General features: G+C 39.2%; 1 protein-coding gene and 1 pseudogene across 1 annotated transcript; both read right to left on the reverse strand.

The window, feature by feature from the left end:
* LOC122650846 overlaps positions 1-8,483 on the reverse strand; it is a 9,428-nt pseudogene extending 945 nt beyond the window's left edge.
* A 4,597-nt stretch (positions 8,484-13,080) lies between these two features.
* Positions 13,081-56,031, reverse strand: LOC122650855 (ubiquitin C-terminal hydrolase 12-like). The gene is made up of 28 exons (XM_043844231.1): positions 55,897-56,031; positions 53,636-53,699; positions 53,274-53,415; positions 53,038-53,175; positions 52,908-52,959; positions 52,058-52,330; positions 51,751-51,951; positions 51,589-51,670; positions 51,369-51,484; positions 47,762-47,856; positions 47,296-47,374; positions 46,686-46,763; positions 46,340-46,567; positions 46,114-46,233; positions 42,200-42,322; positions 36,043-36,120; positions 35,942-36,003; positions 35,744-35,852; positions 35,509-35,577; positions 35,335-35,428; positions 34,150-34,166; positions 31,466-31,521; positions 31,173-31,350; positions 30,970-31,068; positions 17,250-17,735; positions 16,714-16,847; positions 13,215-13,273; positions 13,081-13,109 (listed from the first exon to the last, which is right to left on the reverse strand). Exons 1-28 carry the CDS (start codon positions 56,029-56,031, stop codon positions 13,081-13,083), a joined length of 3,396 nt encoding a protein of 1,131 aa, XP_043700166.1.
* Positions 56,032-72,089: the final 16,058 nt, after the last annotated feature.

Raw genomic sequence — 72,089 nt, forward strand, 5'->3', positions numbered from 1 at the left:
GCATTGTAAAAAAACTCCAACATCTTGCATAAAACTTTAGCTCTCTCCCAATCTTGAGTAGTTGGGACCCCATCCTTGCACTCCATAGTAAAGTTTGGGTCTCTATCTTCTACACATTCAAAAGCTTTTTGAAACTCCAAAGCAGTTTGCAACATAAGATATGTAGAGTTCCAACGAGTAGAAACATCTAAACTCAAAGCTTTCTTACACTCAATCTTTTCTTGCTTATAACACAATCTAAGCTGTTGTGACCTTGATGGTGAACTCCTTACATACTTCACTACTGAACGAACTCTACTTACAACATCTCCACAATCCTCAAGACCTTTCTTGACAATCAAATTCAAAATATGGGCAGCACATCTCATATGAAAAACTCACCACCCAACAATAACCCATTTTTCTTATTAAATCTTCTCTTTAAATTTCGAATTGCAACATCATTACCGCTTGCATTGTCCACGATAATACTACGGCTTTATCCAACCCCCAATCAATCAAACACAGCTCAAGGGCATTACTAATTGCTTCACCAAGTATGTGGTGATGGGACTACAAAAGTTAATGATTTTCTTTTGCAATTTCCAATTTTGGTCAATGTAATGTCTTTGTGAGGCACAAATAACCAAGATTTTGGATAGAAGTCCACATATCTCGTGGTGAGGGACACCCGTTGAGCAGTTCTCTTAAACAAATCTTGCAACTTCTTTTTCTCCCCGGATAAAATTGCAAGCAATCTTGTGCCACAAGATTACGGGTCAAAGTATTAAACCTAGGCTGTAAAGCCTTACAAAATCTCTAAACCCGTCCCGCTCTACAAATATAAATGGTAATTCATCCATAATAATCATGCGAGCAAGCGCCTTTCTACACAATTCATAATCAAATTTCCAAGCTAAGATACTAGTGATTGTACTCTTACCATCACCGTGTCAACTTTAAAATCCAAAAGTTTTTGCTTCTTATTTTTTCACTACTTGGACACGAAGACATCTATCCAAATGTCGTTTTAGTGAACTAGTACCATGTTCACTTGCACAACCAAATTCCTTGTGGCAATACTTGCATGTACACTTAGTAGCTTTTGAACCACTAGGAGGTATAACTTTAGTGAAGTGATTCCAAACACTAGATGACCCTATAGTGAGGGGATTAGAAGATACCTAGACGCATTAGAGTTTGGTTGTGCCTTTGTAGAGCTTGTCACAGGATCCTTAGAGCTTGATTCAACTGGATTTGAATTTGGATGATTTGAACTTGAGTTTGGCTGCCTTGGATTTGAGTTTTCCTCCATTGAGATCTCTGTACAAATTCAAAAATTCAGACATGTGTAAGATCTTTGAAACAATAAGTTGAAGAAAATAGTGAAGAAGAAGGAGACTTGCTCTATATGATTGATACATGGTTTACTTCTTGCCTTTTGTTTTAAAAAGGTTACATTTGCTATTTAAGTGTTATTGGCGCAATCCATACCTTTAAAAGTAACATGAGGACAGTTCTCATGTATAGGGTGAGGAGTTGACTATTTTATCTCGCCATCACCTAATGGTTTAATAAGATGTTTCAACATGAAGGAAGTTTTGAATGATTTAATACATTCGGGAGGTTATTCTTATTTCCCAGTGCAATGGTTTTATTGTTAATTTGGTCGAGCAGAATCGAATGAGACTAGAATACTATCCTAGCTAGGACCCACTAATAGGTTCAAATTGTGACCTCTCACTTGAAGATATTTGATACCCTAACATGCTTGACCCTAATTTCTCCTTCTAACCTCTGTTTGTTTTGTAGAAATCCAAAGCATCTGGGAATTGCATTGATTCGTAGAGAAATTTTGGGCCCTATAACAACTATAGCTTCAATCCATCACTGGACAATCACAAGATCTTCATCAAAATTGTTTGTCATTATGAAGATTAATTAATCCACTTGGTTGACCAGGTTTCTATGTTAGGTTGTGGTTGTTGTGAATTTACTATGATCCATTCCGGAGGAAAATAGAGATTCGAGGTTTTGGGGTTGACTTTACATGATTATGTCCGATTTTTGCAACTGGAAACCTCGATGGATACCATATTAAACTTCCTCTTTACTTTGGTTTGTCATGTAAGAAGATGCAATATGTTTCCTATATTTCTGTTTTTGTAGTCTTGATGTCATTGCAAGTGAGTGAAAGTCATTGAAAAGAAAGAAACCCACTAAAATGTGAACTCTTGATGTTTTTGCTTCTTATAAAGAGCAGAAGTACCACACACCATATGGGGCAACATAAACAATTGAAAACTGTGTAAAAAACTCGAACTCGATCATTTTTCGTTATTTTGGTTCCCCGCTTTTATGAACAAGAGGAATTAGGAGAAACTTAAGCATTCTGCTTCTTTGAACTTGCTCCGATACGGTAAATGTTTGCAAAAGTTTATTGTCTTATTAGTGGATGATGATGGAAAGAAAAAGCTTAAGGAGGAAGAGAACCATGAAGCCACTAGCCTCTGTGCAAAAACCAAAATTAAAATGGAAAGAAGATATGGATGCACTAAATTAAGGATACTAGAAGTTTGTTGAAGGTGCAATTACAAACGCCATTGCGGACCACCTACCGTGGTAAACTCAGAATACATGGCAAATACAAAGGCAAAGTGGAAAGACCCAAATAAGAATGAAGTGCTGAATATTAGAAGTTTAGAACATACCTTGAGTCCTTGACTCCTTGATGCGAATTTGGGAAGGAGGAACCGAGGAAGAAGAAGGTGCTAGTAGTCGGCGGCTTTTCTACTTCGTGGATGAAGAAGAAGAATGGGAAGACTAAAATGTGAAAAGTGAAAACAAAAAGGGAATATGGCCATATGGGATTAGGGTTATTTATCACTCTTAGGGGTATTTTGGTATTTTCACCATATAAAGGCTTATAAAGAATTCGGGTCGGGTCGGGCCGGGCCGGGCTAGGCCCTCCATGTTGAGCCCGACCGACCCGACCCTGCCAGGGTCAGCCAAAATCTCAACCCTGACCCGCCCTTGGGCTAGCGATCGGTCGGGTTCGGGCCGGCTCGGGCGGGTTCTGGGCGGTTCGGGCCAGCCGGGTATTATTGACACCCCTAGAGCATGGGGTGCTTATATAGGCATCACCATTGTGTTCCTTGCGAAAAATCACCCAAAATAGACCCAAATTTCGTCCAATTTGGAGTTGGGGAGCCCAAGATATCTCAAGTTGAAGTTGGACTGTCCAGAGCCTTCCAAATGGAATCTTTCGGGTACAGTAAAGTAACTTCTGATAATTATGTTAAGGCCCCTGGAATCCGAACTTACGCTTCACTTTATCCCCGTCCGACTGTCAATAATTATAAATAAACCCCTACAGACCATTTTCGGGCGTCATTACAGAAACGGCCATAACTTCTTCGTTTCAACTCGGAATCAAGTGTCGTTTGAACCATTGCAAAGCTGACTCGACGAGCTATGCATCCATACTATTAACACCTCTAGAAAGCTTATAAACATATCTTTAGCATCATCTCCTCTATTTTCACAATAATTCACCTAAACCCTGAAAAGCACAAGAAAACACCCAGTAACTCTGTCCAATGTGGTAAAATGTATGTTTTATGCCCTAAGATTTCACACATAAATGTGCTCATCAGATTCCCCCATACTTGAACGTTACTTGTCCTCAAGTAAAACAAAAGATAAATTAACTTAGAATGCAAAAAAAAAATCCTAACTCACTTTCGTAGGAATCACGGTTGCACTTAGCATGTGCAACAAGCCTTTCAACCCCTAGGTTACCCCTAGTGGACGAGTTATGCTTCGTGGGTGTTTGCAGTGAATATACACCCAAAATTCAATAAATCAAAAATAATGATGTAAATTTTTCTCATGGCATAAGTAAGATAGGGCACACAATCTCAAAGAAATACTCAACTAAAGATTAAGGAGCCAAAGGTTCCCCCACACTTGAATTTTATCACCCCACATCAATTCAAGTAACAACCATGCATCAAGGTCAAGGGATCTCCTCATATTTTCTGAACACTACTCACCTTCAAGTAAACCACTCATGGTATTGATGGAACCAAAGACTTAGGCATTGAGTATTTTTTACCATACTTTCTTTTCCAAGCATTAAGGCAAAAGCTTTTATTTATTTATTTAGTTTTTTTTTCTCAACAACAAACTCTTTTTCTACTCTACTACTGTTCTCTGAATGACATGGTGGAACATACACCAGACACCCAAAATACTTGGTAACTTTGCTTTTTGCATGTATCCATAAGACATTGATGCAAGAGTTTTTTTTTTTTTTTTTTTTTTTGAGTTTCCTTCCAAGGAATTTCGATCAAGTCACCCTGCTTCATGAGGCATAGTGTCTTGTCTAGTCCCAAGGAATTCCACTTTTCTTTCTGTTTCTCTCTTCTTCTTTTTTTTCATTCACTTTCACTTTCATGCCTTGCCACAAACAAATTGGTCTCAACTACTAGCCAAAAGATCATAGGGGTCCATAAACACATAGAGGAATCTAACCATCACATAAAGTAGCACTCATATTTTCAAACTCAATCCCCATCACCGGATACAAACCAACTACCTTCCTTGAAAAGGGCTTTTTTTATTATTTCGCATGCTAGGGCACCTAATTCCCTCTCACTCTTGCTTTGAAAATCGAAGAGACTTATGCACATAACCAAAAACTATCGCCACAATCAAAATTCACAATTAAAGTCCAACACACACCCCCACACTTAATTCATGCAGTGTCTTCAATGCATGCAGAAAAGAAAGAATAAGGACAAGGGAGGGGATACATACCAGGATATCAGGGGTCAAGGTACAGAGGCTCATGGAGATCCATGACCTCTTCTTCAACTGGAGTAGCCATCTCTATGTACGGCTTCAATCTTTGGCCATTGACCTTGAAAGGAGCTCATGTACTTGGATTGAGGACTTCAATAGCCCCATAAGGATAAGCTTTTTGAACAATATAGGGACCATCCCATCTAGAATGCAGTTTACCTGGAAAGATATGCAAACAAGAATTGTACAACAAAACTTTCTGGCCTACCTCAAAAGATTTTCTCAAAATGTGTCTATCATGGAAAGCCTTGATTTTTTCCTTGTAAATCCGGGCATTCTCATATGCCTCATTCCTAAGCTCTTTCAACTCAGATAGTTGGAGTTCCCTATGGGCACCTGCAGTGGGTAGGTCAAAGTTAAGCTTCTTGATAGCCCAAAAGGCCTTGTGCTCAATCTCTACAGGTAAGTGACATACCTTTCCATACACCAGATGGTATGGAGATTGACCAAGATCGGTCTTGAAGGCTGTCCTATGGGCCCACAATGCATCTACCAACCGGTTAGACCAATCCTTGCGGTTCGGGTTGATGGTTTTCTCAAGAATTTTCTTGATCTGCCTATTTGAAACCTCAACCTGGCCACTAGTCTGGGGATGGTAGGGTGTGGCCAACTTATGGACAACACTATACTTTCTCATAAGGACCTCAAAAGGCCGATTACAAAAATGCTTGCCTCGATCACCAATGATAGCCCTGGGAGTACCAAAATGGGAGAAGATGTTCTCATTCAAAAATTTCATAACCACCTTGTGGTCATTGGTCTTACAAGCAACTGCCTCAATCCATTTGGACACATAGTCCACAGCAAGTAATATCTACAGGTTACCAAAAGAGTTAGGGAAATGCCCCATGAAATCAATACCCCATACATCAAACACCTCAACTACCAGAATTGGGTTGAGGGGCATCATATTTCTCTTAGTAAGTCGCCCTAAGGATTGCCATGAGGAACATGCCTTACAATAAGTAAAAGCGTCTTTAAACAGACTAGGTCAATAAAATCCACACTGTAAAACCTTGGCCGCAGTCTTATTAGGCCCAAAATGGCCTCCACAAGCCTGATCATGGCAAAAAGATAAGACAGATTATTGCTCATGATCAGGGATACATCTCCGGATTACCTGATCCGGACAAGTCTTAAAAAGATAAGGATCATCCCACAAGAAATATTTAACCTGTGAAAAGAAACCATTCTTATCTTGGGTGGACCAATGTGCAGGTGTCACACCCATAACCAGATAATTAACAATGTCAGCAAACCAAGGTTCACTAGACACTGCCATCAGATACTCATCAGAAAAGTTCTCATTGACTGGAGAGTTGACAGTCAAAGAATTAGGCAGCCGGGATAGATGGTCTGCAACCAAATTTTCACACCCTTTCTTATCCCTAATTTCAAGATCAAATTCTTGCAACAAAAGGACCCACCTAATGAGGCGAGCCTTGGCATCTTTCTTCTGCACAAGATATTTGCTAGCTGCATGGTCAGTATAAATAATCACATGTGATCCAACCAAATAGGACCTAAACTTCTCTAAAGCAAACACAACAGCTAAAAATTCTTTCTTAGTGGTGGTATAATTAAGCTGTGCATCATTAAGAGTCCTACTTGCATAATAAATCACATGGGACAATTTGTTGATTCTTTGCCCAAGAACAGCCCCTATAGCAAAATCAAAGGCATCACACATAAGCTCAAATGAAACTGTACAAATTGGAGCTTGAATAATGGGGGCTGAAATCAACGCTCTTTTCAATTGCTCAAAACTATCATGACACTCAAAAGAGAAATCAAATGGGCAGTCCTTTGCCAAAAGAGAGGTGAGAGGTCTAGCTATCTGGCTAAAATCCTTAATGAATCTTCTATAAAAACCTGCATGGCCAAGAAAAGATCTAATGTCCTTCACACTCTTGGGTGGTGGTAAACTGGCTATAAGGTCCACCTTAGATCTATCAACCTTTATCCCTTGTTTGGACACAATATGACCAAGAACTATGCCTTGCTTCACCATGAAGTGGCACTTCTCCCAATTCAGGACAAAGTTCTTTTCTATGCATCTTTTAAGAACCAAAGAGAGATGATGCAAGCAATGAGAAAAGGTAGAGCCGTGAATAGAAAAATTATCCATAAACACCTCTAGGAAGTGCTCTACCATATCAGAAAAGATACTCATCATGCACCTTTGAAATATAGCAGGGGCATTGCAAAGCCCAAAAGGCATACGCCGGTAAGCAAAGGTTCCATAAGGGCATGTGAAAGTGGTTTTGTGTTGATCCTCTAGAGCAATAGGGATTTGGTTATAGCCTGCATAACCATCAAGAAAATAATAATATTCATGGCCAGCTAGTCTCTTTAACATCTGATCAATAAAAGACAAGGGGAAGTGGTCCTTCCAAGTTACCGCATTCAATTTCCTATAGTCAATGCACACTCTCCATCCCGTTTGGATACGGGTTGAAATCAACTCATTGTGGGCATTCTCAACTACAGTGACTCCTCCTTTCTTAGGCTTAACCTGCACAGGACTCACCCATTGGCTATCAGAAATAGGATAAATGAGGCCATGATCCAAGTATTTTAAGATCTCTTTCTTGATTGCCTCTTTCATCACAGGATTAGCCCTCCTTTGGGGTTCCCTAGAAGGTTTGGAACTCTCCATCAAATGTATATGATGTTGAACAATGGAGGGGCTAATACCTTTGATATCAGACATGGTCCAACCTATGGCTTCCTTATGGTCCTTTAGAAGCTTAATCAACTCTTCTTCCTGAATAGAAGTCAAATAAGAAGCAATAATAACAGGAAGAGTATGATCATGTCCTAAGAAGGCATACTTGAGGTTGGAGAGCAATGCCTTCAACTCTAATATGGGGGGGGCTCAATAATAGAGGATTTGGGAATGGAAGTGGATAGGGGTCCAAGGGGCTCCAAAGGTGGTTGGATGCTCCAGACCTCAGATAAGGGGGTATCATCAACACCCTCCAATTCCTGCATACATTCTTGAAATCCCGAATCAAAATCAATCTCAAAGAACGTATCAATATCATCGGGAAACCCTTGAAGCATATGCACCTCGTCATCCATATCAGGCTACTTGCCCAACCTAAACACATTGAAGTCAATAAAAGTATTGCCAAAAGATAATTTCATGAGACCATTCCTGCAATTGATTAAAGCATTACTGGTAGCTAGGAATGGTCTACCCAATATGATTGGGATTTGATCCTTGAAGTTGGCAGTGGGTTGGGTATCTTAAACAATAAAATCCACAGGAAAAATAAATTCCCAACCTTCAACAGGACATCCTCAATCATTCCCTTAGGAACTTTAATCGACCGATCTGCAAGTTGAAGAGTAATTTTGATCAATTTCAGTTCTCCCAATCCCAGTTGTTGGTAGACATGAAAGGGTAAGAGGTTCACACTTGCACCAAAGTCCAATAAGGCATGATCAATAGTGGTATGGCCTATAGTGCAAGAGATGGTGGGGCTTCCAGGATCCTTATGCTTGGCTGCTATTGGCTGTGAGATTAGAGAACTAATGTTAGCAGCCAAGAATGCCTTTTTGGGCACATTGGTGGTCCGCTTTTGGGTGCATAAGTCTTTGAGGACTTTAGCATAAGCGAGGATCTGGGCAATAGCATCCAACAAGGGGATATTCACCTGAACCTATTTGAATACATCCAATATCTTTTCCATAGAAGGAGACTTCTTGCTAACCAACCTATTTGGGAAAGGGGCCGGTGGGGTATAAATTCTTTCAGGGTTGGTCTTTTTAACTTCCTCAACAGAATCCTCTTTGGTTTCCTCAACCAAATCATCTGGTATATCTTTAGGTTCATCAGACGAACCTGGAACAGTAGGCACTTCAATGGCCTCTTCAGAAGGGGGAGAGTTAACAGGAGTATGAGATGGTAAAGACTGAGGTGCACTAGCCTGTTGATACTCACGACCACTCCTTAAAGCATAAACAACATTTACCTGTCTGGAGGGCCCTTGGTGCTGTTGGCCTTATGCAACATTGGTTGGAGGAGCTTGGGTACCTTGCTGAATATGAACTTGATGCATAGGATTTGGCTCAGGTTAGCTAGGTAACTTTCCTGTTTCCCTCTCATGTAGGATTGTGACAAGCTGGGTGAGTTGTTTTTCCATGTTATTGTGGCTTGTCATGAGAAGAGTTATCTTGTTGTCCATCTCATTCAGTCTTGTTGCCTGTCCTATATTGGTAAACCCTGGGGGTTGCTGATAAGGTGCAAGAAGAGGAGGCCCAGCATAATTAATAGAAGGTCCTGGATGAGGACGAGGGGGAAAGGGGTTAGGAGACATTCCTTGGCTTTGTGGTGCATAGTTGGGCCTTTGGACACCAAGCTGGCCTTGATGGTTAAAGTTAGATGGGCCTGCTTGGTTCCCTTGATTCCATGAGAAATTGGGGTGATTTCTCCATCCTGGATTGTAAGTATTGCTATATGGGTTATTTTGGTAGAGAGCACTTACATTCTCAGTGTTGGAATTGCCCACCAAGGTGTTGGGACATTCCTCAGGAAGGTGTCCAGGGGTTTGGCACCAACTGCATACTGACACATGGTTGACCTGATTAACTGGTATAGACTCTTTAAGAACTATGGACTCCAACCATTTTATGAGGCTGTCAAGTTTGGCCTCCTTGGCTAGCATACCCTCAATAAGATACCCCTTAGTGGTCCTTTCAGCCTCTTGGGAAGATTTCATTCCCTAGTCTTATCAGCCAAGTTGGTTAAGAATGTCCATGCATCATTCTCCTCAGAAAAAGAAGTAAAGCCTGCTGGACACATAGACTCTACAAGTTGCTTGGTCTGATAATCAATACCCTCATAAATAATTTGGCATAGCTGCCACAAGTCAAAACCATGGTGAGAGCATTCTAAGAGGAGGTCCTTGAATCTTTCCATGAATTTAAAAAAGTTTCTGCCTGAACTGGAGGATGTCACTTTTAAGCTTATTGGTCTTGTGAAGAGGGAAGAATTTTCTCAAAAAGACAATGGTGAACTCATCCCATATATTAATGGAGTTTGTTGGCAGTCCATAGAGCCACTTCTTGGCCTGATCTTTCAGGGCAAAGGGTATAAACCTAAGCCTAACTGCATCATCAGTCAAATTCTGGACCTTAATTAGAACACAGACCTCCTCAAATTCCCTAAGGAAGATATATGCATCCTCATTAGCCATCCCATGGAAATGGGATAGCATGCTGATGAAGTTGATCTTGAGTTCATAGTTATTCCCTGTAACAACAGGCAGACTAATGCATGAGGGTTGTGTAGCCCTGGTGGGGTAAAACCTATCCTTAAGAGTCTTGGGTTGGTCACCCATGATCAAAGGTGGTAGAAAAGGTGGTCTTCTAATAAGACGATTACTTGAATCACGAGTCCACACCTTAACCACCTAAATAGATATGAGGTCTCCTTTAGAAAAATTAAAGAAAAATAAAACACTTAAAAAAAAATAAAATAGAAACAAGAGGGAGCCCAAGGTAGATAGTGCATCTCTATCCCTCAAAAAGTGAAACAATGGTTCAAAAGGTGTAAGGATGCCATATAGGTTGACAGCAAGGGAACCCGTATAGTCTTCTATAACCACCTACGTGCGACTCCAATATGAATTCTGATGTAGAATGGAGGTCTACTATACGTTTATGTTTCCAACACTCTCACTATGTCGCTTTCCTGTTATCAAGAGTGGTCACCTCCAAAGATAAGTCATATGCCAATCCACCCAAGCAAGTCAAGATGTAACATCATAGGTAACTTAATCCTATGAGGGACACCAAAAGATGGAGGGTTGAAGCATATGAAAGACTTTAGATTGGGCGCACACTATTTGAAACAGAAGAGAAACAAGAAGAGGTTTTCAAAAACTAATTTTATTTTTTTTTCCAAAAAAAAAGAAGAGAAAATAATAAACTAAAACACTTTGAACTACTTAAAGATCAGATAAATAAAATGGACAATAATCTCCCCGGCAACGGCACCAAAAACTTGTTTGAGTTAAAATAAAATCACAAACGTACGGGTCAATCGTAACTACGGGTCGAACACGAGGAGATATACGCCACTCTATTTAACTAACTTAAAAGTAATGCAAAGTGAACCAAATTAAAGTGTTAAATTAAACTAATTAAACTAACGAAAATCAATGCATCCTAACTCATAAGCATCTAACAAAATTAAAGGATTAAATCGGCGTCCTAACATATGAGCATCTACCCTATCAAACTAAAGCGAATTAAAAGGATTAAAAATGCAGCCACACATACTAACCACATAAAAAGAAATAAGGGAATAAAAATGCATCCACAAACCACAATCATATAAAATTAAAATAAAAGAAATAGAGGGAGAAGAAGAAGAAGAAGAAGATAGAGAGAGATAGAGGAGATGGAGAATGAGATTGAGAGTTCAGATAGTAAAACCTGGATGTGCTTGCATGAATGTAATTGAAAAGCTTGAATACTTGCATAAACTTACCATGACCTCCCCTTCTAAATCTTCAAGTCTTGCCATCAACTAAAGAACTTAGGCTAGAAGGCTTAAAACCTAAACTAGAATTAAGAAATTACAACCCAATTGAAGACTTAAATTGAAATTAAAGCATAAACTAAATCTATTATAACCATTAACTAAAAATCATAAAAGCAAACTAGAACTTAGAAAAGCCAAAAATCACAAATTAGAAGGAGATGAAGAGAAGAAATTTCACTAAGTGAATGAGCAATTTTTACAAGAGAGGTAGGGGGTATTTATAGGTGGAAGAGAGGAGAAGAGAGAAGGTGGAAGTGTAGGAGAAATATTCCCTAAGGAAAGAGAATATTCTCTTCTCTTTCCTCTTTTACAATGCCTTGAATCCTAAGGAAAAAAAAAAAAAAATAGAAAGAAGAAGAAGAGAAAATTGTTTACATAGACCTTCTATTTCTAGAAAAATAAACTTCCAATTCTAACAAGTGCTTCCTTTTCTTTGTAGATATCTTCTCCAAGCAATAAAATCAAAGCATCTTTGATTTTTCAACCTTCCATAGATGAGAAAATATAAATCTATCCCAAGTAGAATTTCAGAAGTGCCCTTGAGAAGTTGGAGGAGAGAGAGAGTAAGGGTGATGACTAGGATTCCTTCAAGAATAAATAAAATATCCATTCTGTCCTTCAGAAAATGTGGAGCATGGGGTGCTTATATAGGCCTCACCATTGTGTTTCTTGCAAAAAATCACCCAAAATAGACCCAAATTTCGTATAAAATTTGGAGTTGGGGAGCCCAAGATATCTCAAGTTGAAGTTGGACTGTCCAGAGCCTTCCAAATGGAATCTTTTGAGTACAGTAAAGTAACTTCTGATAATTGTGTTAAGGCGCCTGGAATCCTAACTTCCGCTTCACTTTGTCCCCATCCGACTGTCAATAATTATAAATAAACCCCTACAGACCATTTTCACGCATCGTTACGAAAACGACCATAACTTCTTCGTTTCAATTCGGAATCAAATGCCAGTTGAACCATTGCGAAGCTGACTCGATGGGCTATGCATCCATACTATTAACACCTCTAGAAAGTTTATAAACATCTCCTTAGCATCATCTCCTTTATTTTCACTATAATTCACCTAAACCCTGAAAAGCACAAGAAAACACCCAATAACTCTGTCCAATGTGGTAAAATATATGTTTTATGCCCTAAGATTTCACACATAAATGTGCTCATCAGTTCTAATAGACCACTGGCTCTTTTGACTTTATTTTTAAAGGGCTTCTTGGTTATTTCGCCTTGAAGACATGATTCACAAGTTAGGTAAGGTTCGACTTCTAGACTTTCTAATGGTCCATCCTTAAGCAACCTATTAATCTTAGCTAAGTTAATATGACCTAAGTTGAGATGCCATAAGTATGTAGTACTCACTGGAGCTCTTTTACATTTCAAATCAGCATTTGAAACCTCATTCGTTTTTACAGGGGATTCTAGAAAATACATACCATTTTACATATATCAAGAAACTATGAATTTATTGTTCAAATGAATTGTCAAAGAAAACATTAAAAGAAAAACTATAACCATCTTTAACTAATTTAGAGATAGAAATGATATTACTCTTAAAAAAAAGAATATGATAACAATTATTTAAAAAATTAGTACTAAAATCAAATTCTAATTAAAATCTACAACAGCATCGCCATGGCTTCAGCTCTTGTGCCCATCCTTAGATGCACTTCATTCCTATCCAATCTTCTTGTCACTTTGAATCCCTGCAACATATTGCAGATATAGGCAATGGATCCAGTATCCTCTAACCAAGATTTAGATCACTCAAAAGACATGTTTGACTCATAAACGAAAAGTGGTAAAATTACCTTCTTTAGGGGTTTCATCTGACTTCTTCTTCAAAGTAGCCAGGTAAGCACGACAGTTCCTTTTTCAATAACCATCCTTAGAACAATATAAGCATTTCCCCTTGGGTTATGTAGTTTTCTACTATATCTTTCCACCCTTGCCCTTAATGATATTACCCTTGTTGGCCTTGTTCTTCTTCCCTTCCCTTTATTCTTGGAATTTGAACATTTAACTTCTGTGGCATTGACCTCATCCTTTTCCTTCATTAGCACTTTCTCCACCTCTTGTAACATATTTCTCACCTCAGTCAAATCAGAATCCAACCTACTCATGTTGAAGTTGCAGAAGAAAGGGCTATATGCTAAGGAGAGAGAGAGAGAAAGAGTTGAAGATCATATTTCTTTTATACTTAAGAGTGAAGGAAGTATCCAAGGATCCAAGTTTCTCGAACAAATTTCTCATCTTCATGACATGATCGATGTCTGGAATTCCTTATTTCATCTTGATATTATGGATAAGACCAACAAGCTCATGGTGCTCATGCATATCAATCTAACTGAAAAGTTCATTGAGCTTATCCATCATACCCTTGACAGAGGTTATGCCTTTCACAGATTCAGTGATCGATGTATCAACCGATCTAAGGATGTATAACATAGCCTTTGAATCACATGAATGAAACTATTCGTAGGCTTCATGCTAATCATAATCATCATCAATGGGTTACTGAGGGGCCACATCATCAAGAACTGCAGACAGACATTCTACAGTCAAGAGTAACATAATACTCCGATGTCAGTCATTATAGTTGGGTCCTATCAATTTGTAGTCATTGATAAGGGTCAAGAGGGTAGAGTTAACAGAGGCCATCATTGTACAAATATATACACATGTACAAGATATAATCAAACGCATGCACAAGGAAACCATCGAATTCCAGCTAGTGAAACATAGACAATGGTTTTTCACAATTCAAGATTCTCTTTTATCTTGAAAAGTGAATTGGAACAAACCAATCCTTGCACACACAACTTACCCTATCGGGGATCATTGCATACATGGTGATTGGGTGGACTGTGTTGTCTGCCTCCAAGGCTTCTAATATCACTAGCCACTTGAATGTCATGTCTGAATCCTATCGGCTGACATATACTCAAGTCATGTGCTTTCTTATCAAATCAGACTGAATCACAGTATGATGAGAGATGATCCGCTATCATAGTGCCTCCTCACTACCTGTGTCCATTTCCTATCCAATGGGAAGTAGTGTAGACCGTTGATAATAAAACCCTGACAACGTCTTATCGACTCTATTGCATGGTCGTACTATCAATTTCTACATCCACTATTGATAAGGGATCATGAATATGATCTACCGGTTAAGATTCATCCATATCACACATGTTTTTTAATAGTTGAGGGTAATTACAAAGCACATGCATAGATCATTATATAAAACATCATACATCATATGAACATTAATTAAATAAATAATCAATTGTGGTTATGGGATGGCTAGGTTAGTGAAAATAATAATGAATTTTTACTCCCACTAAAATAAAAAATTAATTTAATTTTTATAATATGGAAATCATGCATCTTATGCATCATTATGATATACACAACTTGCACCAACTCCATAATTAGCATCTCCATGTGACATCGTATGCTATCTTTTACCTTTTCGTATGTCATCAAGTCTCCATCGATTGAAATTACATTGAAAAATAAATTACAACTTCTGTCTATACACTTTCGTTTCATAAAGAGACCCCCTTAGAGAAACCAACCCACCATTTGGGTTTTCCAAGGGGTGGAGTACACGATTTTATAAAAAAAAGGAGGAAGAGAGAGAGCATAACACATCACATCCACATTCCATTCATCATATGAACAATAACCATTCACATAGATTTAAAATTTTTAAATCCATTCCCATAACCACAACATATATGAAAACATAGGGATCCCCATGAATGACACATCTTATATGTACAAGTACGTACATCTTATGTACACAAAAACATGAATCATTAAACACTTTAATGACCATCTATCCTAGCCCCAAAGAATTTAGATCCCAAAAAATAATTTAACAAATTTTTGGTCTCACAATGGTGGGTGAAGAGATACCCTCCTCCACCCTACATTTTCCTCCCACTATAGGTCTTAGTCATACTAAAACTGTTTCTTGCTTGTTTTATGTTTTTCTACAGGTACTTTACCCATGGGAAGGAGGGAACCAGCCGCGGCACAAAGGCCGCAGCCACTGGCCAATATGCCGCCTGCATATACGCATGGGCAACAACCATCGGGCATGCAGGTAGAGGCCCCACGCTGGCTTTTGCCTCATGCAGCATGGCAGTGCCATTATGGGCCATAATGGTGCTGCCCGAGTGCACATGGCCATGGGCCAGAAAGGGGTTGGGGAGCTTGCTGCCCAAGAGCACATGGCCATGGGCCATAATGGGGTTGGGGAGTTGTACGACAAGGGTGCCATGTGGAAGGGTGCTAGGGGCCTAAGGGCCATGGAGGCAGCAGGCCTTGCAGCCCAAGCCTTGCAATCTGGGTAGCTTACGACCATGGTGCATGCCGACAAAGGTGCATGAAGGCACCCAGGCCGTATGCATCCCTTATAATTTTTTTTAATTGTATGAATCAGAAAGATTCATACAAAGAACATTTTAATCCAAAATAAAAATTTTCTTCCCCATCAACCATTGATGGGAAAACTTGGGGAACTCTATGCGCATTATACCAAATCTGAATACGAACGAAAAAACGTCACTCTGATGCCAATTGTTTGTTTGAAACCAATGACGCAACGGAACGGATCGAAGAACATCGCTTTTGCATTCAAATTCAGATAACAAAAATATACAAGAAATGTTTGGTTACCTTAGAGCTGCAAGTGAAGCTCCTCCTCCAGGTAATATCTCTTTCACACCGAAGCAAGAGATGGATTGGCTTCATCAACACCTTGTCACCACCAATCGTTCACAAAATAAAGTGATGCGCTGTCCACCAAAAGTTTGGGTTTCACAAAACCCCTGCACACACACACTCAGACTCACAAGAGGAGAGGAGGGAAGAAGAAAAGGCTTTGGAGAGAGGAGAAACTCCAAAAATGTGGAATGCTCTCTCCCTCTCCTCTTTTTTAATTTTTTATCCCATTTGGGATCTTGCTTGGCAAAGTACCATTTCCTAAATTGATACTTGCCAATTTTCCCTTCCTCAAGTATGGTTTCCAAAAACCAAAGTGTTGCTAAATTGGTGAAATTCTCCACTTTCTAAATTTCAATAAATAATATATTACAATGAAAATCATGCCCATTATTTACCCAACAAGGACCCCAAACATCAGAATGAACTAGTGAAAATAAACTAGAACTACGAGAGATGGTTCGAGAGGGAAAGGAAGCACGATGATGCTTTCCCAACTCACAACCCTCACACTCTAATCTAACCAAAGACTTAGGAAACAAAAGTTTTAACCTAGATAAAGACAAATGACCTAACCTATAGTGCCATTGAAAGGCAGACACCCCATCAACAGTTGTAGTAGCAGTGGAAGCAGTAGGGGCAGCACTAGAGAGGTAGTACAGTCCATCTTTTTCACGCCCTCCACTAATCGTCTTCCTCGTGTGAAGATCCTGAAAAATAAAATATGAAAGAAAAAAGGTTACTAAACAGTTGAGAGACTTAGTTAACTGACTAACAGACAAGAGGCTAATAGGAAATTTTGGAACATACAACACAGAAGAGAGATTGAGAGAGGAGTTAATGAAAATGGTACCATGAACAGTGACCGGTGTAGGGGTACTATCAGCAAGAATAACAAGTGAAGTGTGAAAATTAGGGGAAAGGGAACTAAAAAAAGAAAACATACCAATCATATGAGTAGAGGCACCTGAATCAATGATCCAGGGTGTAAAAGTAGTAGTAAAGAAAGCCTGTGTACCTACATGGGCTAAAGTAGCAACGGAAGAAGATGCCCCAGTGGATGTAGAGGTGGACGTCTCGAGACTCTGTAAATGGCACATCAACTATTGAACCTCATCATGAAGGTTGGAGGTAGAACCATCACTAGTAGGTGGACCAGACTTAGAGTCACTTGGAGGTATTGTATCAGAACCATCATCAAAATAGGCATGATTGGCCAACTGTTTAGCCCATTCAGGTTTTCCATGCTTGGCCCAGCAAGTGTCAATGGTATGATTGGGCTTACCACAATATGAGCATTGTCTAGGAGGATGATCACCTTGTTGCCCAGCATTACTATGCCCTCCTGAACCACAGCCTCCACCATAAGAACGACCACGACCACAGCCATCACTAAAGGCTGAATTATCCTTAGATAAGGATTTAGATTTGGCAGAATGACCCATGCGTTGTAGCCTGGAGAAATTTTCATTCAGAGTAGGGATAGTCTCCCCAGCTAACAAGTGGCCCTTTAGAGTATGATCCAAACTAGTAAGAAAGAGAGATACATAGAACTCATTCCGTTGAGACCTGAGTTTCTCAACATCAGTACTAATAGGCTGAAATACATTCAACTCCTCAATCATACCCTTAAAGATACTGTTGTATTCCTATAGAGACTTGTCTGATTGCCGAAAAGAGAACATCTTTTCATACGGGTTATACATATGAGTCATATTCTTCTCATGAGAATACATCTCCTTAAGGTCATCCCACACACCCTTGGCTGTGGTGTGAAACATGACGTTGGCAGCTACATCTGGCTCCATACTATTCCATAACTAGATCTGCAAAATTGCATTATTCATGACCCACTCATTGTAGTCCTTAAAATCAGAAGCAGAAGGATCAGAAGTAATGTAGCGAAGCTTATCGTTGGCAAAATATAAACACAAACAGCTTGAGCCCGTAGCAAATAATTATAGATGCCTTTTAATTTAATAGAAGTAATCTGAACATGAACTGTATCGATGGTAGGCTTGCCCTCAACCATAGTAAGAGAAATAGCCAAAAAAAATTAATTAACCAAAGCCACAATCACCAGCAGCAGCAAAAAAAAAAATACCAGACAAGGTAGAGAAAAAAAACCAGAATTTGATGAAGGCCCAAAAAATACAGCAGAGGCAGTCAAGTAATGAATCCAAACCAACAAATAAGTCACCAGTAGGGAGATCCATCAGACATCCAAAGCAAACCGAAAAAAAATAACACCAACCTCACAATATGGATTGGTTAGGGTTTTGAGAGATCAATCTTCAATCATTAGGCACTAGAATTGTAGTAGATAAATAAATAGAACTTCATAAATAAGATAAGAAGTGCTCACTTCATGGTAGAGGCGGCAATAGGTGGTTGGACACCACTGGATATGAAACCGAGAAGAAGACCAGCAGAGAGGGAAAGAAAAAGACCAGGTCTAATTAATCATTCTCTAATACCATATTACAATACCAGAATCTTGCAACTAGACCTAGACAAAGAAAAAAGAAGAAGAAAAATGATAGAGTTAAGGAGGATAGATTTTCTTATTATGAGAACCAACCCTCTTACACCTTATATAGACTCTCAAAAGAACATTAAAGTCTACCAATCACCAAACACCAACCTAACTTTGACAATAAAGACTCCCACCTATCTTTTGTAGGCAAAACTACGGTCCAGGGATAAAACCATGGCTCCCTAGGAAAATCAATTATAAACCAATTAGGGTATTACACGCCCTGGGTTACCCCATGGTGTCCCATGGGTGCCCCATTTTAATTTTAGGGTTTCCCATGGTTGCCCATGGGAACCCTAGTGCATCCCTATTAGGGTTTCTCCTTCCCTGTTGTGTCCCATGCAATTTTTGAACACAATAGGGATAGAGAAAATCATTTCTAATCCATCACATGGCAAGAGGGATCCATCCCATACTCTAATGCACAGCGAAAATAAATCGATTCGAGTTTCTTTCGTATTCCATAAATATTAAACAATTAAAACAGAAGGAATTAATCAAGAACTGCTAACCTGGTGAGCCTCAAGTGTTGCTCCTCCAATAGATAGTAGTTCTTCCTCTAAGAAGCACTCCAAGCAGACAGATCTGAACCTCTAATGGTGCTACCAAGGTTCTCCAAGCCAATCCGAATATATCTCCAACCAGATCTGGGTTTCTAAAACCCTAGCTCTCAAAACTAGAGAGCAAGAAGAAGAATTCACAAGAGAGAGAGAAGGAGAGCCAAAACGTGGGAGGGGGTGGCTGTGAAAAATGTGGAAGCCTTCCTCCCTCCTGCGTTTTGGGTCCTATTTATAGATGGGTTTCCAAAACCCAGATGGGAAGAATCCCTGTGAGAGTCTGACACTCTCTGTCCTGATTTGCTCTATCTATTTATCTCAGATAGGCTTTATTTGTTTATCTCAGATTGGCTTTATCTGTTTATCTCAGAGTCCTTTGCTTGGTGAAGAAGCAGAATCTAATAAGGAAAGTATTAATTAATTACTTTATTTAATATCTATAGATAATTATAATTAGCACCATATCCATTAATTAAATAAAGAACCAATTAAAATAACAAATTCTAAATACCTATATGATAACAATTTATCATATACAACCCCCCCACTAATCAACACCATCATTATGGTTTCTAGGGCATGTACACATGTACTGTCAAACCCCAATCCATATGTCCATATATGAGCGTCTGTGCATCTGATCGGGTCCCGCAAAAACTAGACAAAACACTTTGTTCAAATAATTATAAATAATCTATCACTTTATGTAAAATAGATTTTTGCAAAACCATTTCCAAAACGGCACTGGATCCAGATTCTGATCCGACCATACACAGACAATCTCAATCTTGGTGTTCCCCAATCGGGCAGTGGTGACCATGTTGGATAACTCCTTCACTCACAAAGTGTTCACGCATTCTCAAAACACCGGCTTTGACTCGCTTGAGTCTCAGTCATTGATGAACCAAAGAATGCGGTCACACTTTGCAGCGACAGGGTTCCCTCAGGCATAAGGTGTCAGTGACACATGTCTATCCCTTCCTACATCTGGCAATAATACATGAGGGAATCGACAAAGTAGATTTTTTTCCAATGCACACATCAAACATGTGAGCACTCGCATTCATACCCTGACATCACATGTCTAAGCATACCCAATATGACGACCATATGACAAGGGTGCCCAGCCCAAACCCTAGTCATGACTACCATTTTAAGTAAAACTTACGGACACATAATGCTCAAAAAGTTTATATCGCATGTGACAATAACAAACTAAAATGTATAAATGTTCAATATAAAGGTGAATCAGGTTGAACTGGACCAAACCGGGTTTGATGGACACATACTTGTCCAACAATCTCCCACTTGTACATCAAAGCCAATTCCTCATACATTTTAAACCCATGCCTTCCATGTGTTTCTCAAACACTCCTGGAGATAAACCCTTTGTCATGGCATCAGACACATTTTCAGTTGTGTCTACTTTGGAGATACTCACGTCGCCCTGCTGGATAATCTCTCTGATGAGATGATACTTCCGCTGCACGTGCTTGTTCCTCTGATGAGCCCTAGGCTCCTTAGCTTGTGCAATGGCCCCTTTGTTGTCACATAATAGGGGAATGAGGCCCTTGACAAGGTCAGGGACTACCTCCAAATCTGATAGGAATTTCCTCAGCCAAACACCTTCCTTTGCTGCATCACAAGCTGTAAGGTATTTTGCTTCGGTAGTGGAATCGACTGTAGACTTTTGTTTCGCACTCCTCCACACAATGACACCTCCACCCATTAGATATACCATCCCGAACGTGGATTTTCTGTCATCCTTGTCAATTTGGAAATCTGAGTCTGTGTATCCCAATACTGACAACTGATCAGATCCAAAAACCAAGATATATTCCTTAGTCCTTCTCAGGTACTTAAGGATATTCTTGATAGCACTCCAATGCTCAAGTCCAGGGTTAGATTGGTAATGACTTACCATACCTACTGTATAGTAAATGTCCGACCTCGTATACAACATAGCATACATAAGACTCCCTACTGCTGAGGCATAGGGAATCCTCTTCATCTCTTCAATGTCCATCTGAGACTGAGGAACACTTCCCCTCTTGGAGTTTTCCATGCTAAATCTGGCCAGGACTTTGTCTATATAGGTAGCCTGTGACAAGCCTAACATCCTTTTCTGGCGATCTCTTACGAGTTTGATCCCAAGGATATAGCTAGCTTCACCAAGGACTTTCATCAAAAACGTTGTGGATAACCACTATTTTACTGATGAAAGAAAACCTACATCATTATCAATCAGTAATATGTCATCTACGTATAAAATAAGAAAACATTACTGCCCTCCCACTGATCTTCTTGTAAACACATGGTTCATCCATGTTTTGATCAAAACCAAATGATTTGATTGATTGATCAAACCTGATGTTCCAGCTCCTGGAAGCCTGCTTCAGTCCATAAATAGACCTCTGCAATTTGCACACTTTTCTTTCTTCCTCCAAGGAAGAGAACCCCTCTGGCTGTTCCATGTAGATTTCCTCTTGCAGGAACCCATTTAGAAATGCAGTCTGCACATCCATCTGCCAGATCTCATAATCAAAGTGTGCAGCGATAGCCAATAAAATCCTGATGGATTTTGTCATCGCCACTGGTGAAAAGGTTTTCTCATAGTCTACCCTCTTTCTGGGTATAGCCCTTTGCCACCAATCTTGCTTTAAATCTTTTGACCTTTCCATCTGCGCCCTTCTTCCTCTTGAAAATCCATTTGCATCCAATTGGCTTAACGCCAAGTGATGGATCAACTAGAGTCCAGACCTTGTTGGAATGCATCAAATCAATTTCAGAGCGTATTGCCTCCAGCCACCTAGTGGCATTAACATCCTTTAGAACCTCAAAGTATGTCATCGGATCATCATCTGATTCAACCGATACCATGTGGAACTCTTCCACTGTCTCCTCTTCGGTTAGAAGAGTAAGCCTGGTGGGTGGTCTAATAGTCCTCCCACTGCGTCAAGGTTCTTCAGGTGTTGGTATTTCAGCGGGTATGTCAATTGGTCTCACTTCTGGAAGTGACGTTTCTGAGCTATCTGATAGCTCCTTAATGACTACTGGTTCGGACCTCTGGGTCATCATTTCTTCCTCCAGAAATGTGACATGTTTACTTATAATGACCTTTTGGTCAACCGGGTCATACAAATAATAGCCTATTGTGCCTTTGGGGTAGCCCAAGAAATAGCATCTTGAAGTCCTGGATTCCAACTTGTCTGTCTGTTGCTTTCGCACATGTGTTATGCAACCCCATACCCTAAGGTGTTGAATACTGGGCTTGCGCCCTTTCCACAACTCAAAGGGTGTCTTGGCTACAGACTTGGATGGAACCCTATTCAAGATATAAATCACCATCTCTAAAGCATACCCCTAGAAGGAAAGAGGCATCTCACTATAAGTGAACATCTTCCGGACCATATCCAATAGGGTCCGATTCCATCGTTCGGATACACCATTTTGTTGTGGTGTGCCTGGATTAGTTAGTTAACTAACTATCCCTTGTGATATGAGATATTCTTTAAACTCACCCAATAGATACTCCCCTCCATGATCTGATCGTAAGGACTTGACATGTTTATCGAGCTATCTTTCGACCTCGGCTTGGAATTCTTTGAATTTATCAAAGGCTTCCGATTTCCTACGCATCAGGTATATGTAACCATATTTAGAGTAATCATCGATGAATGTGATAAAGTACTCATACCTATACCTTGCTTATATGTTTATGGGTCCACACACGTCAATGTGTATCAACTCCAATAGATCTGTGGCTCTAGCACCTTTATTGCTAAAGGATTTCTTGGTCATTTTACCTTGAAGGCATGCCTCACAGGTGGGGAATGGTTCCACACTCAGACTCTCTAAGGGCCCATCCCTCACCAATCTACTGATTCAGTCCAAGTTAATGTGACCTAATTTTAGATGCCATAGGTATGTTGAGTTCACTGGAGCTGCTTTCCGTTTCAAATCAACATTTAAAATAACATTCGTTCTAATAGAGCAATCTAGAAAATACAAACCACTTTGCATATAACCGGATGCCACAAAGGAATTATTAAAATGAATAATTAATTTAGTATTAAAGGAAAAACTATACCCGTCCAAAATAAGTTTTGAAACTGAAATAATCTTTCTTTTAAAAGAGGGTACATAATAGCAATCCTTTAAAACTAAACAAGCAGAACTAAAATTCAAAATAAAAGTTCCCACAGCCATTGTCATGGTCTCAACTCCAGTGCCCATCCGAAGACACACCTCATTTCTTTCTAGGTTCCTTGTCTCCTTGAACCCCTGCAAATCATTACAAATGTGAACAGTGGAACCATTATCCACCAACCAAGAATTGGTCTGTTCAAAAGACAAATTAGACTCATAAGGAACATGAACATCACATGTACCTTCTTTAGCAGTTTCTGTTTCATCCGGCTTCTTATCTTTCAAAGTTGCCAGGTAAGCACGACAGTTCCTTTTCCAATGACCCTCCTTCTTGCAATAGAAGCACTTGCCTTTGTCTTTGCCTTTATTGCCAGACTTCCCACCCTTGGGTTTCAGGGTCTTACCCTTGTTTCCTTTTTTCTTCTTCTTCCCATTTGAAGAAGGCTTCACATCAGTTGCATTGACCTCAGCCTTATCTTTTTTAAGGACGCTTCCGCCTCTACTAATACACTAGCAAGCTTGGTGAGCTCCATCTCTTTGTCAGACATCTTGTAGGACATCTTAAAGGTTGCATAGGTGAGGGTGAGTGATGCTAAGATCACATCGATCTTGTATCGCAGGCTGAAATCAGTCCCCATGGATTCCAATTTTTCAAACAGATTGATCATTTTCATTACATGATCCATCACTGGAGTCCCTTGGGACATCTTGCTATTGTGGATTTGACTCACCACATCAGAATGGGCGTGTGTCAACTGCCTGTTGAGCAATTCAGTAAGTTTATCCATCTTACCCCCAGCAGTGCGTTTATCCTTGACCGAGTCCAGAACTGATTTTTCTAACGATCTTAGGATACAAAGTGATGCCTTGGAATCCTTCATGAGGAAATCCTGCATCTCTTCATTTGTCTCAAAATCATTTGGGTCGGGTTGAGGAGGAACTTGTTCATCTAGAACTATGTACAGTCCTTTAGCAGTCAGGAACAACTTAATGCTCCGGTACCAATCGACATAGTTCGTACCATTAAGTTTGTATTCGCTAATGAGTGTTAACAGGTTGGAATTAACGGCAGCCATTGTAAAGTAATCTACACATGTACAAGTAAAAATCACATACTAATTAACAACCATTGAAATTAATAAATTGATCACACACACATCAATGATCTTTCATGATTTGGGTCTCTCTCATGACCCAAAAGATGAATTGGATACCTACAACCCTTGCATGCATAACTTATCCTGTCGGGAGTCATTATACACACCGTGGTAGTGTGGACTAAGCTGTCCGTCTCATGGGCATCCAATATTTTCAGCCACCTGGGTGCCATGTCCAGATCCTGTCGGCTGACATACACCCAAGTCATGTACTTACCTATTGCATTAGTTAGAATCATAGAATCATGAAAGATGGCCCACTGTCGCAATGCCTTCTCACTATCCATACCCTAACGTATCTAGATAGAGGTAAATATAGATAAATGAGTGACAGAGGTCCCGACAATGTCCTGTCGGCTTATGCGGTGTCATGTCACACACTTTCTACATTTATCTTCAATTGGAGGCCATGGACATGTCTACCGATTAAGACTAGTCCATATCATACATGTATTATGAATAAAGAGGGAATAATCAACTCTCACATATCATGGATAGATTTAAGCAACATAATTAATCAACATTAATTAAAAGTGATTATGGGATGGTGGCATTTTTTTCAGAAGCAATTAAAGAACCCTCACAATAAAAATAAACTAATAACTTGGGTGCATCAACCATGCCATGGATGCCACACCTCGATCATCTCCTCTACCCGATCACGTCTTCAAAATAGGTGATTTGCATCTCCATAAGCTTTGAGCGCCACTTGTGGATTACCATCAACATGCCCTGGGAGTCCTAGCTCCTCTAAAATTACAATGGAAACCTAGGAAAAATTCTATACACTTTCTTTTCCATAATAATAAAGAAACCCCGCATGGAGAAACCAACCCACCATTTGGGCTGCCCATGGGGTGGAGTATATTTCTTTATAAAAAAGATAGGGGAAGAGAGAGAAAGAGAGAGAAGCATCACATCCACCCATAACCCCATGTATCACATACATAAATAATCCATCCATTTTATTAGAATGTTATTCACATCATAATATAATTTCATGCATGGGAATTAAAACAAGTAAACCAAGAACATGGATTTCTTCAATCATTGAACCACCACATCACATGTGATAACATGTATCCATGCCCATAAAATTAAAATCATAATTTTAATTACAAGTGGGTGGAGGGAAGGATCCCTTCACCCATCTTCTTCCTCCAAAAACAAAAACAAATTAAAAAATTTCTTTTGAAAAATATCCTTTTTTTTTTAATTAAACTGGAGGGGAATCAAGGCAGGGTGCACGCAACCTGCTAAGGCAGGCCACGTGCATCCATGTGCGCAGCCTGCAGGCCACACACACCCACGAGCAGCAACCTTGGCCACCACCCGAGGACCTGCAGCCCGCAGGTAGCACCCAACGCACAAGCCGCACAAGCCGCACAAGCCTCACGCGCGCAGCCTGTGTGCTGGCTGCTGCCAAGGCTTCACATGGGCAGCGCACCTATCATCATGGGTAGAAAATAAAGATGGGGAAAGGGGCATGCGCAGAGGCTTGGCAGCGTGCGCTCCCCCCCACCCCAACATACAATCATGGTTTAAAATTTTTAAATTAATAAAAAATGATAACCACTTTCTAATTTGATACATGCTTCAATAATTGAAATAAATAAATCAATAATCAAATCCATCATCACATGGATAGGTTGTTATACTAACAGCCTTGTAACTACCCATGTGCATATGGAAAGGTTGTTACAACAACCATAATTTTAACCACCCATGTGCCAACTTGCATCCCACTCATGATAATCATATTAACAATTTAATTATTCAATATTCATGGGTGGGAAAGGTGGCTCTAATACCACACTGTAGACAAAACTACGGTCCAGGGATAAAACCATGGCTCCCTAGAAAAACCAATTATAAATCAATTAGGGTATTGCACGCCCTGGGTTACCCCATGGTGTCCCATGGGTGCCCCATTTTAATTTTAAGGTTGCCCATGGGAACCCTAGTGCATCCCTCCCTGTTAGGGTTTCTCCTTCCCTGTTGTGTCCCATGCAATTTTTGAACACAATAGGGATAGAGAAAATCATCTCTAATCCATCACATGGCAAGAGAGATCCATACCATACTCGAATGCGTAGCGGAAATAAATCGATTCAAGTTTCTTTCGCATACCATAAATATTAAACAATTAAAACAGAAGGAATTAATCAAGAACTGCTAACTTGGTGAGCCTCAAGTGTTGCTCCTCCAATAGACAGTGGTTCTTCCTCCAAGAAGCACTCCAAGCAGACAGATCTGAACCTCCAATGGTGCTACCAAGGTTCTCTAAGCCAATCCGAATATATCTCCAACCAGATCTGGGTTTCTAAAACCCTAACTCTCAAAACTAGAGAGCAAGAAGAAGAAATCACAAGAGAGAGAGAAGGAGAGCCAAAACGTGGGAGGGGGTGGCTGTGAAAAACGTGGAAGCCTGCCTCCCTCCTACCTTTTGGGTCCTATTTATAGATGGGTTTCCAAAACCTTGATGGGAAGAATCCCTGTGAGAGTCTGACACTCTCTCTCCTAATTTGCTCTATCTGTTTATCTCAGATAGGCTTTATCTGTTTATCTCAGAGTCCTTTGCTTGGTGAAGAAGCAGAATCTAATAGGGAAAATATTAATTAATTACTTTATTTAATATCTATGGATAATTACAATTAGCACCATATCCATTAATTAAATAAAGAACCAATTAAAATAGTAAATTCTAAATAACTCCCTATATGATAACAATTTATCATATACAACCCCCCCACTAATCAACACCATCATTATGAAATCTAGGGCTTGTACACATGTACTGCCAAACCCCAATCCATAGTACATGTCCATATACGAGTGTCTGTGCATCTGATCGGATCCTGCAAAACTCGACAAAACACTTTGTTCAAAATAATCATAAATAATCTATCATTTTATGTAAAATAGATTTTTGCAAAACCATTTTCAAAACGGCACTGGATCCAAATTCTAATCCGACCATACACAGACAGTCTCAATCTTGGTGTTCCCCAATCAGGCAGTGGTTACCATATTGGATAACTCCTTCACTCACAAAGTGTTCACGTATTTCCAGAACATCGGCTTTGACTCGCTTGAGTCTCAGTCACTGATGAACTAAAGAATGCGGTCATACTTTGCAGCGACAGGGTTCCCTCAGGCATAGGGTGTCGGTGACACATGTCTATCCCTTCCTACATCTGGCAGTAATACATGAGGGAATCGACAAAGTAGATTCTTCGCCAATGCACACATCAAACATGAGCACTTGCATTCGTACCCTGACATCACATGTCTAGGCATACCCAATGCGACGACCATATGATAAGGGTGCTCCGCCCAAACCCTAGTCGTGACTACCATTTTAAGTAAAACTTACGGACACATAATGCTCAAAAAGTTTATATCGCATGTGACAATATCAAACTAAAAAGTATAAATGTTCAATACAAAGGTAAACCGGGTTGAACTGGACCGAACCAGGTTTGATGGACACATACTTGTCCAACATCTTTGACAACGGAACTCCACTTAACTTTGACAATGAAGGCAGCCTCACTGGCCCCTCCCTGGCTCCCTTCTGGCTCCCTTTGACATTCTAGTGTATGTAGTTACATTACACACTTCAACAAGAGTAAAACAGAATATGAAAGAAGTAATAAGGGCAGAAGACAATTCTACCCCTAACACGATATTTCAACAAAGAAGACAAGAATTGATCTAGGTGAGAGTCTAAGCACCAAATCTGCCCTTCAAGTTGAGGTTACACAACTCAAATTTGATCTTGTGATATTACTGGTGCTCCCGGATTTGGGATGGTATTGGGAGGAAGAACTTTAGGGATATGGTTGTTATCTCCCTGGATGTATGCATTGTTTTGGCTGGTAGGGTCATGGTTTCTCTCTGTTTGACGGGAGGTTGCACGTTGATCCCTATTTCATACCATGTTTTTTCTTGTTCACTCAATTTTCTAAAAAAGATTAAGAAAGGTGGTTGTGGGGACAAAGGCCTCACGTTGGGCGCCAAACTGTTGCGAGTGAAAACTGCGAAGTGATGTTGGTTGTCCAACGAATGGACCTGGAAGTACAAGAATAAACACAAGAGGGTGACAGGACTTGATTCCGATCGAATCCTCTAATGTTAAGTCAGTTCTCAAGGCAACCAGTCAAAGGTGAAAGATTATAATTGAGTGATTCAAAGAAAAGAAAACTAAATTAAGATTGTGTGAGATTAAGTTTGGTTTGCAATCCCTTTACCTGAGACCACTACTTGATATTTATAGGCGATGGGGAGGATATAGTTGGAGCTACATGATGTGATGGCTATCCATTTGCAATCCAAGAAGGATCAACTTAAGTGGGCAAGCATAGAATGCGATGTGGGCTTATTATTAGGAGATGATCAACCCTTTTCGGTGGATATTGGATCATCTTGGGCAATAGGGTTCAGCCAAACCGACTTCAAACCTTGCCACATTCAAACCGATTTCAGACCTTACCACGTGTCAAACATCCATAAATTGGATTTTTTTTAACGGTATATTACGACGCCATAGGGTTCAGCCAATGCTTTGACAAGGATTGGCCAACTTTTACCAGTTGTAGATTTTTTTTCCACCCCTCTAATGTACGATAGTTCTACAAAATTTTGATTTTTAGTAAAAGGCAAAAAATATTCCACACCATTTGCCCAAATCAAACTTTTGTCGTCTTGATAAAAACAGACGCGGAAGTCGGACCAGAAGTTACAACACCTAACCCCATTGATTCCAGGATATTTCGATGGGCATGAAAATCGATTCACCTATTATTGATTCCAGACAGGTTTGGTTTTCAGAAATCAAGGACAAGAGGTAACCATCACCAGAAAGTTGAAAGTATGCTGACTATGGTCAACAGACTATTGAGTTTGGGAGCCAAGGAGATTTAAATTGCCTATGAAGAGACATAGTTGTCAAAGCACTAGCTGACCCAAGGACTTGGAAAGCCTTCCTAAGCACTGAGGCGATAAGGCAGCGACTACCCTAGGCAACCTGAGCGTGCATGAATGATTTTAAAACATGGAAAGGGTTTCGTTCCCACTTCTCAAATACAAAGGAACATAAACCATGTGATAGGGTTCATGCACACAAATATCCACCCTAATACAAAGGCAAACATTAGTAAATGCAATAATCTTACACAATAATAAATAAAATTAACAAGGTGTTAAATACAATAATCGGATAGGCGGCACCTAGTCGACAACAATTCAAAGAGGGAAAATGTCAGAATCAAAGAGAGAATAGTGGGCAGAGGGCGAATCCAATGAGAAAGATCGAAAGACAGCGAAAAGGACGAAAATTAGGGGTTTGTTCAACTCCAAGTGGTTCCCAAGCGGGCCGGTACGAGTAATTATCTCTGAATCATAAGCCCTTTTATAAGTATTGTCCGTGTGCTCTATAGTCCAAGATGTTGCTCCCTATTTCCATAGGTATCTATTATCTGAAGGGATAAAAAAAACATATCAGCTCACAACGAAAAGGACGAAAGTCTTGCAAGGACGTTATTCAAAACTTATTAACCAGACAAGAATGAACTTCAATAGACAAATTATGATCTGGTCTCAAAAGTTCTCTATGAAATTTAGACACTGGATGCTGAACGAAAAAGATCTGCAGCAATCCCATTCACATATTAACCAAATTTATCATTGTTGAGCAGGGACATTGACATTCAAGAACTCAACATATTACTGGGGTTTGGTCACGTCAACTGTAGACAAAATCCCAAACCAGAAAAATCCATGTAGAGAGTAGAGACTAGTACAAACAAAATCACACAAAAAAGGTTATGGAACCAACATAAGGGAATATGAAGCTAGATCTAATAGACAGAAGAAGGTTTGATTGACAAGGGCAAGAATCCACCAAAACCGGTAAGTAAATTCTATCTTCTACTAAGGAATCTGTCCTAGCTTTAACTTGGACTCCAGAGAGTACACTACTGAATGCTAACAGCAATGATTCAGAAAAACTGAATTGATATTCCTTCAAATCGTTAGGGAGGCCTATAAGCTTTTATATATATATTTTTTTTAAATAATGTGAGCCAACCAAAGTAGGATAGCATCACAACTGATTGTAGACAATCTTTATCCAAAAGAAACATGCTGACTGAGGAATTCTCTAAACCAATAAATAAAAAAAGAGCTGATGTTCTCTGTGCCGCAGCGCAGTCTGCGCCCAGACACATGGGCTTGCCATTCAGGGGGGCAGGGTGGTCAGTTCGCCCACCCCCATGTGTCTGGGTGCAGCCTGCGCCTCCGGCACAGAAAACATTCTCCCATAAAAAAAAGAACAACATTTATCCCACTCAGAGTGGACCTAACAGTACATAAAAAGGATAGCACACAAACCCCACTAACCAAGCAGAAGACCATTGAGATCTGCACTCACCTCATCCTTCAAGGGCGAATGAAGAGCAACTGCCCGAGTATGCAAACCTATCAATTTTGGCAGAGTATCCAATACTTCATAATACAAGATATTTGAAATCTGTCGAAAAATAATTCCAATAGAGAATTGAGCCATTCAAAGGTAACAGAAAAATGAAGGACATGAAAACCTTAAAAAAATCAGGTTCCAGGTTGATGGCCTACCTGTTCACCGCAGAACAGCATCTCTGCTAAACACTCCACGGCCGAGTACACAATCGGTTGGGGATAGGGCCTATGATTTAAACAATTATGGGATGTGAGCCTAATTTTGGATGGATCAACCGAACAAAGTTTGACTGCAACTTTTTTGACAATATTATCGTATGTGCAAAAACTTGCCCTAGCAATTTCACAAGGAGAAAGGCGAATTAATGAGAGAAAATTCTATACTGAAAAAAGTTCACTAACAGTTAAAAATAACAATAGATCCAAAAGAAATATTCACTTATACATACAGCACCAGCAAAAAACAATCCTCCTCTGGTTTCTTTAGACGTCGGAAATAAACCTTCTTTAAATCATCAAATTATGCAAAGTCAAGACTTTAGTTATTCAGAATGAAGTAATAAAAGATAAGTAATATGTAATTAGATAGGGGAAAAAAAGCAGTTATATTTGAAAGCAACAAGCTTCATGACATCAGTGACATAAATTGTTCCTGACATTAAGCTAACAAGAAGCCCAGACCAAAATAACCTATCAAGCAAAACTGATAAAACAATTTGAAGTAGGCCAGGATTGCCACCTATAATATTCCTGGGGATTTCAAAGTCCTTTGCACTTAAATAAATATTTGAAGATTTTGATATTTTCGAAAGACCAGCGTACTTTCAGGCCAATTTTTTTTTCTTCCAATGAATAACATATTTTACAGAAATGAAAGAGGAAAGCTGCACAACAATAAAGTAGAACAAGAAGAAAAAGCACTATAGATACTCATCCTCAAGAAGCGATTACAGCAATGAGAACTCTCCAAAACACCATACAATTTTCCTGTGTTGGCTTACATATTCGCCAAAAGACAACATTCCACCAATATTAGAGAGAGAGAAACTTTCAAATGAGAAGCATACATCTTCAAGGACCACCTCACATGCAGTTCAGCCATTAATGAGTAGGGCGAACCCCCATCAGGGGTCAAGAATAGTATCCACACAGAAGTCTATATACCATCATTGCCACCTCCAGCTCTGCAGTGATAGTAAAATATTCCCATATTGCTTCCTAAAGACCATCCTATTCCTGTCAGCCCAGTGTTGCTGAAGATCCGCCATCAAAGTGATGCAGCTAAGATTGTCGAATTGGATCAACTGGGCCTCAGAAGATTTTATTTTGGTCCATGGTTGGGTTCTATAGACCTTAGGCTTTTTATTTTTGGATTTATTGATGTAATGGGCTAATTTATAGGCCCATAAAGTCGGGCTAATGTTAGCACACGGGCTTAGTAGATAAATTGAGTGTTTGAGTTAGATTAGGATACTTAATAGCTAGATAGAATTCTGTTTTGAGTTAGAGACTTTTAAAGTGACTAGGAGTCCTTTTATGAGTCAGATTAGAAATTTTGGAAGGTCTATATATAGATATATGTAATACATCCCCCATCAAATTAGAGCCGATTTGAGAAAAGAATTGGAGTTTTTTTTAGAGTTTTGGTGTAGTTGAGCAGTGCATACGAGATTGGTATCCCAAACCTGATTTTCTCTCTTTTCTTCTATTCTCTTCTTCTCTCTTCTTCCTCCCAAGAAAATCAATCTCATCTATCTTCCTTCTCCTTCCATCAATCTGATTTCTTACCTTAACAACGCAGTTGCTTCCCTTGTCCCAAATCTGATCATAGATTTGATTATTGGGACTGCTTGCATATGAAATCCTTAATCCGGACTTTGGGATTGCATCAAGTGGTATCCATAGCTCTAAAACTCGTTGAGATCTCGAAAAACTCGAGAATCTCGACTTGGAGCGTTTCGCAAAGGAATTTCAAGTTGGATTGTCTGATATCAAATCGGATTCTTAGGATCTTCAATGGGATTTTCGATTGGTCTTATCCATAAAAGGGATTTTTGGGATCTTCAATTGGATTTTCGATTGGATTTTTGGGACCAGCGTGCTGGAAGCTTTAAAGGACAAACCAGTGGCGATAGAGAAAGTGGACGACAACAGTAACGATCAAGGTAAAGAGAACGATCAATTCTGAAACCCCATGATCAGATTTTAATTGAAGGGAAGTGGTTTGTTCATGGCCATCAAGAGAATGGTTGATCGTGAGATGCACTAGATCATCACACCATCAAAGACGATGTTTGTGGATGTTGATCGAGTGGTGCTGATTCTCTTGTTTTACAAAACTCGAGGTCGAGTTTTTCTCAACACTGGGAGAATTGATGCAGCTAAGATTGTCCAATTGGATCAATTGAGCCTTAAAAGACATTATTTTGGCCCATGGTTGGGTTCTATAGACCTTACGATTCTTATTTTTGGGTTTATTGATGTAATGTGCCTAATTTATAAGCCCATAAAGTGGGGATAATGTTAGTACACGGGATTAGTAGTTAAATTGTGTGTTTGAGTTAGATTAGAATACTTAATAGCTATATAGTATTCTCTTTTGAGTTTATTTACTTTATTGAGTCTTTTAGAGTGACTAGAAGTCCTTTTACGAGTCAAACTAGGAATTTTAGGTCTATATATATGTAATACATATTCAATTAGAGATCATTTCAGTAAAAAGAGTTTTTTTTAGAGTTTTGGTGTTGTTGAGCAATGCATACGGGATTAGTATCCCAAACCTTATTTTTTCTCTTTTCTTCTGTTCTCTTCTTCTCTCTTCTTCCTCCCAAGACGATTGATCTCATCTCTTCTGCTCCTTCCATCAATCTAATTTCTTCCCTTTACAATACAGTTGCTTCCTTATCACAAATCTGATCATAGATTTGATTAGCGGGCCTTCTTGCATCTGAGATCCTTAATTTAGATTTTCAGATCGCATCACAAAGTTTAGGTTAAAAGCACTGGGAGGGAGAGAAATCCAACATCTGGATCAGAGCAAGATGTCATAGCCTTAGACCTCTCCAAGCAACCACGCCGGCACTTAGTACTCACACTAGCAGTAAGTCAGCTTTTCACCACGCTAGCAAGGGACTTGGGAAGACCCAACATCTGGATCAGAGCAAGATGTCATAGCATTAGACCTCTATAAGCAACCGCGCCGGCACTTAACACTCACACTAGCACTAAGTCAGCTTTTCATGTGTCCTCCATCCAATGGTGGAGAACATTCTAGCTATAGAGACTAGATCTTTCCCACCTCCTTTGTGGAGGATTCTAGCAACTTATAGAACTCTAGAAGTCTCCACCTTTCTTAGCTATTTAAAATCTTCTAGATAGCTTCTCTAGTACCTTCTTTGCTTGTAGAGGTTCTACAGGTTTCCCTAGCAATACCTAAAGATTCTAGACTCCCTACCTTCTTAGCAATAGCTTGGCCTGTGGGCCTTTGTTGGTTGGACAAAGAGCACCCATAGAGGTTGAAACAAATACTTATTTGCACAAGAAGCAATTGATGGGAATCCCATGAAAGTCTTCCAGGAAACACAAAATCTGGATGTTCTCATCACATTAATGAAGTACATCCCAACAGGATCTGTTCCATCCTCTAAACATCCTTTTGTTCCTTCCTTTCTAAATAATCCAAATGCCAACTAGAAACAAAGACCCAAAGCAGCTTTCCTCCCATCCTAGAGAGAACCAATAGCAAAATCCCATGTTTTACTGCAAAGAATTCTGTCACACCCTAGATTCTTTAGTTGATGCCATACTCATAGACACGACACAAAAGCGTAAGAGGTGATGCACGCATCAAAAACTCAAATTCCACAAGTTATTTTTCAACAAGATGATGTTATCTTGGCTACATTATGATGCTTTCGAAGAACAACCCAGTAGTTCAAATTTGGAAACTACAGGATGTCATAATCATATAAAACCTGATTGTGGATAACACTGAACAGCTTTTACTGTTTAACCTCAAACTGTAGAACGGTAATTTATGACATAATATACCACTGAATTAGCTATTACTGTTTAACCTAAACTCACTGTAGGATACCATTTATGATATAATCTACAATAAGAGTTCACCAATGCTTTCTTCCTCTGACAACAATAACTGCCGATCCTACAATTAACCCAACTAATATTACCAGTAGTACATGATTTGCTGTCAAATGTTGTTTTTAACAAATATAACAAGTGAATGCTTTTAACTAGTCAATATAGACTAACACTTGTTCAGATTGCAAAAAAAGGCATACCCAGAGTCTATCTGCACATTTCAAAAATGATGGAACATCAGGATATTGGTATTGTTTAGAACTCTTAAGTGCAGAAGACTTCTGAAAACAAATAATGTCCCCATCTATAATCTGTAAACAAAGGAAACAAATTATATTAATCAGAACAAAAAATGCAAGCAACAAAAAATAAACAATACAATAGTAAATACCTGTTTAGATTGAAAAGTGAGTTCCTTGTTAATGTGCTCACACTTGACACGAGGCTTGAACTCAACTTCCTAGTCAGCACAAAAGCATGGGCATGAAAATTATATAAATAAAAAATTCCTGGTGTATGGTATAACCAAAAAAGAATTATTTTCCACAACAGACATTAGATGGAATTATTTTCCTTCCTGGTGGGACAGGGAAGAGAGAAAATGCAATAAAGGACAAGAGATGAACCTCATAAAGTTCAATTTCCTCCTTCGCACCAAAGCCAGCCATATCATTTAGTTCTGTTAGAATATCCACAGGCCTATCACTACCATAAACAAAAAGCGATCCAACATACCTGAAAAAATTAAAATCAATCACATTATTTGATCTACCCAAAAAAATGTCTTGAGAAGAAACAGTTGGAGGGCAAGAAACAATAAGCACCGGAGCTCTTCTTTCTCTGGGTCATATAGCTTAAAGAAAAGGAGAATAGCGTCTAAAATATACTATTCAAGAAAGTTTGACAATATATGAAAAAAAGTTACCTGATTTGGCACCACTTCCAAGAATAATTTAAGTTCTGCATTATGCTCTTTACTTGATAACTCCCTTAACCGTCCAACCTACAAGGAAGGTTGCAAAAATTATACCATGCGTGTCTTCCATGTTCTAGGGAGCAATAACATTAGAGAACCAAACACCTAATATATGCTTGGTAATGTTTTGGAGGGATCAAGGAAACAGCCTCTCCATGATGTGGGGGTAAAGCAGCGTACATGTACCCTTCCCAGACCCTACAGCAATGGGAGCCTCATGCACTGGGTACACCATTCAATGTTTTTCAGGAATATCACTGATCCTTTTTTTCTTTTGTTTGGGGAGGGGGGAACTAGAAAGAAATATTACATTGGGCGTTTGGTCTAGTGGGATGATTATTACATTGGGTACAAGAGATCATAAGTTCGATTCTCACAATGCCCCGCTTGCCTTTACTTGATTGCAATTTAATTTAGGTTGTGCTTGGCGCGCGTTGGTCAAGTGCTCACTTTCTGAATGCTTGGTCACGAGTTCAAGTCCTGGAAACAGCCTCTCTGGAAAAGGGGGTTAAGGCTGCATACATTTGACACTTCCCCAGACCCTGCTAAACACGGGAGCCTTGTGCACTGGCTACGACGAACATCCTCTTTTTTCCCACCCCATCATTGATTCTTGCTCTTGTATTTAATTATCAAGTCCCCCACGATGCAATCCCGAGGATAAAATACCCTGTTGGGTTTGCTATGGGACCATCAAATACCAAATACCCAAATTATAAGGAAATAGTGGCAAATCTGTAATTTACCAAGTTCTCAAAGGGGAGTGGCAAATTTATAATAAACCAGAATTTGAAACGCTACTGGGTGATATAAGAGGATAAGAGAGATATTGAGCAAAGGAATAAAATAAAATAAAGAGAAGAATCGTGGGAAATGGGTCTTTGAATCATATGTTAGAACTCTTCAATGAGATTCAATCGAACCAGGCTTTTGGGCAGAGGCTGCCAACTCTTAACCCAACTACAATCAGTATCCTAAGGGCCAATAAGAAATATTGGAGGTGGAACTTGGCGGAAGTTCAGGAACCAGTCTGGGTTGCAGGTATGTTTCTCACAACAGGAAAGGAATGGGGGGGGGGGGGGGGGTACCAAAGTTTAGGTTGCCCAGGGAAGGGAATCCTTTGCCCAATATCTCAGGTCAGATGGGCAGATATTCAGGGAGATCTAACAGCTTCCTCCCAGTAATGCAAACAATAGGGGGAAAATAGAATAACAGAAATAAAAAGAAGAAAATAAAGAAGAGAGGAAAACGAAAGAGAAGGTATCTCGCATGGGGTTGGGAGAGACGGAAAGAAGAGATGAGAGAGAGAGAGAACATGATTGCCAGCAGGCCACGCCACACCACAGTAATTAAAAACCAATTCATTCTTAATCAACTGCAGATAATGCTCCATTGCATTACATACACATATACATACATACATAATACATAAACAGATATACATATATATATATATATATATATATATATAGAGAGAGAGAGAGAGAGAGAGAGACACATAAAATTAAGCAGCTCTTAACTAGGAAACAAAGAAAAATCAAATTGAGAAACCAAATATCCTACGTAGCTAAATTTCCAAAAATAAGAAGATTACATATCATTCTAAAAAAGAAAATAAATATCTAATTATCCCACAAGACCCAAATTCCAATTCAGGACCTGTTCTCAGTCTGGGCTTTCAAACAGGTTCGACCCAGGTCCAAGGAAGTGCTCCTACATCCCCCCAACATTGAGAGAGAGGACAAATATCCAAGAAAACTTTTCATTGTCTAAGAACAATGTGTTCAAAACATAAGTGCAGCAAGCAAGCAAGGAGATATGGTTCCCAAAACAACAAGCGACCTTTAACAACATTTAAGTAAATTACTTTTTCCTTAATGACGTCACAAAGGGCATGTTGATTGTGGATTTCATATTGCATACTTGAGAAGGCAAAACATTTTGACCAAGTAAAAAAGAATAGTCAGCTGAAGAGAATGGTTCCCTTCATCAAACCAAACATGGGATCAGAATAATTACAACCCAGCTTGAAAGTTGGAGTGGGGTGTGATGCAGAATTATCACCAAACTGGGCTTCTTTTATTAGGAATAAGTCTAGGGTTGGGATATATATATATATATATGTTGGGCCTTTCATCCCAAGGGTTTTCTATGTAATAGGCCACTTTAATGGGCCTAGAATAGGGGTATATAGGTTGCATATGGGATTGGCCCAATACTTAGTCTTATTTTTATGTTTTTAATTGAACCAGTTCAAAAATTGGTTGCATCTAATTGGTTCAATTTAAGTTATTTAGTTTATCTGTCTTTTAACTTAAGTTAGTAGGGTCAAATAGGCCTTTTTACTGTTTTAAGTTATTAGTTTTAGTTTTAATTCCTTCCCTTCCACGATTTATCAAGGACGAGGTTAAATTGTACTAGATTTTGGCTATTAGCCTATTTTATAAATATTCAAATCGTGGGACGCTCCCCCAAAGTTCTTGAGTTTAAAAAAAAATCGTGCTTGGCTGCCATTGCTGTTGCTTCATTGCTCCCTTGTGAGTGTGTGCATCCTTATGGATCTCAAGGTGGAGAGGGACTGGTGGAATCCAGTTGACTCCTTATGCCGTGACGGCTGGGAGGATCTTCTTCAGCTGGAAGGTTGGTTTATCCTTCTACCACATAGCTGCTGCCTCCATTGAAGAACTCCTTCAACAAGTAAGTTACTTATTTAATTACAGTCATTCCCCTCTTGTCCTAGCCTCTACAGTCCATCCCCATCATTCCCCTTTTAGTTTATTGGATCCTTTAAACCCTAACCAGCAACTTCCCTCCAATCGATCCCTTTATTTTTAGTTTGAATCCCATAAACCCTAACTCATTAAGAACCTGTCCAGCATCAGTCCCTCATCAGAATCCTCCCAATTTTTTACCACAGCTTCTCCTTAATACCCCCTGCACTCGACCTAGCCTGCTGCCCCAATCCAATCAGTTAAACCCTCCCCTTCACTCCCCATTAAAACCCGAAATTCCGTAAGTAGTCTAAATTCTGTCCAGACCTATATCTAACCATCAAAAAACTCCCAAATTCTGGTCGAACCTTTCCCCCACTGCCAGTAAAACTCGACCAGAAACCCAACCCCAAAATCCCAACCTAAACCCTAATTTCAACCCCTTTTCCTAATTTCTAAAATCCGAAACCCTAACCCTAATTTTGCAGAATTTTCAAACCTATCTAAACCTTGGTATTTTTATACCATAATAACCCCTAGACCTGCCTATTAAAACCATATAAGACCCATCCCAAATTCTAAAACCTAACCCTAGTTTTCACCCTAAAACACCCAAATCTGCCCCAATCAGCAGACAGTCTTGGAATCAGTGTTTACCTGGCTCCTAATGGGACTTGGCCTTATCTAGGACTACATTAACTTGGTATCAGAGCCATGGATCAGCATGGTACTCCAGTAGTAAATCCACCAGCAGATCCTATGGCTGCTATGTTGGAATTGTTCCAGAAATTTGCTGCTGAGTAAAGGGCTGCAACTGAAGCCATGCTGGATAGGTTGCAATGATTGGGAGAACAAAGAGTCACCCCTACCAGAAATCATAGGGATAGACTCAGAGATTACAGAGAAGACATAGAAAGGTATAGAGAACACAAGGGACAGCAGATCATTCTAAATCCTCTTAATCTACCCTCCGAGATGCGCAAACGACAAACCATGTGCACCAATCAAAAGGGGACAGATTATGAGACTAAAGTCTTAGCTGAACCACAGAAGGAATTTGAGCAGATCAGCCATGATTCAGGTCTGATCCTAGCCGTGGCTACACAAGAAGTTGCTGCCCAGCCTGAGGTCAAGTTGGCACAGCCCATCAAGGAGTTATTGCATTTTTTTTAATGTAGTGCCAGAAGAGCTGCCAAACAAGTTACCCCCATTGAGGGATATTTAGCATGTAATTGATTCAGAGGTGATTCTACAGGAGAACAATGACCTTCAAGATGTTGTTCTTGAAGAGATGGAGCTTGTGTCTCAAGTATTAGATCAGAAGGTTGCTAACACTAAAGACTCTTTGGATAGGACATTCACAGTTGGTGATGATTCAGAGGTAAAGCATATAGAGTTTGTTATGCCAACATGGTTCTTCGAAGAGAAAGCTCCACACCTGGAAGACTATATTCCTAGTGTTCCTGCCCCACCAGAGTTTTGTTTGGGAATGGTCAACTCTACTACTCACATGTTGTTTCCCCCTTACCACTACAAAATTCGAGGACAGATTTTTTTAAGCTGGGGAGAGTTGATGCAAAATTATCACCAAACTGGGCTTCTTTTATTAGGAATAAGTCTAGGGTTGGGATATATATATGTTGGGCCTTTGATCCCAAGGGTTTTCTATGTAATAAGCCACTTTAATGGGCCTAGAATAGGGGTATATATGTTGCATACGGGATTAGCCCAATACTTGGTCTTATTTTTATGTTGTTAATTGAACCGGTTCAAAAATTGGTTGCATCCAATTGGTCCAATTGGTTCAATTTAAGTTATTTAGTTTATCCGTCTTTTAACTTAAGTTAGTAGGATTAAATAGGCCTTTTTACTATTTTAAGTTATTAGTTTTAGTTTTAATTCCTTCCCTTCCACGATTTATCAAGGAAGAGGTTAAATTGTATTAGGTTTTGGCTATTAGCCTATTTTATAAATATTCAAATCGTGGGAGGCTCCCCCACAGGTTTTTGAGTTTAAAAAAAATCGTGCTTGGCTGCCATTGCTACTGCTCAATTGCTCCATTGTGAGTGTGTGCATCCTTGTGGATCTCAAGGTGGAAAGGGACTGGTGGAATCCAGTTGACTCCTTACGCCGTGACGGCTGGGAGAATCTTCTTCAACTGGAAGGTGGGTTTATCCTTCTACCACATAGTTGCTGCCTCCATTGAAGAACTCCTTCAACAAGTAAGTTACTTATTTAATTACAGTCATTCCCCTCTTCTCCTAGCCTTTACTGTACATCCCCATCATTCCCCTCTTATTTTATTGGATCCTTTAAACCCTAACCAGCAACTTCCCCCCAATCGATCCCTTTATTTTTAGTTGAATCCCATAAACCCTAACTCATCTAGAACCTGTCCAGCATCAGTCCCTTATCAAAATCCTCTCAATTTTTTACCACAGCTTCTCCTTAATACCCCCCCCCCCCACTCGACCTAGCCTGCTGCCCCAATCCAATCAGCTAAACCCTAATCCCCTTCATTCCCCATTAACACCCGAAATTCCCCAAGTAGTCTAAATTCTGTCCAGACCTATCTAGCCATCAGAAAACTCCCAAATTCTGGTCAAACCTTTCCCCCCACTGCCAGTAAAACTCGACCAGAAACCCAACCCCAAAATCCCAACCTAAACCCTAATTTCAACCCCTTTTCCTAATTTCTAAAACCCGAAACCCTAACCATAATTCTGCAGAATTTTCAAACCTATCTAAACCTTGATATTTTTATACTATAATAACCCCCTAGGCCTGCCTATTAAAACCATATAAGACCCATCCCCAAATTCTAAAACCTAACCCTAGTTTTCACCCTAAAACACCCAAATCTGCCTCAATCAGCAGACAGTCTTGGAATCAGTGTTTACCTGGCTCCTAGTGGGACTGCCCCTATCTAGGACTACATTAGGGTGAGCAGAGAAAAACATTATTTTTCTCATCAATGATTTATAATCAATACTCTAAACCTTTTTTCTGCAATTTGAAATTCTCATCAAGTGAAGGATCCCTAACCACAGCAATGAATCTAACTCATTCAACACCTACAGAATGCATATATCCCAGCTGATGGACACACAGAAAAACAAAACAAAACAAAAAGGGCCCCCATCAACAAAAAACAAGATGACAATTACTGTGTAATATCACTTTGAATGTAAAGTGGAGAAGGTCACTCACCTTGTTTGCTTTAATAGAAAGCACCAAGAAGTAAAGAATGCATCTATGACTGGACTCATGATAACTTATTTTAGAAGGGAAGAGGCAGCAAGAAATAAAGCAATGCATGTACTAGATTCATGAAAACTTCTGAATAGAGATGCTGAAAACTAGGAAAACAAATAAAATATGATAGTAGAACTTACAGATAGTTGTTCTTCCTGAGAAGTCAATGGCCTGCTTGGACGATAGGTATTATTTTTACGCTTGGCCCACAACCAAAAGCGCTGGAACATCACTGGAATGCGAAACTCTTTAGCAACATATTCCTGTAAACCACTTCAATGGTTAGATAAACAAAAAAAGGAAAAATAAGAACTTGATTATTCCAAGTTCTCTGCATGTATGAAATAGAATTATGGTCAAAGGCTCTCTCTCTCTATGGTTGGATTTCTATTTCAATTTAGATTGGTTTATTAAAATAAGTGAACAAATAGATTTTTGGTCAAGAAATTGAAATGTGTGGTTGCATCAACTGAAAATAATTCAAGAATAAGAATTCAACCAAGAGAGCTTTGTTAAAATGAACATTTTTTTAATGAATTGAGTACGTCAACAAAAAATAAGGGGAAACCAAAAATAAAAAGAAAAAAGGATGAACATAATCTGTATGCCATTTATGCACCTAGGGCACTATGTTCACCCAAAAAGAAATTGATGGTGGATCACTTGATTGGTAGGGATGAGATCCACAGATTACAAAATATAAGCCTAATGGTGGTTATTTGGAGTAATCTGTATGCCATTTATTCACCTGGGACACTTTGCCCATGGCATTCGGGGAACATAGTGTAGACCTTCAATGAGCCTATACAGCTTCAAGAAACTGATGTGCAGCTACTGCAGAAATCCGAAATAGTCGATATTAAAGGAACTCTCAATGAGGTTTTGAATGTAATGAACTGTTTTTGGAATGTACGAATAGTGAATATTGAAGGAACACTCACTGGGGTTCTGTATGTGATGAACTGTTTTTGGAACGTACGGTGAGTTAAGAGTTTTTGCAGACAAGGCTCAAATTCTGGAGCTGATGCACAACTGAGTGATACGGACAGGTTCCTGGGCCAGAAATATAGCCGCTGGAACCCAAGGGGCCAGGTCCACAACACTAATTAAGTAGACAAGGTTCATAAGCCTTTGGGCCAACCCTTCTGGGTTGGGTGTTGCTGATTCACTCAAAACCAGAATCGTAGGGGACAGTAGTTTTATTTTGTCTTGTATTCACTTTCTATTTTGGTTCATATCTAAAGATCTTAGTTAGTTGCTTTGTAAGAGACTTCTAAAGACTTTCTAATTTGTTTACTTTCTATTTCCAAGTAGCAACAGTGGCTATATGTAATCCAGACCTTAGAGTCTCCCCCTCGTGGTTTATGAATGAAAATTGAGTACAGCTTTTCCTAATGGCTGTGGGGAACAGTAAGGTGTCAGACCCTGTAGGTAAGATACCTAGGTGAGACCGTGAGAGTGAGACTCGATCCACCATTCCATCCTTTCTGTCTTCTTACCCTATCTTCCACTTGATACTCTGCTGCCATTCTTTTGCATCTCAGAGATCCAATTGTAGGTGTTTTATTGCTGCTGCATGCCTTACTGGTTCGTTAGAAGAGTATCCTGCTGTTGTAGCTTTAGTTGATGGCCTGAGAAGAACAGAAGACACCCTCTGGCTCAGTTTTCCTATAGTGTTTTGCTGAAACATTCAAACCCTTTGAAATCCAGATCCACCCATCAAGTTTTGCTGAAGCCTTGAGTGTTCAATCAACACTACAACCCCTTCGACAATAGTTTGATAAACATGGTTAGGATTGCCTATATCAGTTAGAAACTATTTCTGAATCAATTCCATTAATTTTTGCTGAGAATTTGATGATTGTTTTACCCCTATATTACCTACCTTCAACCAGGTTATCATCCACATCTGGGAATTTCTGAATCAATTCCATTACTTACTATTTTGATGACTGCATAGTTTCTGGTAGAAGTTAACCCTCTACTGCAAGCCGACAAGTCAAGTCTGGTCCTGAGTTTTGCAACCTGTGATTATATATACCAATTCTTATTGTGTTGAGGAATTAATAGAGTACATACTCTGTTATCTATTTACTGTTAGGGTGAGTTATCAAATTCTGTTATTGGTATTTCGCTATAATTTGTTACTGTTGACATGTAGTGCTTTGCTATTGTAAACTGGTCTTACATTACTGAGCCATGTTGATGTCAATATTTTCACAATTTACAGACTTCAGCAGTCTCAGAATATGGAGGGGTTGGGCTTCTTTCTAGAGAAATTTGGTAGCCATAGTCATGTGCTTGTATATCCCCAAGTACATCCCTTTGATACAGCAATGAGAGAAAAAGACCAGAAAAGGAGAGGGGGAGAATCATTGGGGGTGGAAAATGGAAGCAAGGCCTATCAAGGAAGAATCTAGCCCACGGTACAAGCTTGGAGAGGATGGGATGAGAAATGCTCATCAATAATACATGAAAAATGGTTAAAGGACAGCAACGTTTGAATTTTCTACAGGATAGGTGATCTTGACCCATGTTCAAATCAAATATTCAGTGAAAATGGTCAGAATCTGGGTCAAAAGAGTTGAAATTTTGTACAATTTTGGAAATTGTAACGAAATATGGGAAATACTAAGAATTCTGCAATGAGACTTTAGGGGACACTTGTTCAAGCATAAATACAAGTATAACTGATAATATGTTTTTCACAACAAAAAAAAAAAACAAGAAACCCCCAAACTGGTAGTTTGGTTTCACACCCTACATTGTCAGTATAATCATCCAAACATTGCTCCAATCTAGTAAATAAAATTTGAACAAAGATGATAAGCTTTAGGGACTTGCATGCTTCTTGAAGTTGAGATAATGTTCGTACTCCAATATCAGAAAAAGTTGTTCTTAATTCCATTCAAGGGGGAAAATCCACAACATAAAGCTCAAAATACAAGCACAATTAAGATAAAATTCATTTCCTAGAGTGTGTTAATTGTCATATTTTAGCCTTCAACCTGCATATTCACATTTAAATGAAAATATATATTTTCAATCTAAAAGTGATACAGATTGAAATATATGGGATCAAAACTTCTTCCCATCTCAATGAGGGCCAACACTTCTCTTTCCTACTCGATTAGGCACACTAACCCATCAATGTTGATCCCTTAGGACAGAGGATAATAGAGTTTGTGTAGTAGGACGCGAGGTAGGGGGTAAAGAATTACAAAAAGTAGTTCAGATAGAGCTTAGCTGCCACTTCATATTATCGAACCCAACGTTGTCTTTCACTCCACGAACCACTATCCCAATCTCTTCTTTTTGCCTTTTTAACCCTCATAAGCAACACATTAGGCCAGGTACTGAGAAAAGCTAATTTTGGGGTCCAACTGATCTAACACCAAGATACAAACGCAACACCAACACTACAACCCAAACCACTGATCATCAGCATTAAATCATAAAATATAATAGCAAATATTGCATATGGCTTAAGCATACATGGAAGAATGGGTTATTAAAACATAGTTGTCAAGGTAATGCCGCATAAGGGTCCAGGCACCCTTTGCTGGAGGGCACCATGGTTGCCTAGGTTCACCTAGACAGAGTAACAACTATGTCTTAAAAGGAAAAAATTCCCTACCATAGTAAATTCCAACATAAGCACAATTTCTGAATACACCAACACTACTACCACACTAAGATTGGAAGAACCACCAAAAATGTCAAAATCCCATCAATGAAGCCAATATAAAGAAATTATGCAATATTTAATGTGTATAATATTGTAATTTGCAATGCAAGATAACATAACACCCCCTTTCCCACGAGGAAAGAAAAACTACAGATATTACATCGGCACTTTGCCTCTTTTTTCCATTAACTCTCACAAATAATATGCCAACTGAGCATGTCAAGAATCACTCTATATGGCAATAGAAAATAGGCCATCAAAAAATTGTTTCAACAAGAACCAGTATATCGGCTCGACTCAACTCAACAAAGCCTTGTCCCTAGAGGCAAAACTTCCTGAGATGCAATGCAAACACTTACTGTATACCTTGAAATCTATAAAAGGCATTACTTTTAGAATACTGAAGCTCAGGAGTTTATCATGATCCACAAGATCAAAATAAATATCCCTCCCTATCTGCTCCCTGAGATCCTCATCTTTTGCAACCTAATGGTACAAAACAATTACTTTAGTAAGAAAAGCAAGTGGTTCACCAATTCTACCTCTGGGTAGACAATCAATGATTCAAAAATCCATGTTGCATATATTTTACCTTTATGATTGTTATACAATCAGCCTCTGCCTTTTCCTTCTTCTCTTGCTCTTTTTTTTCCTGTTCTCGCTTCCACAACGAGTGTCCTAACCTAATGTTTTTCGCTATGTCCTTCTCATCCATGTCACAAAATATTTTCTCCTTGTCCCTTTCACGTATATAGACAAGCATGTAGGCAATGGTATGCATAATCGAATCAAACGGAGTGTACCTGGAGTCAGATTTTGTCTACGGCAATTGTTTGGAGAAAAGGTGAAAAGGATGAGAACATGTTAAAATGAAATGCTAGCTGAAGGATCCTTGGAGAAAGTGTACATATAAGCATATGTTTTTGCATGAATATCACCTGTTCCATACCACCATACTGCTCTTCCAAGGCCATCTTCATATCAGCTTTTGTTACCCGCTCATCATCAAACTTGAACTTGAATATAAAAACTTAAATGTTACTATTGAGAATTAATGATTAATAAACTCACAAATCTGTTGGACCAGTGCACTTCGAAACTATAATACAGAATCAGGAGGCAGTCAAGCATTAAGATCTCACAAAAACATGAATCAGACAGCACAAGCCAATGCTTCAACCCACACAATAAACCCCATCTGAGCAGTGGTAAGGTCAAAAGCCAATATCAAGAAAAACTACCAATAAGACACTGTAACTAACATAAAGTTCAAGCTAGCGAACCAGCTTATGAGTTTACAAGAGCAGAATGGGTGATGAAATATAGTTTATTCCTACAAGTGCCCTAAACATGGCAGAATACAGATAGGTTCAGCACCACTCACAATCAAGCACAATAAATTCATAGAAATCTCCTAATCATGGCAAAACACTTGCAATTTAACAGACAGCAGTAAATTATTAAAGCCTCTATACGAGTCGCTGCAATACTCTTAAATTTCAAAACAGTCCAACGCTTACAAACACCACCATTTCAAGGAAAATTAACACACCATTGATCAGAGAGGGTTGGCCTGATAAGAGCATAATGAGGTCCTCGTTCCCACAGAAAACCGTGAACCAAAACACTGCAAACAAACATGGATGAGTAAGGGGCAGGATGAAGGGAAAAAATAATGCAATTCCTTAAAGTAAAGCTGTATAATACATAATACAGTTAGAACTAAATCCTACTTTTTAAGTATAATACAATAATACAGTAACAAAAAGAATATTACAGTCAGACTACATAAATCCAAAACTACTCACCAAACAACAATCAAGCAAGGAATTTATTTACCAAGGAATTTCAACAACCCAATAACATCACTCAAACGCGAGATTTAACCCTTCCCAGACCCTACTAAACGTGGGAGCCTTGTGCACTGGGTACTGCCTTTGATAACATCACTCAAACGATGATCAATATTTTAATGGTCGAATCCAGACAGTGTCAATCCTGATATGATTAATACCTGTGAAGTGTATAAATGTCATCAACTCCCTGATTTTTATGCGACAAATATTTTCCGAGGTTCAAATGCAGAGGATACTCGTAATGATCAATTCTCTGCAACAATTAAAGCCAATAAATCAAAAACAATATTTAGAAGAGAATATCAAATAAGTATTGGGGGATGAAATTACTCTCCCAGCAAAAGAAATACAGTTAGTATTATTATTGAGAAAAAAAATTCAGTTCACAGTGCAAAAAATCAAAATAATATAATGGTTCAACCAAACAAATGATGATTGAACAAGACAATACTGTTGAGATATGTATCATAAGTAGGGGGTTTGTACCTATCGTGATTACATAGGGTAGTTGCTATTTCTTTGCTATGTTCCTACTCTAGGTTAGATTCTCTTGTTTCCTATTTTCCCTCTTTGTCTGATAAGGAATTAGTTTCCTTTTCTAATGTAACTTTCTATTGATTTAATTATAAATAAGACAAGGGGAGAAGAGACTACTATCACGTCACTGAGACCTAAAATAATCTATTGCAAAGTCTTCTTCCATCTTCTCTTCTCTCTTTTCTCCTCTCTAAAGTTACTGGTTACAGATCCTAGGTTTTCTACATGGTATCAAAGCTGTTGTAACCAGTACTTGTTCCTATTCGTGATTGCCGTTTTGAGAGTCTGTTTGGGTTTCTGGTTTGAAGAAGAAAACCCCAGTTCATAGAAGAAGAAGAACCAGGGTTTCATGTACTGAGTTCGTATGACTTTCGTATACTGCTGGTGCTGAATTATTTGATTTTACTCTGGTTTGCTACTGCTGGTTCCAATCGTTGATGTTTGAATATCTCCGTTGAAGATTTATTCGATTTTGAAAACTCTACATCAGATTTCAAATCTGATTTCTGCTCTTCCGCTGAGATACGTTGCAGACTACATACTGATTTGTTGATCGATTAATGAAGAACCTGGTTCTGGACTGTAGTTGCTTCTTTTCTCTCAATTTGAAGGTGATCGAGGAGCTGAAGTTCAGGACCTGCCCAATTTTTGGTCGGTTTCTCTTTGCTTGTCGTGAGGAAGAAGAAATCTTCTTCACTGTTCTCGTTCGTTGGTTGTTAGAGGTTTCTGATCTCCGCCGGATAGGTTGAAGTAGAAGAGGATATTGGGTTCTGTCTCGAATCCGGTCTCTGACGCTGCCTCCTTCCCCTGATTTCTCGGTTGCAAGGTTGAAGTCGTTCTTTCCCTGGTTTCTCGGTTGCAAGGTTGAAGACGCAACCCTCTTTTTTATCTTGGTAGTTTCTGCTTTGCCTTTTACCAAATTACCATTGCTCGTGGTCACACCCTCTTTATTTCTTCTTACATGGTATATTGGTATGCAGTCTCGTTTAGGATGGATGGGTTTCTTTTACTTTATTTGGTTTCTCAAACCTCATTATTTTCTCATGTCAATTCTGTCCCCTATGTCACACATGTCCCCCATGTCTATCATATCAGCCATACAATCCACAGTTTATTATATTCCTTATTTATTACTTTCCTAATTTGCCCTTGCCTTTAACCCTAATTCAGCTTCTATCCATCATTTACATTTGCTTCCAAGATTGTCCCTAATTAATAACTAGTAATTCCTATTGCTGCATCCCGTTGCTTTTTTGTTTACCAAAAGCCCTTGAAAAATTCTAGTTATTTACCAGCATGCCAATCTTTTCTTAATTGGGGTGTGTGCTTTGATTATTTACCAAATTGCCACTCTCCCTTTTACCTTTGATAGCTACTGTTACAGTATTATCTACCAAGTGCCCCTTGGATTTCAATTTAATTGCAATTCTGCCATTCCCCTTGCAATAATTCAAATTCCCTTCATATCCCTTACCTTTGGTATTTATCCATAACACCTTTGGAAATTTCTGGTAAATTATAATTTTACCATTCCTTCCTTTTTAATTACCCATAGCACCTTTGGAAAATTCTAAAAAATTACATTTTTTGCCATTGTCACTTACATCATCTCCATTAATTGTCTTTGTGTACTACTACACGTGAGGGGGAGATTGTGTACAATTCCATTGCAGAACATGCAAAAACTTGCAGACATTGTAGAAACTTGCAAACATTGCAGAACTTGCACAACCTTGCAGAACATTTGTGCAAAACATTGAAGACCAGTTTGTTTCTACCATTGCCATTGGGTATCTTTAGTTATTGGGTTGTATTTGTAGTGAGGGGGAGAATGAAGTATTGCCAGACACTGCTGTAACAATTTGGAATGCTCCTTCATCCACTACCATTGGGTATCTTTAGTTATTGGGTTGTATTTGCCATGAGAGGGAGAGCGAAGTATTGCCAGACACTGTTGTGACAATTTAGAATGCTGCTTCGTCCTATTTCGTTCAAGTTGGGCATGTGTGCTTTCTATGCGCCAACTTGAGAGGGAGTGTTGGAATGTTTGGAATGTGTGCTTTATGGTGATTAGAGTTCTCTCTGTGCTAACTGGAGTCTATTCTTATTGGTCCAAGCTGGAGCTTTCTTTTGATATATGTATACTCCAGCTTGAGGGGGAGTGTTGAGATATGTATCACAAGTAGGGGGTTTGTCTCTATTGTGATTACATAGGGTAGTTTCTATTTCTTTACTATGTTTCCTACTCTAGGTTAGATTCTCTTGTTTCCTATTTTCCCTCCTTGTCTGATTAGGAATTAGTTTCCTTTTCTAATGTCACTTTTTATTGATTTTATTATAAATAAGACAAGGGGAGAAGAGACTACTCTCACGTTATTAAGACATAACATAATCTATTGCAGAGACTTCTTCCATCTTCTCTTCTCTCTTTTCTCCTCTCTAAAGATGCTGGTTACAGGTCCTAGGTTTTCTACAAATACACATCAAGCAAAGAAATAAACAGGTGAAATTGTGTAGCAACCATACAAAACAAATCACAATATAGAATAAAAGGAAGCATATTTCTGACACACAAATACCCCATTCATTATACTTGATCCGTTTTAGCTGAAGCTGAAGGACAGCAGGGAAGTCAATGAATGGCCTAACATACTGGAAAAATCAAATTAAAAACATTTCCTCTAAGAATCATCTTCAGAAAAGTCATCAAACATGTGATTGCGTTTACGTCATCATGTCATGCAATTAAATATAAAACAAGTTGACTAAATCTAAAGAAAGTTAAAGAAGAGCCCAATTAATAAACAAAAAGACATTAGAAATGATAGAACTTGAAAAATGTCTTTTATGCTCGTCATTAGTGTCGGCAACTACAAATGAGTTCAACAGAACTAAGGAGAAAGGTACTGATTAATAGAAGTCATTTTTTACTTTCAAAACCAATCTAGAGCTTGATTTCTTACTCAAAATGCTCATTATAAATGCTTTACACACATAATACAGTGTGACGCAGGACAGGCATGGAAGCCTCTATAAGACTATAACCCGTCAGTTTGAAGCCTGAGATGTTCCCACATTACTACACTGCTAACCATTAACCATGAACAGATGGTGTGTTACCTGTAGTCCATGTTGTTTCATAACAAGTAAACATTACTACACTACAGCATCAAATGCTCCCACCTTACTACACTGCTCACCATTAACCATGAACAGATAGCATGTTACCTGTAGCCCACGTTGCTCATCACAAGCCTTGTTACTGTCCTCGAGGCATTCATCTTTCACGAACTTATCAATAGAAGCAAAGACGTCTCTACAACCTTTGACATCAAGCCGAATACCTGTTGCACAAATATATAGACTTGACTACCATGTACGAATATTGATTAAGACCATAAAGTTCTAACCTGGACAACCAACTTAATACTGAAACTAAAACACATACCATAAAAGGATACCTCATTCATACACTTGTCCACATAGTGCCCTTCAAACAACCTTCGTACACTACCCTCCACAACAGTTCCCTGAGCCAGTAGATAAAATGCTAAGTTCAGTTTGCCTCTATAAATCTTATAAAACGTGCCGACGAAAAAGCAACATGCACCTTCATTTTATCTTCCAGCATTTGAAAAAGAACACTATTAAATTCCAATACATCATGTTTCTTGAATACAAAATACTTTCTAAGCTCTTTCATCGCAACACTGTTGTCACCGTTCTGAACCCTATAGAATAAGCTCTGAAGAGCCAGGGGGGTGCACTCTGATTGCATATCATTCTCAGTTGTTGGAATCTGGTACACAACCTGAAATACACAATATAAAATACAGTCCTTTGTTATTAGGGATGGGGGAAGCAGCAGGGGAAGATAGTAGCAACTAGATAGCATGAAAAACAATTCAAGACTTAACCTTTCTAAAGCAGGGGATATGGTACAAAGTCTGGAGGAGAGAATTCATGTAACGAGTTCCTCTTTTCTCCTTAAGTCCAACATAACCTGTTTCCTTTTTCGAGTCATAAACAGCTTTGACAGCAACCTTAGCTTCCACAATTAGTGTGTCTTCCACAATATACCCGGTATCCCTGTTGTATAGTTGACCGGTAAGGATGAACCGCCGAAAACCATGGCGACTGGCTCGAGCCTTAAATTGATGATCTGTCTCTGACTCTGACAAAGTAAAAGACTGGAGTTATCACCAAATTCATAGGTGTAGCCAATATTCAATATCCCTCTCTCTTTTTCCAACAAGAAACACAAATACCACACATGCTAGAAGAATATCGTCCCAACCTGTATGCAATTATTTAATTTGACATCTATGAACAAATCATACTAAACAGACCAGATTTCCAGTACAATGATGAACACAAATAACCCTATGCAGTGGAAGGCATCTGGTGTAAAATGGGAAACTGACATTGTTTTTTCTCCTATAAAGCTCAAGAACAACTACAACCAGAGCCCATAACATAAAGGCCAAAGGAACTCTTTTGGCCCAGTTCCTGCAAGTGAGGCAATAGGGAGTCAAATCGTACAAACTAAGTATTCAGAAAGCGATAGAAATATTATGATGTACGGCGATCACAAAAGTAGTTTCACTATGAATATGCCGACCAAAAGTCCAAGGGAACTTTCAGCAAAGTTCTGGTCAGTGAGGCAATAGGAGAGACATCGGAGAGTACGGTGACAAAGATGCATGAGAAAAACTCCTGGGTGATCACAGAACAAAAATAAAGCAGATTTCACAATTATTTATAAACATCTGAAACACAAATTTCGTCCAGAACAACATCTTTCCCTAGGTAAGCAAAACTGCAGGATTTTACAAAGACATTTATTCAACCAGATAAAAGACACAACAGAGGATGAAAGAGGATACCATATATAAACGTTTTTTTTTCATCCTCTATACAAATCAAAGCCAAGCTGAATTGAGCGCAAATAGACCATTTGTAAGGCAAAATCACTGAATCTGCAACTTCGAGATACATGGACAAAAAACTTCGGTCCTTTACAATGAGCATCCGCCTGCCCAAATCAATGGAAGGTCGGAGATTAATTGGAAGAAACACAAGTATCCATCAATTTGCAGAAGAAATCAAACAAGAGAATACAGATGCATATACCACAAAAAACCCCCGCCAGCGAAGATATCAGAGTAGTGCTCCTCATCGAAGTTCAAACTAGAAAAATCTTCAATCTTCCACCTGAATTTCTCCTTAACTGGCTGGTTCTCAACCGTAATGGAAGTCCCTGCTCGAGCAACTACTAATAAGTAGCAAAATAATAAGAAAAGAGAAAACATTGAAACCCTGAGAACAGTCACAGTCACCGTTAACAGACATAGGAACCAACTGTAACTCCCAAATCATTATAAAAAGCAAATTTGGTCCATGTCCAACGAATCGAGCTAATCAAATCAGATAGAACTATAAACACTACGTCACAAAATTCACACCCCATGCTTAAAAACAACTAAAAGTATCACCTTCCATTTGCTGGGGACCGTCAGCGAAAGACGAATGAGGGACCAACATAGCGGCGTCTTCTTGCTGCAAGAAGAATCACCAATCAGAGCTTGTATCCAGTAAAATCAAGTTCTGTACATTGGGTGAAAACCTTTAAAAAAAAAATTTTTTGGGTAAATTACAGATCACCCTTGGTTTTCAATCGAAACTCAGATCACCCCCTGATTTTTGAAAAAACCCAAATCACCCCCTGATTTAGACCCCAAAATGACAAATTAGTCCCTACTATTAATTTTAAACTGTTAAGTGATGATGTCAGTCAGTTAAATTTTTTGAAAACCTTAGACTACCCTTGAACAGAAAATTACTATTTTACCCTTGGTACTAAAATACCCAACATGTACTTACCTTTTTTTTTTAATTAAAACAAGGAATCAGAGAGGGAATATTCCCTCTCCTTCTCCCCGAATTGTTAAAACTCTTGCAGCGGTGACTGGGTCGCCTGAGATCTCTCTCTCTCTCTCTCTCTCTCTCTCTCTCCTTTGTTAAAACCCTAACTCCATTCAGTAGCTGGAATGAAACCGTCAACCTTTGCACTTGGTACGGCGTTTCATGCAATCGTGGCCGCGTTTATCGCCTCGTTCTGGAAGGACTAAACCTCCGTGGCAGTTTCGAACCGTTAGCCTCTTTGAATCAGCTTCGCGTTCTAAGTCTCAAGCGAAACCGTCTCTCTGGTACCATTTTCGACCTCTCTAACCTCTTTGCACTCAAGCTTCTTTTCCTCTCTTACAACCAGTTTTCTGGCGAGTTTCCGTCGTCCTTACCGTCTCTTACCCGACTTTACCATCTCGATCAGTCTTACAACAACATCTCCGGTCAGATTCCGGTCACAGTCAATCATCTCACTCACCTTCTCAATCCACGCCTTGAAGGAAACCAGTTTTTTGGCCCGATTACAGGTTTGAATCTCCCTAAGCTACAGGACTTCAATGTGTCTAGTAATCAACTCACAGGAGCCGTATCGACGTCCCTTTCCAGTTTCCCCCAAACGTCGTTAACAACCCGTTTTGTGCGGTTCACCATTGCCGAGCTGTAAGAGCACGGCACCGGAGGGGGTCTTGGCGTCGCCAATAAGTCCAGTTAAAGGAAGTCCAACGGTTATCTCATCGTCTCCTGCGGTTTCTGTGCGTCAACGCACAAGGAAATGGAGAACGGAGAGTGTGCTCTTACCGGTGCAATCCATCAGGATCGAAGACAGTGAACATGAAAGGCGCAGGGGTAATTTTGAGGGTAAAGTTAAAATTGTCTTTCCACTTTTTGGTTTGACTTAAGATAGTCATTTTTACACCCGTGCATCAATGTTGAAAATAAAAGGAAGGATAGTATTGTATTGATCTAATGTTTTAGTATAAGGGTAAAATAGTCATTTCACACTAACAACTAACAGCATACTGTTACTATAGAGGGGGGACATTTGAGTTTTTTCAAAAACCAAGAGGTGATCTGAGTTTCAATTGAAAATTAGGGGGTGATCTATAATTTACCCTTTTTTTTTAATAGGTAGGGGGAGATGTAGGATGTGAACCAGGAAGCTTGAACTCAAGATCTCCTGGTAGCAATGGACCTTTACGCATCACTAGCTACTAAGTGCGCTAAGCATTTGACCACAAAACCCCTAAATATTGAATAAAACTGAAAATAGAATTAGGGAAATTGCGACTGAGGTCGATTCAGAACCTCCTCATCGGAAGCAAAATCCCAAGACGGTAAATAGATGAAACTCAACTATAATACAGTGAGAACTAACGATATATTGATTGATCACAAAAGCAAATACGACAGAGAGACACCAATTTAGGGTTTTAAAGATTGAACCAAATTCTGACGCAGAATGAATAATTAATGATATGGGAAACAAAAAAGGGTAAAGTACACGTACCCCCTATAATGCACCCAATATTCCTCGTACCCTCCTAAGTTTCTGATAAGTCTACGTACCACTCCTCAATATTCTACGTACCACACCCTTGCTTTACCGCCTAATGCCAGATAAATCCAAACTGTTAAGTACCACCGTGAAGTGCTAAAAACTTGACCATTTTACCCTTTGTTCTATTTTTATAAATTTGAAAAGACCTAATTGCCCTCACTTAGGTATTGTCCTAACCTAATTGAAAAAGACCATTTTACCCCCAACTATTTGTTCTTAAAAACCTAACCCAACCTAATATTACCGTTGCATACCCAGTGGAGAGAGAAACGAAAAGCTTGGGAGGAGAACCTCCTGCTCTAGCGAGGCGTCCAGCTCCCTGCTCCGTCCACGACTTCCTTCTCCGGCGACGACAACTTCTGCAGGTAACTCCTTCTCTGTTTCTTCTGCTTTGTCTCTGCTCCTTCTGCTTCTTATCTGCTCCATCCTTCTCTGCTCCTTCTGCTTTCCTTCTTCTTCTCCTTCTTCTGCTTTCCTTCTTATATTAAATTGAGTTTGGATAAATATAATTAATTTAAGAAAGAGACGACAGAATCTTCCAAGAGAAAGAAAATCAAAAAGATTTTTTTTTAAAAAAAAGAGTAAAATCAAAGAGAAAAAAGAAAAATTCAAGACTCTCTCTCTTTTTCACAGCCTCACAAGTTATTTGAGATGAAAAATGAGGGAATTAATGGGAAAGGCCTTTTTCGTCACTCCCATAAAACCCTTCTTTTCTTTCTTCCCCTCTCTCTACGCTACCTTAGCTCAAGATCTCCCGGATTGTACTAGGGTATCTTATTCCCTCCCTCATCCCCCCCCCCCCCCATAGTTTCATTTCATACCCTTCCCTTACTCCCTTAGAAGTCACAGGGGAGGAAGGAAATGAAAGAAAAGGAAGAACATAAATGAGTCTCTCCTCCATAGGTGGTAGATCAAAGCTTTTAAAGAGATGGGTAATTTTTGAAAAGGAAAACCACTTCTAAAAGATCTTACTAGATTTTCATTTCCTTCATAACATCTTTTGCAGAATCATCTTAAACTTAGTGGGTTATGTAAATCTTTCTACATCTCTGCAAAAAATCCTCTCCTTCAAAACGGTCTATCTTCATCAATTTCTATCTTTTTCTTCCTTTAATTGATTGATCTCGATCTCTTTCTCTCTCTCTCCATCACTTCTCCTCCACCGACTATTTAGAAGTTGGAAAGGGGGTGCCGCTGGTTCAGGGAGTTCGATCGTGAAAGGGGGTGATCGTGAAAGTGCAAGGGAGATTAGGGTTGAGGGAGGTCGTTCAAGAAAGGACAGAAAGGGTAAAATGGTCTTTTCAAATTAGATTAGGGCAAAAAGGTCTATTCATTTTATGAACAAATAAGTGAGGGCAATTAGGTCTTTTCAAATTTATAAAAATAGAACAAAGGGTAAAATGGTCAAGTTTTTAGCACTTAACGGTGGTACTTAATAGTTTGGACTCATCTGGCATTAGGGGGTAAAGTAGGGGTGGTACGTGGAATATTGAGGGGTGGTACGTGGACTTATCAGAAGCTTAGGGGGGTACGAGGAACATTGGGTGCATTATAGGGGGGTACGTGTACTTTACCCAAAAAAAAACGAAGGTTATGAAAAAGGCATGAACCAATCGAGAATTCAAACTGTATTTGCCCTAACTATTAACGAATGGTAGACAGAGAAAAAGATTAAGCACCGTAGAAGCGAGCGTAACACATCTCTTGGTTGTTCTATCATTTTCTATAGCCAGAGTATAGGAATTTTTATCTGCTGCTGTAACTGGAGCGTTGTTGTGGGCATCGTGCGGCACAACAGCGGCCATGTGTGCATAGCGGGCCCCACTGTGCGCACATGGCGGCTGCTGCGCCGCACGATGCGCACAGCAGTGCTCCAGTTACAGCAGTAGATAAAGGTCCAGAGCATAGTCTTCCTCGTTGAAACTGGGGCTTCTTCTGAGGTACTCCATGAGTTGTTGGTGTAAGAGACTATTAGTTGTTGTAGGTTCCATGAGAACTGTAATCAAAAGAGAGAGAGAGAGAGAGAGAGAGAGAGATGTGTAAAAGAATAATGGACGGAGATTATATAGGAATTTCGTGAGGTGAGACAAATAGGGTTTCCGAATCATCAGTTTTATCTAATTACCCTTTGTCTTTCACTACAATTACTGAAATGCCACCCATCATCTTGAGGCGGATTTGGATCCTTTCTAACGCGAGGAATCGTTATCCTCTCCTGTCCGCTGCCCGGACAGGACTGTGCCCATGCGAGGGGCAGGGGGTTAGGTCGTCATTTCGTGCCCCCGTGTGAGGGGACAGCATAGTCCTGTCCAGGCAGCGAGAGGAAAAAATTCGATTGGGGTTTATAATCAGGTCAGTGTATTTCTCTATTGCTACTCTTAATCATTATGGTTCTTTCTACAGTGAACCTCTTCTGGGTAAATCTTTGAAAGCTCAATTTAGTTCCAAAAATTAGATTTTTTCTGTGGGGTGTAGTTTTGATTCCAATATTGTTGTAAATCAGCTTTTAGCTTTTCACCATTTGTCATCTAATGCTTTGTGCCCTTTGTGTTTGAATGAAATAGAAACAATGGTTCGTGCGTTATTTCTTTGCCCCTTCGCTTCTACGGTTTGGTTTGTATCTCCCCTTCGCTTTAACACTTCTGAATTTAATGGTCAGGACTTTAAAGATTGGCTTCAGTTTTTATTTGTCAAATATAAAGATGTTCTTGTTAAAACAGGAATAATTATCACCTTCAATTCCTCTAATAAGGGGGGAGTGGGCCCCACCTTGGGCAGTGTTTTCGGGCAAGGGGTAGGGTGGTCATTTCAGCCCCCCATGTGAGGAATTGGAGGGGGTAGCAAATTGGAGGGGATAACGATTCGTTAAAACAGACTTTGACATAATATGGTCCTCTTTTTTATGGCAAATCTGGAAAACGTGCAACAGATTTGTCTTTGATCATGTGGATCCCAATCTCTCTACACTTTGGCTGCGTTTGCTTCTATGGTCTCTGAAGGTCATTACTGAGCACATTTATGCATGAAATCTTAGGGTATAAAACATGCATTTTACCATATTAAACAGAGTTACTCGGGTGCTTTCCTATACTTTTCAGGTTTTTGATCATTTTATGCAATTCTGGGCTATCGAGAGTTGCATGTCCTAATCTACACGTAAAATCACCATATTTCTTTCCATGGTTGTAAAGAAGACTGAATTTTGAGCAAGATGGACATGACGGAATTCAAGTACGCATCCGTTTAGGCCACCATGCAAGCGATTATTCTTTTCAGTCTAGGAAAGAATAATGGGCTAGAAATGAGTTGGAATGCAAGCCCAAAGCCATTCTGCCACTTCCCAAGGGTTTTTTTTGACATCAAAGAAGGTATTTCCAATTAAGGGCTGAGATTTAATGCAAGTACAAGACCCTGTCTGTGATTTCATTACTTGAAGAGAGAGAAGAGCTGCCACCCACACATGGGGGGGCCCACAAGCTTCCACAATTTTTGAGGAGTGCACCATGCTCCATGATTTTTTTAGGACAGTGTGGGGATTTAATTATTCCTTGAGTGGAATCCTAGTCATCACTCTCTCTCTCCTCCAACTTTCCAAGGGTATTTTAGGAATTTAAATATGGATATATCTTGTGGAGAATATTCTCTCATCCTTGGAAGGTTGAAAAGTCAAAGATGCCTTGATCACATTACTTGGAGAAGACTCCTGCAAAGAAAAGGAAGCATAGGAATTAAATTAGAAAGTCTACTTTTTAAAAAATAGCAGGTCTATTGGACCAAGCTTTGTACACCTCTTACTTGTTATTTTTTTTATTTTCCTTGGGATTCAAGCTATTTGTAAAGAGAAAGAGAGATAAGAGAATCAATTTTGGGGGAAATTCTCTCCACCCTCCATGGTTTTAGAAAGAGAGAGCCTCCCAAAACCGTGGAGCTCTCTCCCTCTCCTCTCTTCTTCTCCCCCTTCTCCAATAAATACCCCTAAAGCTTTAGGGCTGTAAGTGGTTATTCTAGTGCTAGTTCTAGTTAAATTTTAATGAAATTTTCTTCTTCTTCTCCTTCTAATTTTTGGTTTTCTAGTTCTAGTTTGATTTTATGAGTTTAATTACATGGTTGTAATAAGTTTATGCAAGTTTTAATTTCAATTATTGTCTTCAATATGGTTGTAATCTCTTAATCTCTAATTCTAGTTTAAGCTTTCTAGTCTAAGTTTCTAATTCTTGTAAGAATATTAAGAGATTTGGAAGAGAAAGCCGTGCAAGGTTCATTCAAGTTTTTTAAGTTTCATCAACTACAACCATTCAATGCCTAATTAATTTGTGCAATTACAAGTTTGGTAGAAGGGAGTATTGGTTCAAAGTTCTTTTTTTTTCTCTCTTGTTCTTAACCTCTTATTTCTTCCATTATTTTTATTTTATTCTTACTCTCATCCCTTCTAATCCCTCCATTCTATTAGGACTTTAATTCTCCACTCTTTTTATTTTTATTCTCATTCTTTACCTCTCTAATGCTTCCATACTTTTGGAATTTTATTTTTTATTTACTATCATCATCATGCATTATGTTAAGCTCTTAACTTAATTAGTTTTGTTTTATTTTTCAGATTTGGTAGGAGCATTCAGTGTGGTAGAGAAAGCCAATCAACTTCAGTCCGGTTCAAGCCTCATTCGTTAGTTCTGTTTCTTTGATTTCTAGCTTTTGATTTTGTGGTTGTGTGGTTGTGGTAACTTTAATTCCTCCAATTTCGTCAATTCGTGTTAGATGCATAGCAGGTTAAATGGATGTGTGTTAGGACGTAGATGCTTGTGAGTTAGGATTCGTTAGTTTAATCATCGTTAGTTTAATCCAACACTTTAATTAATTTGGTTCACTTTGCATTGCTTTTAAGTGAGTAAGATAGAGTGACATATATCTCCTTGTATTTGACCCGTAGCTACGATTGATCCGTACGCTTGCGGTAATTATTTATTGCAAACAGTCATCTTTGTGTTTTTAGCTCTTCCCTTGCTACTTTGGGTGTCTCTCCCTGTGCTCTACCTAGCCTTCCATTGGATTATTATATGATGTTCTCTGATGAAGCTTGGCGTGCTAGCTCCCACCTTGGTAGCAGGGGGTTGTTTGACGCACAAAGATTGATTCCTTTATTGTTGCTAAGTGCAAATGTAGTCCCTGTTTCTCGGGTGTTGTAGCTAAAGCTGAGGCTATTCGAGATGGGATCCTCATCACTGTGCATTTCGGCCTTCTTCCCCTAGTCGTATTTTCGGATTGTGTTGCTGTCATTGAAGCATTAAATGACTCTTCTTCATCTATTGATTGGGCTGCAAGACTTATTGTAGTAGACATTGTTTCTATTTTAGCTTCATATCAGGATGTTTTCTTTCAAAATATTCCTAGGACCTCTTATAGGGAGGCTCACTTGTCAACCACAGGGGGTCTTCGATGGGATATTTCCCTTTTTTAGTGGCAATCTCCGCCACCTATTCTTGTATTTGCTACTGCTAGAGGGGGCATTGCCTTCTCCTTTTGATCTCAATGAAATTTCTCCTTGAGCCAAAAAAAAAATTTAGGGATCTCCCAAGTCCCAGTGAGGTCTCTCCATCTGCCATGTGTGTTAGAGAGGATCCAAGGGCTGGTCCATGGTTATAGTGTAGGTCGATCCTACGGTCCATGGGATCATAATGGTTCACCATGGTCAACTAATAGTAATATAAGTTCGAGTTCCCTAATTTAGGGAATTCCAGGGTTGTCCTTAGGGAACCCTAGGGTTGCCCTAGGGCACCCTAATCTGACTTGGGCATCCTATTTTCAATTTTAGGGTTTTCCATGGTCGCCCATGGTGCCATACAGGAACCCTAGTAGGGTTTGGTATGACAAACCAATGCCAAATCCATCTCTTTGACGTCCAATAAAATTATTGGGATCCATGTCATAGAGAATAATCATTCCTATTTCATCTTACGGATAGGGGGATCCATCCCACACTCGAATGCGCAGTAGAAAATAATCGATTCGGGTTGCTTTCACATCCTATGAATAATCAATATAATAAATCAACAGGAATTAACATAGAATTGCTAACCTGATGAGCCTTGATGAGCACATTTATGTGTGAAATCTTAGGGTATAAAACATGCATTTTACCACATTAAACAGAGTTACTCGGGTGCTTTCCTGTACTTTTCAGGTTTTTGGTCATTTTATGCTATTCTGGGCTATCGGGAGTTGCATCTCCTAATTTACACGTAAAGTCACCATATTTCTTTCTATGGCCGTAAGAGGACTGAATTTTGAGCAAGATGGACGTGACAGAATGCAAGTACGCATTTGTTTAGGCCACCATGCAAGCAATTATTCTTTTCAGGCTAGGAAGGAATAATGGGCCAGAAATGAGCTAGAATGCAAGCCCAAAGCCAGTCTGCCACTTCCCAAGGGTATTTTTGACATCAAAGAAGGTACTTCTAATCAAGGGTTGAGATCTACTGCAAGTACAAGACCCTTGCTACGATTTTCAAAGCTTGAAGAGAGAGAAGAGCTGCCATCCACACATGGGGGGACCACTTTCCATGTTTTTTTTGGAACACACATGCCACATTGTCCACGATTTTTTGGTGCACCAAGCCTCCACAATTTTTAAAGGACAGCATGGGGATTTAATTAATTCTGGAGTGGAATCTTAGTCATCACTTTCTCTCTCCGCCAACTTTCCAAGGGCATTATAGGAACTTGACTATTGATGGATATCTTTTGGAGAATATTCTCACATCCTTGGAAGGTTAAAAAGTCAAAGATTGGAGATGCCTTGATCACATTACTTGGAGAAGACTCCTGCAAGGAAAAGGAAGCACATGAATTAAATTAGAAAATCTACTTTTTAGAAAATAGCAGGTCTATTGAACTAAGCTTTGAATATCTCTTACTTTCTATTTTTCTCTTTTTTCTTGGGGTTCAAGCAATGTAAAGGGAGGAGAGATGAGGGAATCAAATATAATTTGGGACGATTCTCTCCAGCCTCCATGATTTTCAGAGGGAGAGAACCTCCCAAAACCGTGGAGCTCCTCCCCCTCTTCTCTCTTCTTTTCTCCTTCTCCTATTAATACCCAAGGGGGTTGGGAGTTGTAAGTTGTTCTAGTTCAAGATTAATGAAATTTCTTTTTCTTCTTCCTCTAATTTTTGGTTTTTTAGTTTTTAGTTTGATTTTATGAATTTGATTCCATGGTTGTAATAATTTTATGCAAGTTTTAATTCAATTATTGTCTTCAATATGGCTGTAATCTCTTAATCTCTAGTTCTAGCTTTTATTTTAAGCTTTCTAGTCTAAGTTTCTAATTCTTGTGAGAAGACTTAGCGATTCGGAATAGGAAGACATGCAAGGTTCAGTCAAGTTTTTCAAGTTTCATCAACTACATCCATTCAATGCCTAATCAATTCATGCAATTACAAGTTTGGTAGAAGGGAGTATTGGTTCAAAGTTCTTATTTTTATCTTTCTCTTATTCTTAGTCTCTTATTTCTTCCATACTTTTCATTTTATTTTTTTATCCTCATCCCCTCTAATTCCTCCATTCTAGTAGGATTTTATTTTTCCACTCTTTTTATTTTATTCTCATTCTCTATCTCTCTAATTCTTCCATACTTTTGAAATTTTATTTTTTATTTATTATCATCATCATGCATTATGTTAAGCTCTTAATTTAATTATTTTTGCTTTATTTTCAGATTTGGTAGGAGCATTCAAGTATGGTAGAGAAAGCCAATCAACTTTAGTCCAGTTTAAGCAACTTCGGGTTTTACTTCTTTGAGCCCTTGGATTTATTTTTCCTTTATTTTTGTGTGATTGTGGTGTGTGGCTGTGGTGATTTAATCCTTCAAATCTGTGTTAGTTTTGATAGGTTAGATGATGAATGGTTAGGACGTCAATTCAATCCGTTAGATTCATAATTTGTTAGATGGATGTGTGTTAGGATTCGATTCGATAGATGCTTGTGAGTTAGGATTCATTAGTTTAATATCGTTAGTTTAATCCAACACCTTAATTAATTTGGTTCACTTTGCATTGCTTTTAAGTGAGTAAGATAGAGTGGCATACATCTCCTTGTGTTCGACCCGTAGCTACAATTAATCTGTACACTTACGGTATTATTTTAACTCGAACAAGTTTTTGCCGCCATTGGTGGGGAGATATTTGTCCACTTTGTTTTCTTATTTTTAAGTAATTCGGAGTGCTTTATTTTCTTTTCTTTTTCCTTTTCTTCTAAAAAAAAAAAAAAACTTCATCTTGTTTCTCTTCTGTTTCAAAGACTGTGCGCTCAATTTAAAATTTTTCATATGCTCAAACCCAATCAATCTTGGTGTCCCTCATAGGATTTGGTTACCTTTGACGATGCCCCTTGATTCGTTTGGGTGGATTGGCATGTGACTTATCTTTGGAGGTGACCAACTTTGATAACAGGAAAGCAACAAAGTGAGTGCTTTTGTTGTTAGTGATTTTTTTCCCCTAGCCCTTTATTTTTCTCTCTTTAAAGCCAAAAGAAAAAAAAGGGGGAGACTTCTTATCTGTTTAGGTGGCTACAGTGTGGACCCGGGATTCAACCAACCGTCTTATTAGAACACCACCTTCTCCATCACCTTTGACCATGGTTGACTAACCTCAACTTAGGACTCTTAAGGATGGGTTTTACCCTACCAGGGCTGCACAATCTTCCTGCATCAGTCTACCAATTGCTATAGGAAACAATTATGAACTCAAGACCAACTTCATTAGTATGCTGCCCCATTTCCATGGAATGACCAATGAAGATGCCTATCTCTTCCTTAGAGAATTTGAGGAGGTTTGTGTTTTGATTAATGTACAAAATTTATCTGATGATGCAGTTAGGCTTTGGTTTATAATCTTTGCCCTGAAGGACCATGCCAAGAAGTGGCTCTATGGACTGCCGACTAATTCCATTTCATGGGATCAGTTTACAATTGTCTTCTTGAGAAATTTTTTTCATCTTCATAAGACCAATAAAGTCAAGAGTGACATACTTCAATTTAGGCAGAAACCACATGAGTCCTTTTCTAGATTCATGGAAAGATTCAAGGACCTCCTGTTAGAATGCCCTCACCACGGTATTGACTTGTGGTAAATCTGCCAAATCATTTATGAGGGCATAGACTTTCAGACCAAGCAACTTTTAGAGTTTACATGTCCTATCGGCTTTACTTCTTTTACTGATGAGAATGAGGCCTGAACATTTTTTACCAACTTGGCTGATAAGACTAGGGAGTGGGAATCCACCCAAGAAGCTGAAAGGACCACTAAGGGTTACCTCATTGAGGGTGTACCAGCCAAGGAAACCAAACTGGATAGCCTCATCAAAAGGATGGAATCCATAGTTCCTAAAGAGCCTATACCGGTTAACCAGGTCAACCATGTATCAATATGCAATTGGTGCCATACACCTGGATATCTTTTAGAGGAATGCCCCAACACCTTTGTGGGTAATTCCAACACTAAGAATGTAAGTGCTATCTACCAAAATTATCCATATAGCAACACTTAAATCCAGAATGAAGAAATCACCCTAATTTCTCCTGGAATCAAGGGAACCAAGTAGGCCCATCCAACTTTCATCATCAAGGCCAACTTGATCTCCAAAGGCCTCATTATGCACCACAAAACCCAGGTATGTCTCCTCACCCCTTTCCGCCTCGTCCTCATTTAGGACCTCCAATGAATTCTGCTAGGCCACCTCTCTTTGCACCTTATCAGCAGCCCCTAGGGTTTACCAATACACGAGAGGCAACAAGAATAAGTGAGCTAGAGAAAAGCATGTCCCTTTTCATGACAAACCATAATAATATGGAGAACCAACTCACCTAGCTTGTCACAATCATGTATGAGAGGGAAAAAGGGAAATTACCTGACCAATTTGAGCCGAATCCTAGACATCAGACTCTAAATTAGTAAGGTACCCAAGCTCCTCCGCTCAATGTTGCACAAGATCAACAACATCAAGGGCCCTCTAGCCAGATTAATGTAATATATGCTTTATGGAGTGGCCGTGAGTATCAACAGGTTAGTATCCCTCAGTCTTTACCATCTCACACTCCTGTTGACTCTCCCCCTTCTGATGAGGCCATTGTAGTGCCTTCTGTTCCAGGTTCGTCTGATGAACCTGAAGAAATTCAAGATGATTTGGTTGAGGAAACCAAAGATAATTCTATTGAGAAAGTGAAAAGGACCACCCCGGAAAGAATGTATAATCCACCTACCCCATTCCCAAATAGGTTGGTTAGCAAGAAGTCTGCTTCTGTGGAGAAAATACTTGATATTTTTAAATAGGTTTAGGTGAACATCCCTTTGTTGGATGCTATAGCCCAGGTCCCCGTTTATGCTGAAGTCCTCAAAGAATTATGTACCCAAAAGCGGACCACCAATGTGCCCAAAAAGGCATTCTTGGCTGCTTATATTAGTTCTCTCATCGTGCAGCCAGTAGCAGCCAAGTATAAGGATCCTGAAAGCCCCACCATCTCTTGTACTATAGGCAACACTACTATTGATCATGCTTTATTGGACCTTGGTGCAAGTGTGAATCTACTGCCTTTTCATGTCTACCAACAATTGGGATTGGAAGAGCTGAAACCCACTAGAATTACCCTTCAGCTTACAGATAGGTCGATAAAAGTTCCTAAGGGGATGGTTGAGGATGTCCTACTTAAGGTTGGGGAATTTGTATTCCTTGTGGATTTCATTGTCTTAGATACCCAACCTACTGCAAACTTTAAGGACCAAATCCCTATTATCTTGGATAAACCATTCCTTGTTACCAGTAATGCTTTAATCAATTACAGGAATGGTCTCATTAAATTATCTTTTGACAATACTTCTGTGGACTTTAATGTGTTTAGGTTGGGCAAGCAGCCTGATATAGAAAAAGAGGAACATATGCTTCAGGGATTCCCTGATGATGTTGAGACTTTCTTTAAGATTGATTTTGATTTGGGATTTCAGGAATATATGAAGGAATTGGAAGGTGTTGATGATACCACTTTATCTGAGGTCTAGAGTATCCAACCACCAATGGAGCCCCTTGGACCCCTATCCACCTCCATTCCTAAAACCTCTATTATTGAGCCCCCTACATTAGAGTTGAAAGCATTGTCCTCCAATCTCAAGTATGCCTTCCTAGGGAAACATCACACTCTTCCTGCAATTGTTGCTTCTGATATGACTTCTAGTCAAGAAGAAGAGTTGATCAAGCTTCTAAAAGAACATAAGAAAGCCATAGGTTGGACCATGTCTAACATCAAAGGTATTAGTCCCCTTCATTGTTCAACATCATATTTATCTGATGGAGAGTTCCAATCCTTCTAGGGAATCCCAAAGAAGGGCGAATCCTGTGATGAAAGAGGCAATTAAGAAAGAGCTCCTAAAGTGCTTGGATCATGGCATAATTTCTGATAGCCAGGGTGAGTCCTGTACAAGTTGTGCCAAAGAAAAGAGGAGTCACTGTAGTTGAGAATGCAAATAATGAACTGATTCCAACCTGTATCCAAATGAGATGGAGAGTGTGCATTGCCTATAGGAAGCTGAATGCGGCAACTTGGAAGGACCACTTCCCCTTGTCTTTCATTGATCAGATGTTAGAGAGACTAGCAGGCCATGAGTATTATTATTTTCTTGATGGATATGCAGGCTATAATCAAATCCCTATTGCTTTAGAGGACCAACACAAGACCACATTCACATGCCCTTATGGAACTTTTGCTTGCCGGTGTATGCTTTTTAGGCTTTGCAATGCCCCTGCTACATTCCAAAGGTGCATGAAGAGTATCTTTTCTGATATGGTAGAGTGTGAATTCACCTAGAGGGGGGGGGTGAATAGGTGAAGGTTTGAAGATTAAAAATAAATGCAGAAATTAACACAAAAATACCAAACATAAAGACAAGCAATAAAGATAAATATAAGAAGAGAGACACAAAGATTTATAGTGGTTCGGCCAATTCGTGCCTATGTCCACTCCTCTCAACTTAGAGAGAATTCTACTAAAATAAATCTTGAGTATAAGCAAGAGAACTCGTACAAATCTTGATTAAGAGCAAGAGAACTCAACTACTCTTGATTTTGAGCAAGAGGACTCAACCAATCTTGATTCTGAGCAAGATGACTCAACTACTCTTGATTTCGAGCAAGAGGACTCAAACAACTTATGCAAAGTGAAAATAAACCCTAAGGGGTTTAGTATTACCTCAAACCTTAGTGAAAATTGTGCTATCTTTCAAACAGTGAAGCTTGAATGCAAATATGTATGAAGGGAGCTTAAGTGAGATTGAATGCCTTGGATTGGTGCTTGAAATCTCACTTGGGAGTGACTTGTTCTTGGAGGCTCTTAGTTATGATTAATTGTATTGATTAGAGCCTAAAACAAGTGATTATTTATAGGCAAAGAGGCTTGAATTAATTTAGAATCTAGATTAGAATCGGATTCCACAAGCCATATATAATCCGGTATGCCGGATCACCTAATTTCCTTTTAAAACAAAGGAATAATAGTCAAATGAGACTTAGTAGTACAAGGATCCGGTATGCTGGATAGCCATTCGGTATGCCGGATCAGGGCAAACAGCAGACAAATAGGATCTGGTATGCTGGATCGTTATCCAGCTTACTTAACCAAGCCACTGTGACCATTTTCCTGAGATCAATAGCTGATCCGGTATGCCGTTTCATGATCCGGTATGTTGGATCATAAAATTTCTGCTGACATTATTAAGTCCTTTATTGGACTTACTTGGGTCGATTCCATTGGACAAGTCCGGGCCAATTTCTTTGGTCTTAGTCCAAGTGAAAAGTGTCTAAAACAACCTCCTAGGGTCACACTACATGTATGCATGCGTGAGTGTGTGCATTACATATGGACTTTAACAAATGAATTTATAACTTAGTACATTTCTAAGTCTTTACAATTCTTCAAGTCTTGAACTTCACTTCTTTACATGAGTATCTTCAAAGTGAGTTTCTCTAACTTGTCTTGATCTTTGACTTCAAAAGTTGTTCTCCATTCTTCATGATTCTTTGATGTCTTGAAAGATTGGCTGATCCGGTATGCCGTTTGATACTGGATCATAAAATTTCTACTGACATTATTAAGTCCTTTATTAGACTTACTTGTGTCGATTCCATTGGACAAGTCCGGGCCAATTTCCTTAGTCTTAGTCCAAGTGAGAAGTGTCTAAAACAACCTCCTAGGGTCACACTACATGTATGCATGCGTGAGTGTGTGCATTACATATGGACTTTAACAAATGAATTTACAACTTAGTACATTTCTAAGTCTTCACAATTCTTCAAGTCTTGAACTTCACTTTTTTACATGAGTATCTTCAAAGTGAGTTCCTCTAACTTGTCTTGATCTTTGACTTCAAAAGTTGTTCTCCATTCTTCATGATTCTTTGATGTCTTGAAAGATTGGACAAATTCAATTTGCTTTGAGCATCAATCTCTTGAATTGAGTGCTCCCCCTCACTTGATGCTCTGCTCTTCTCTATGCATCTTTTAGAAAAGAGTTAGTACAACTAACTTATTTGTTATCATCAAAACCATAATGGGTGATGTGTGGAATTTACCCCAACATGGAGCACTTCCTAGAGGTGTTTATGGATGATTTTTCTATTCATGGCTCTACTTTTTCTAATTGTATGCACCATCTTTTCTTAGTTCTCAAGAGATGCATAGAAAAGAACTTGGTCTTGAACTGGGAGAAGTGCCACTTCATGGTGAAGCAAAGCATGATCATATTGTTTCTAAAGAGGGGATTAAGGTTGATAGATCTAAGGTAGATCTTATTGTCAATTTACCACCACCTAGGAGTGTGAAGGATATTAGATCTTTTCTGGGTCATGCTAGCTTTTATAGAAGATTCATCAAGGACTTTAGCCAGATAGCTAGACCTGTAACTACCCTTTTGGTAAAGGACTGCACCTTTGATTTCTCCCTTGAGTGTCATAAGAGCTTTGAGCAATTAAAAAGAGAGTTGACCTCAGCTCCCATTATTCAAGCTCCAAAATGGACAGTGCCATTCGAGCTTATGTGTGATGCCTCTGATTTTGCTATAGGGGCTGTTCTTGGGCAAAGAATTAATAAACTGCCTCATGTCATTTATTATGCAAGTAGAACTCTAGATGATGCACAACTTAATTATACCACTATTAAGAAAGAAATTTTAGCTGTTGTATTTGCATTAGAGAAGTTCAGGCCCTACTTGATAGGCTTACATGTGATTATGTACGCTGACCATGCAGCTATCAAATATCGTGTGCAGAAGAAAGATGCCAAAGCTCACCTCGTTAGGTGGGTCCTCTTGTTGCAGGAATTTGATCTTAAAATTAGGGATAAGAAAGTTAGTGAAAATTTGGTTGCAGACCATCTATCCCAGCTATCAAATTCCTAGACTGATGCTTCTCCAGTCAAAAAGAACTTTCCTGATGAGTATCTGATGGCAGTGTCTAGTGAACCTTGGTTCGCTGACATTGTTAATTATCTGGTTACGGGTGTGACACCTGCACATTAGTCCACCCAAGATAAGAATCGTTTCTTTTTTCAAGTTAAATATTTCTTTTGGGATGATCCTTATCTTTTTAAGACCTGTTCGGATCAAGTCATCCGGAGGTGTGTTCCTGATCATGAGCAACAATCTATCTTATCTTTTTGCCATGATCAGGCTTGTGGAGGCCATTTTTGGCCCAATAAGACAGCGGCCAAGGTTTTACAGTACGGATTTTATTGGCCTAATCTTTTTAAAGATGCTTTTACTTATTGCAAGGCGTGTTCTTCATGCCAATCTTTTAGGCGTCTCTCCAGGAGGAATATGATGCCCCTCAATCCAATTCTAGTGGTTGAGATGTTTGATGTATGGGGTATAGATTTCATGAGACCTTTCCCTAATTCTTTTATTAACCTGTACATTTTACTTGCTGTGGACTATGTGTCCAAATGGATTGAGGCAATTGCTTGCAAGACCAATGACCAAAAGGTGATTGTAAAATTTCTAAAGGAGAATATTTTCTCTCATTTTGGTACTCCCTATGCTATCATTAGTGATCGGGGCAAGCATTTTTACAACCGTCCCTTTGAGGCCCTCATGAGAAAATATGGTGTCATTCACAAGTTGGCCACACCCTACCATCCCCAGACCAGTGGCCAGGTTGAGGTTTCAAATCGGCAAATAAAGCAAATCCTTGAGAAAATCATCAACCTGAACCGCAAGGATTGTTCTAATCGTTTGGTAGATGTTTTGTGGGCCCATAGGACCGCCTATAAGACCGACCTTGGTCAATCTTCGTACCGTCTGGTGTATGGAAAAGCATGTCACTTACTTGTTGAGCTAGAGCATAAAGCCTTTTGGGCTATTAAAAGGCTTAACTTTGATCTACCTACTGCAGGTGCCCAAAGGAAACTCCAACTATTTGAGTTAGAAAAGCTGAGAAATGAGGGATATGAGAATGCCCGGATTTACAAGGCAAAAACTAATTCCATGACAGACATATTTTAAGAAAATTTTTTGAGGTAGGTCAGAAAGTATTGTTGTACAACTCTCGCTTGCACATCTTTCCAGGTAAGTTGCGCTCTAGATGGGATGGCCCCTATATTGTTCAAATTGTTTGTCCTTATGGGTCTGTTGAAGTTGTCAATCCAAGTATAGGTGCTACTTTTAAGGTGAATGGGAGATGCCAGTTCTAGTTGTGGAAGATGTCATGGATTTCCATTAGCCTCTTTACCTTGATGATTGATTCTCATCTCTCTTACCCTTTACAAATTGCTTGAACCCCAAGGAAAATAGAAAAAAATAGAAAGTGGGAGAGATACAAAGCTTAGCTCCCTAAACCTACTATTTTCTAAAAAGTGGACTTTTCAATTTAGTTCTTGTGCTTCCTTTTCTTTGCAGGAGTCTTCTCCAAGTAATGTGATCAAGGCATCTTTGACTTTTCAACCTTCCAAGGATGAGAGAATATTCTCCAAAAAAGATCTATCTATAGTCAAATTCCTAAAATACCCTTGGAAAGTTGGAGGAGAGAGAGAGTGATGACTAGGATTCCACTCAATAATTAATAAAATGCCCATTGCTGTCCTCCAGAAAAATCGTGGAGCCTTATGTGCACTCTTCAAAAATCGTGGAATCTTGTGTGCCATGTGTGCTCAAAAAGATCTTGGACAGTGTGGGTCCCCCATGTGTGGATGGCAGCTCTTCTCTCTCTTCAAGATTTGGAAATCACAGAAAGGATCCTGTACTTGTCGTAAATCTCAGTCCTTGATTAGAAACACTTTCTTTAATGTCAAAAGTACCCTTGGGAAGTGGCAGACAGGCTTAGGCTTGCATTCCAACTCATTTCTGGCCCATTATTCTTTCCCAGCCTAAAAAGAATAATCGTTTGCATGGAGGCTAAACGAACGCGTAATTGCATTCCGTCACGTCCACCTTGCTCAAAATTTAGTCCTCTTTATAGCC

Source organism: Telopea speciosissima, chromosome 1 (assembly GCF_018873765.1).
Source record: "Telopea speciosissima isolate NSW1024214 ecotype Mountain lineage chromosome 1, Tspe_v1, whole genome shotgun sequence".
Lineage (NCBI taxonomy): Eukaryota > Viridiplantae > Streptophyta > Magnoliopsida > Proteales > Proteaceae > Telopea > Telopea speciosissima.

Coding starts and splice junctions, on each gene's coding strand:
- LOC122650855 (XM_043844231.1), bottom strand. CDS start 56,031: ATGGAGCAGATAAGAAGCAGAAGGAGCAGAGACAAAGCAGAAGAAACA. Junction 47,857..51,368: donor ATGAGCAACGTGGGCTACAG/GTAACATGCTAT, acceptor TAATTGTTGCAG/AGAATTGATCATTACGAGTA. Junction 35,578..35,743: donor AGGAAATTGAACTTTATGAG/GTTCATCTCTTG, acceptor TGTGCTGACTAG/GAAGTTGAGTTCAAGCCTCG.